Raw genomic sequence first — 71866 nt, 5'->3', positions numbered from 1 at the left:
AATACTTTATTGATGACCAAAGGAAGTCATCTTTTCCCTCACTGATTCTTTTTCTAGTCTTCACTGACTTCACTGGGAAAATAATTTATCCCAATAAAAGCCTGGTTAGGTAGCAGAATTCACGGTGAACGTTAGAGGTCTACAGAGGTCTTAGGTTGCCTGACTTTGTACAGTCCTGGAGAGATGGGAATCTCAGAGATTCTCCTGAGCTCCCTCTGCCTTCCTCTACCTCAGGAAACAGCAGTGGTCTTTGGCTAGGATCTTTTCTTGATTCTCCATGTGGAAAGCTTTACAGCTAGCTGTATTAGCCTGGGGAAGGGAAGCAGGAAAGGTGCTTACGAGCTGCATCCTGCTCACTGCCTTTGTTAGCGTTCCTGCTGCACTGAAAGGGTGCAAGCAGAACAGTGACCACTTTAAGCAGCCCCACCACAGTTACATGGCTGGATCTGCCTGCAACGTTCATCACAAGAATGCAGGTGTTTCTCTACAGGAATTTCATCCATGAACCGTACAAAAACCTGACAAAAACCACCCAGGTGAAAAGTACCATTCTCAGTTTCCCAGGTGAACTCCTCACTCCATTCACTCCAGTAGCCCCGATAATCCTGATTATTCACCATTGCACGCATTCTTCCCCTGTATGTGGTAGACGCTGACAACATCTGATCAGTGAAGATGAAGGGAGGTTCATCACTGGTAATTTTTATGGTCTTCAAGGTCTGGGGAGAGGAAAGAAACACAAATGAAAGAGGTGAGAGGAACTGACATCCCCAGTTGCAAAGCAAAGAGAAACCCAGGACTCCTGCACTTGCTATCACTCACTTTTTCATATTGGTTGTGCTTCCAGAACTGGACTTCGTACTGCAGTTTTATGGAATCACACAGTAAAGTGTGTTTTTTCCACCTCAGTTCATACTCCTGGTTTCTCATCAGTTCCACAGACACATTTGCAGGTGGCAGCACTTTAACTAGAACACAGAGAATATCCCAGAGTACATATCAACAAACACACCCAGCATATCCATTCACCATCTGCTGTAATCATCCACCACATCTCCTAAGATTTGCAGTTACAAAGTGATCTCTTCTACCTTTGCAAGAACCTCTCCCTAGCTCCTGCCTGTGAAAACATCACCAATACTTCCAGATTCTCACATGTACAGACGCTCCACCTGGCACACCTCATGCAGCACATCAGCCCTATCTCATGCTGTGCTCCAGGGATCACGTCACAAACCCCCAGGAGCTCCACTGGGTCTGACCCACAACATCAACCACGTGCTTCCCTTACCAAGTCAGATCTCTTCTTCCTCCCAAACACCTTTCCTCACTCCCACTGCCCTCATCACGGCTTGCCCACACAGGCACTGTTCCAAAAAAAATCCCAGGAGAGGCAAGACTCTCCAAAGCAACTCACTGTTCTTGTAGGCTTCTATCAGTTTCTCCTCCATCTTGGTCCGCACAGACACTTGGTACTGGCTCTGACTGCTGATGTTGCTAACAGGCATCCCACAGCTCTGCACCACATATGGGACATGCGGCAAAGCCTTCTCATACACAGGAGTGCACTCCTCTTCCCTGAGGGGAGAAAAGAAGGTGGTGCTGAGATCAGCAGGAATGGCTCAGAGCAGCAGCCCAGCAGGACAGGCAGAGGTAAGTATGCTGCCACTGGCAGATCACGTACGCTGACGCTGGAGTGGCCCTGAAGAACAAGCCAAAGATGACAGAGCTGGCAATCGCTTCCTTCACTTCCCAGCTGCACTTCAGATACGCACCATTGAAGAGGCAACGAAGGTTCCTGGGATGAATGCCACCTACAGAGAAGATCACAGCATGCTAAGAGGCAGGAAAAGTCCAGTGAATGCCTTTGTCTTGCATGAGCAGGTACCATACAGTGGGGTGGAACACAAAGCACACTGAAAGGGGCAAGAGAGGCTCTTGCTCCTGCTCGCATTTCAAACTTCTCCATGCCCTTCTAGGACATAGCGATCCTTCCAAGTGGAAGCAAGACCAGCACCACAGTGGAAGACAGTAAGCAGACTTCTTCATGAGCTACATCCCAAGTCACAATCTGGACCCATGGAGGGCTCCAGACCTCCTGCAGGGGGCACAGCCCCCAGCCATTTCATTACTGCTTGGAGTATCCCAGTGAAACAAGTGTTGAGGCTCCCTGAGAGAAAGCCATCATAGGTGGGGCTTCCCTTGCCACTTTTGGCTTTGGAAGGAACCCACAAGGATCACTGCCTTGCCCTGGCTTCTCAGGGTGACCTCCTACCCTTGCACAGCCATACTCCATCCCCCTTTACCTTCGGGGGTCTCCCAGGACACATCTGTGCTCCACTCGCTGTATTGCCCAGAGAAACCTGTGCCCTGCTCCGGTCTGGCTCGCACACGGGCGATGTATCTGCTCCCTGGGATGAGGTGGCTGAGGTGGCAATGAGTGATGTTGGGGAGCAGGCGTGAAGCAGCCTTCTGTCAGCAGGGGAAAGGAGGGAGAACAGGAATCAGTGGTGAGGGGTGGAGGGAAGACAGAGAAGGAGCACAGATGCATCTCAAGCTGTCTCGTGCACGTGAAACACTTCCAAGGTGTTTTGCCTTTCTCCCCCATGAGCCCACAGGCTGCTCTTCAAACGTGCTTTAAATTCATGATGGAGGGATGCAGGGTTAAATAAATTCCAACTCAGAACCCAATTGCACTGCTTTTTCGCAGCGAAGAATTGATTTTTGCATTCAAGTCAGGACAAGTGGTATTTCACCAGGAAAGTCACTTGCAGACAGTAACAAAGCCTCTTCCACATGGCCTAAATCAGCATTTATTGCAACTCTTCATAGTGCCTGAGAACAGAAAGGCTGCTCATTTGCATGGCACAGACTATAAGCTCTCAACCAGCCACAAGACTACAGCCAGGGCCTGGTGAGGCCAGCTCTTCCTGCTCTTACCTCCCAGGACTCCCAGTCCCGCTTGTAAGCAACTTCATACTCCAGCGCATTGCCCAGCCCTTGGCTTCCATCAGGTGCTGTCCAGGTCAGCAAGAAGTCTCCTGAACTTTCTCGGACTGAGAGGTTCTGAGGGGGAAGGGGCTGAACTGGAAGGTGAAGGTGCAACACATGAGATGCAATTGGAGGAGAGAAACATGAAGAGGGGAACAAAACATGCAGTTAAGCTTCCTCATCTTCCTTATTTTCACAATATCTTATCAGATCCTGCAGTAGGAAGCTGCTTGCTGTTTGTCCCTCCAACGTCCACCTGTTTCCCACGCTCGCCCTCTTCAATCTCAAGGCAGAACTCTTTGTCAGTTTTTGCAATATCATTGTAATTCATCTCCTAACTGAACATTAAAAATGTTCTCAAAGATCCCCCAAAAGCATTTGAAAGTTTGCCTTGGAATTTATTCCTTACCATTTTGGAAAAGATGAACTTGTAGTTGTGCTTCAAGATTCTGCTTGGGTTTGAAGCTGTAATAGTCATCCACCCCTATTCCAAAATGTTCTACTGTTTTCCAACAAATCCAATGGCTGTAGGGATCTGAAGCCTCAGGTAAGTCTTCTTCCAGCTCCTTTTGACAATACATTTCCTCACTGTCACTGTGTGAATAGAAAAAGTATCTATAAAACTCTGATCAGGTCCTATGTAGTTCAGGCAAAACTAAATGTCAGCAGATAATTCCATCCCATAATGATTATCTAATTTATGTGGGAAGTTATATCCTCATTATCACTGATATCCCCATTTTGCACCAATTACCATTACTAACATTTTTATCACCATTAATCTTTTATCCAATGCGTTTTCATTTCAAAGTATGCAACATAATATTCTGTTCTCATGTCCGTCTAGTTTTGTTAGCCTCCAGTCTAAGCCTTGACAATCTCACAATTCTATGTGAGAAGTAGTTTGATGAAAAAGAACATCAGAGAAATGCACTGTTTCCTTTGAGTGAAAGGCAAGGAAGTTTCTGCCGATCCTGAGCTTCTTGAAGGAATTCCCTTGGCAGTCCCAGAAAGACACTTAAGCGTTTTTTTAATTCAGCCAAAATGTACTTCTCAAGCCTTAGCAGTTCTGTTCTGTCAAGAGACCTGATGTATTCATTAACTTCCTCCAGAATGCTAGGCATCACTTTAGATGGCCTTCCTCCAGGCCAAAAAGCATCATCAAGATTAAAAACAATACATTATGGTAGTCAGAAGTAGGCAAGCTTTGTGTGCTTGCACAGGTCTGAGTTGCTGAAGAGATGCAGTTCTCCTTTTCGTACCCTCTGAACTTCTGCATGAGCCTATGAATTCATGCCCGTTGTTCCCGTACAGATAAAGCCGTGGCGATCGGAGCTCAGCTACTGTCCTTCAGGACAGCATGAGGTCTCCAAGCCAACCATACGTCAGCAGGCATTGTTCAGCAGTACTGTTAGCTGTCAAAGTTGGGTACTAGTGAGGAAGCCAGGCATATTTCTGAAGAAAGGGAGGGACTGACCGGTCATGATTCCTGTATCAGCCACTGAAAACCCTCCATCATAAAACAATGTTCCAGAGCAGACTCCCAACAGCAGAGCAATTTTCTTTCATCTTTTCCTTCCTTCTCTTTTTTTTTTCCAGAATAAATTGCCCTCAAGGTCCTTTTCCAAAGACCTTCAGCTCATTTCACCTGCTTTTAGGTGTACCAATACTCTCTTACCTACAATAAAATCAAGTGTTCTCTCTTCTCCCTTTCCTTTCTGTATCCCAAGATGCTAATACATTTTCTTCTCAGCGTTCCATCTTTATCTTCCTCTCTATTTGGCGTTTCTTATCCTCACAACTGATCAAGTCTGCTGATGCTGTTCCCTTTTCATAAGGAAACAGATGCAGCATAGAGATACTCTCATAAACAGACCGGTATCTCTGGGAGGAAGATTGATAGCACAGATGAACTTACCCATACCCACACTTTCACAAGCATAGCCTATTCAGGCTCTTCAGAAGTGAACAAAGCCATACTCTCAGTGATGACCCTACACAGGCAAAATAACTGGGGAAACGTCTCTGCCTGGTAGGTTTATGAAGCGCTCCTGAGCCCGCTCTTCTCAAGCTATCTTCTCTACCTCGTTGGACAGCCATCCGCGTGCCCCTTCTTATATCCTATCCAGGATTCTGCTACAAACTTATGGGAAAATCATTGAAACTAGGATCAAATTAACTCCACTGGCACATGATTTGAAGTCCTCCCTTCCCCTTTTTAGGACAGGCATCAGAAGCAAGCACAACTTTGACTGTAACCCAAGAACAGCTGTCACTTTCTGAAAACCTGACTGCCGGCCCAGAGATTCCAAAAGAGTGTTGTGGCCAAACACTTTTTGGATGTTTTTCTTGCACAGTTCATTTCAGGTACTTACTTTTTAATAACATTCCTTTGGTACAGAGTCAAACCAAGGAGGGCATGAGCCTCGGAGTGTTCCTTCCATGTGCACGTCACAAGTGAGCTGTAGTCATTGTGGCACCTCAAGCTCTCCATCGGAACGCTTTCTGAAATGGCATGCCAGCCAAAATAAAGATGCACTGCTTACAAATGGAAATGGTGAGAGCTAGCAGGAAGGACAGTGATTCTGCCATCAGAAGGGGAAAGGCATCAAGAACAACACTCTTCTGATGGCACCAAATAATGACCCTTGGTGAAGATATGTTTGAAGTTGTGTTCCTTCCCCACATCTCCACAATACCAAAGAGTCAAGCCAAGGTACAACAACGGTGAAGCGAGACCTTTGAGCCTGCAAGACATGTTTCTGGCCAAAGTATCACTTCCAGGCAGAGACAGCTTTCTGGGCATAGTGAATATCACAGTTAGTGGGGATGTGCTGATTATTTCATCTTTGTGGGACTTCTTTGCAACCGATTTCCATGCTCTCACCTATTTGTCTGCACCAGCACCTGCACCTGCCACAAACTGACTGCTTTTGATCAGAATGCTTGTTGTCCTACAGCAGAGAGGATAGGAGCAAAAGAAAGTAGAAAATGAGGAAGAATGAGTCAGGTACAGAAAAGAGAGGAAAAAGGCAGGAGTCAAATAAAAGAAATTACAAATCTGAAACTCACCATTAATGGCTTGGTCACTGAAGACCAATGACAGATTTAGCAAAAAGATGAAAAAACCTTTCATCTTCATACTGTCCTTTGAACACACATTTTTATTAAAAAAAAATGTTTTCATTGCCCACTCTTCTTTTGTCTTGTTGTGGAGCTTCTTGTTTTCATTTCATGTAAAGAGAAGTAAAACTCGGTTAGGGAACCTTAGGCATTTTGCTGTCTTGAAGTGATATTTGTAAAGAACTCCCTAATTTGCTGTGATAAAATTCAGACAGAACATCTACAGATCCTTTACTGATGGGCAGAAACCTGTTCTTATTGTGTGAACCTGCAACATGAGCAAGGACTATAGAGTAAATGTGCCCATCCAAGGAAGTGCACAGATTCTTTCAGCTCTTGAGAAGAAACATGCATATTCTGTGAATAAATTTATCCTTCAAATTCATTCGTCCTTCTGCTCTTTCTAGTCTTCCTACTCTTCCTTCTGTTTTGTTATTTTCCTTAAAAATATATTCCACAACCACATACCTCCAGAATACGTGATTGAATTTCCATATTCATTCATTTTCAGGTTTCTCTTGAATACGGTACTCCCCAGACAAGTTGCAAATTTTAGCAACAATTTCAAACAAACTATTTCTCCTCTTTGCGGAAGACCATGGCCCACATTCTTTGGTACCAGAATACTAGCTCTTCTGGCCATCTCTCACTGCTCTCTCCAAACTATGATAAACTTACAGAGCTGAGACCCCTGTACTCAGTGAACTCTAGCTCTTTTCTACTGTAGAGGAACATGGAGAGATCTCCTTTTAAATCTCTGTTGACTTTCAGATTCCTGAATGCTGCTTATTGACACCAGAAACAGCGGTATGAGCCCTCGCATAATCATTGCAAAGCTTTCCCTTAAGAGCTCTCAAGACTTTCCAGGATAGCAGACTGCTATTTTGCCTTCCCCAGAAAGAAGCAGTTCCCTTACCTGCATCCAGAGTTGTCTGTGAGGCAGATGATAAAACCTGATGGATGACCCTCACTGTTCAGCTTCCCCAGCAGTATGAGAATCTTCTGATGCAGCAACCAGCCGCTTCCCTACAAAGGAATCTATACAATATTTTTGTACCTTCCATACATTCAAATGTCGGTTTTGAAGAAGCAGACCACACCCTTCCAACAAAAATAGATGCTTGTGCAGTTGCACAGTCACGTTCCTCCTGTTTTAAGCTCCCAAGCACTTACTTCATGCAAACTGTTTAAGTGGGAAATATGGGGAAGGAAGTATGTCACTGCTAATCTGTATGTTAAGAATTATCTTTTCTTGGGATTAGTGTATTTATGAAGAAAAAAGAGGCAGAAAAAGGATCGACTGCAGTAAATGTATGAAAGTATAGGAAGGAATTCTTTCTACTCAAGTATTGTTTCTTGCTTTATTGTAGTCTTAAAAAGCTCCAAGAGTGGGATCATTTTTCACTTTGTGCTTGTATGTTTATATGTAATTTGAAAATAGAGAGACTACCTTTATCACTGCAATCCTTCAATTCGAGCAATATTTTAAAACCATTTACGTTTTACTGATTTCAACAATTAATAATTGATGATGATTTTTTATAATACGTAGATTAAAGTGAAAACTGAGGCTTTGTTCCTTCTAATCTCAACCATTCTGTGGTTCTATGAAAGACATACTCAGATTTGTGCATTTAGGAGTAAAGTACAAGGGGCTGAGATGGGTCTCCAGATACAGAATATAACTCTTCAGTCTGTTTTTCACAGCCACTAGACCTCTAAAATCTGACCAAAACCACACTTAGCAGATATAGCCACTCACAAGAACTCCTTCAATATACAAGAGAATATATACGTACATATATATATTCTGTGAATAAGGGAATAATAGAATCGCAGAATGGCTTGGGTTGGAAGGGACCTCAAAGATTATCTAGTTCCAAACTCCCTGCCATGGACAGAGTTGCTGACTGCTAGATCAAGCACTAGATAGGGTTGCCCAAGGCTCCATCCAGCCTGGCCTTGAATGCCTTCAAGGATGGGGCATCCAAAACCTCTCTAGGTAGCCTGTTCTAGTACTTCACCACCCTCTCAGTGAAAATCTAATCTAAATCTCTTCTCATTCAGTTTAAAATTGCTGCCCTGGACCTATCACTATCTATCCTTGTAAAAAGTTGTTTTCCCTCCTGCTTATAATTCACTTTAAGTACTGGAAGTCTATAGTGCAGTCTCCCTGGAACCTTCTCTTCTCCAGACAACAAGCCCAACTCCCTAAGCCTGTCTTCATAGGAGAGGTTCTCTTACCCTCTATCATCCTCATGACTCTCCTCTGGACCTGCTCCAACAGCTTCATGTCCTTCCTGGGATGGGGGCCCCACGCCTGGACGCAATACTGCAGATGGGGTCTCACAAGAGCAGAAAAGAGAGGGAGGATGACCTCCCTCGCCCTGCTGGCCACCTTTCTTTTGATGCAGTCCAAGATACAGTCGACCTTCCAGACTGCCAATGCACAGTACTGGCCCACGTTAAGTTCTTCATCTACCAGGACACTTAAATTCTCTCTCAGCAGGACTACTCTCAAGGAATTCTTCTAATCTGTATACATGTCTGGGATTGCTCCAACCCAAGTGCAGCATCTCACGCTTGGCCTTGCTGCACCTCATCAAGTTTACCTGGGCCCTTCCTTTTTGTTTCTCAAAGTCCCTTTGGATGGTATCCATTCCTTCTGTTGTATCAACTGCACCACTCAGCTTGGCGTCATCTGCAAACTTGCTGAGGGTGCTCTTGATCCCGATATCTGTGTCACTGATAAAGAGCATAATTCCTAGAGACAGACCCCCTTGTGGAACACCACTCATCACCAGCCTCCACCTGGACATAGAGCCACCGACCACAACCCTTTGGCTACAGTATTCAGGATGCCCAAGGAGGTTGTGGATACTCTGTTCCTGGAAGCATTCAAGGCCAGGTTGGATGTGGCTCTGGGCAGCCTTGTCTAGTGGGTGGCAACCCTGCCCATGGCAAGGGTGCTGAAATTAGATGATCTTTAAGGTCCTTTCCAACCCAGGCCATTCTATGATTCTATGATTCTATGATTCTATGATTCTTTCTGGTTGATACATCCTTGCTTTTACTACCTGTGCACGTCCTTTTTACCCCCATTTGACCAACAGGTCCTTGCTGAGCTATACTGGTTTCCTGCTTCCTCTGCTTGTTTTCATATAAGGGAGAACAGAGAGCTCTTGTGCTCACAGAAAGACATCCAGAGAGAGTTGCCAACTCTGCTCCACTCCTTTGTCTCTAAGGACATCTTTCCACAGGAACTTACCCACTGATTCCTCAAACAGCCTGAAGTTTGCTCTCCTGAAGTTTGGGGTTCTGACTTTGCTTTTTGCCAGGCCCATCCTCCTCTACCAAGTCACAGTCCCTACAGACCAGAGTGCCTCCTATCTTAGCCTCTTTAATGAGCTACTCTGAATTGGTGAGAATCAGGTCCAGAAGTGCTTATTCTCTAGTCAGTTTGTCTAATACCTGGAGCAGGAAGTTCTCCTCAACAAGCACCAGGGGTCTTCAGGATTGCTTGCAGCCTGCCATGTTGTTTTTCCATAGACATACAGGTAGCTAAATTCCCTGCCAGTTCCTCCTTGTGAGTGCAACGCTTCCCATAGCTGAAGCAAGAATGATTCATCCATAGGCTCTCCCTTGATCAGGCAGCCTGTAATAGACCCTGACCATCAAATGTCCTTTCTTGGTCCAGTCCCTGATTTTCACCCACGAGCACTCAACCTGAGCATGGCTGTTTCTCAGATGTAGCTCTTCACACTCTGTCCAACTCTTAACATAGAGAGCAAGTCCCCCACTCCTCCTTCCCTACCTATCTCTTCTGAAAACCTTCTAGCTCTCAATCGTCATACTCCAGTCATGTATATCAACCCGCATGACTGTGATCACAATTACTCTGTGATCACATACTCTTCTAATTGCATTGTGGCTTACAACTCTTCCTGCTTATTACTCAGGCTGCATGCATTGATGTAGAGGCACTTCATTTAGGCTACTAGCAATGTTATCTTATCTGAGGAGTCCTCACAAGACACCTCAGCCCTGCTGTTGTGGATCGTGGTCACCGTGTTTGTTGTGACACAGTGCTGCACCCTGGTGTGCCCAGAAGAGCAGAGAGCATTGTGGCCTGTGCTAACAGCCAGGAAGGCTTTGGGTCAGGTTCTGGAAAAGATATCAGGTAAGGATGTAATTATTTACTGTGCACTTTTCTGTGCTTACTACACTCTCGCTTTAAGTTTCCACTGTAAGCTATGGTCAGAGGCAGAATATCAGACAGGATGAAATGACTGTTTGGCCCCGTTGTGTTCATCTGTGTTCCTATATCATGGACTTTCCTCCACATAGAAAACAATGTCTTTAGGTGCTGAAACAGCATCATAGGGAGTAAGAGGAATCAGAGATTAATCATTGGACATGTATAGGAAAAAGACTATTTGGAAAGTACAAATGCATTTGACATTGTGTGAACAAGAAAGTCTACAACAATTGTCAGGGTGGGTTGGGCTTGTTTTGCATTACGCTGTAGAGATACAATTTTCTCAGAAATTATCCAGCTGCTGTTCTTTGAGACCTCAGTGGGCTTTCCATTCCTGTTTCCTTTTCTATTAAACCATTCACCCTCAGTTTCCTTCTTCATGTAAAAGACAACCCCCAGACTTGCAAAAACACAACAACTGACTTGTTCCACATGGATTGGCATTGGAACTATTGAGGTCACAATGTACTTTGCAACTTAATCTCATGCAAAGTCAGGTAATACATTTCTGGTTGAGGTTTATTCTTACGAAGCAATAATGAAGTTATTACCTAAGAGTAAGAAAGAGAAAATTTCTTACTGTCAAAACACAGGCAGAAATCTTTGAAGTTGAATCAGAGAGTTGCAAAAGGTGATCTACGCTATTAATTGAGATGCTTACTTCAGGAAGGAATGTAAGACAAAAACAAAGCCTATGGACGCTTTGATTCCAAGGTGATGCATATCAGAGATCAGAATCCAGATACCTGAGTTGCATATGAATTTGAACATCTCCTTTTTTGTACCAGCCTAGCTAGAGCACAACCACACAGCCTAGAAAAAATTAGCCTTCTTACACATAAAAGGCCAAAGAGACTAAAAAAACTTGAAAATCATTTAAGGTGTTCCTCATTCCATATTCTCTGTTAGAGGCTGCAACTGTATGCCTATTCCCATCAAGAATGTCAAATTGAATTTGGCCTCCTTTCAGATTTAAATTAGTAAGCAATTAAATTGTGAAAAAATAATGCATTTCTCTGCAATTTCTGAATCAGCATTGTCCCATTAAATCAGCAGGAGGAATCAGCAGGCACAAACACAGAACTCCTTCTCATCAGGTCTGTCAAATAATACAGCAAGGTCAACTTACAGGTGACAGTTCTGAACTTACAGAATCTTTTAAGGTCCATTCAAAAGAGCTAATAGTAATGTTGCAAGTACAACATTCCTAAGGCATGCAAGAAGAGATTTGTAAGAAGAAATAATATATTTTATTAGATAAAATTATATATATATTTGGAATGGCAAGTCTATCTTCAGATCTAAAACCAAAGCCTTTTACTAATCACAGAGTGGCAGTTCTGTCCTCCTATCTTGCAACACTTTCTTTACAGAAGCAGAATAAATAAAAAAGTGGTTCCTTTTTCAATACAGCTTAGGAAGAACAAAAAAAGAAAGAACACGTCACATGGTTAAGATGAATTATATCGTGCTTAAACAGCTGATGAACTTAAAAGAAAATCACACAATGAGAAATAGAAAAGCCCCACCAGACACAGGCTTCTGCACCTGCACAGCTTTTCTCTCGTCATTCTCTGTTATTGTCCCTTTCCCTTCCCCTCTGTACTGAATGAGTCCTTGGGTTTTCTTCTAATAATGTATCTTCCCTATGGTCCCCCAGAGCCTATTTCATGTATCTCAGTAATGTTTTCTTCTTATCCTAAGAATACACCGTGATACAACGCATCTTAAATTAAGAAAGTTTTCCTGGACTTTGGCCATTTTTTCTCATTTTCAATTTATGCTTCTTTAACTGTCTGGTGATTTTTCATCTGAGATGATACCTAACCTATGCTAGTAGTGAAAAGGTAGAAATAATTAAAGGTCCTTGATGAGTCTTTGATCTATTTCACACACACAGAAGATTATAAAATTACTTGAAACAATCTTATATAACAAAGGTCTCCAAATGGCTTGCAACCTGATATCATTTCACAAACTCAAGTCAGCATTTCTTCCAACAGGTTTTGCTCCAGGTAGTCTGGGGCTATGGTAAAATGAATGCAACCAGTGCAGGACCATAAGAAGGCTGAAGTGTATTTTGTAGATAATCCAAGAATCTAAGAAAACAAGAACTATCTCATAGTGATGATATTTGGATGGTTTTTCATGACAAAATTGCAAAGGAAATTGAGGATGAGATCAAGCTATTGATTGGCATGGCTTTCAACATGTTGCACTGGAAGACAGAAAAAGGAATTTCTGTTTATTTGCTGAGTTGGTTTATATCAGATAGCTGCCACCCCTTTCAGTTACTCTTAGCCTTGCTATTCATTGATATTTTCTCCTTTAGCAGATTTCTGTGATCCTCAGAGATTGCTGCCAGGAGAAATAATCATCTGATTTGAGGCTTTTGAAAAGCTGAATGGCCTGCATTTTTGATACATCGCCTTCCTTGCCAGTGATGAATTCATCATCTGGTACAGGTTTCCCAGGTACTGTCCAGCCTCCAGAAGGTTTCTTGATTTGGGGATATTCCTGACTCATACGCATCTTCTCACCAGATTTCAGGCTGTGGAAGCAATAGTCACCAACCTGGCAAAGGAAAACTGGCTCAGTGCTGTCAGGATTTAACACCACAAGATTACCCTCAGACAATGGCTGCTCTTTAGGGAGAGTGCTTCCCTTCTGCTGAAAGGGCAAAGAAATCTTTGAGAGTTCTGAAGGTCCATGGTGACCTGAACGGACATCAAGGTAGTCTCCAAATGCATCCAGGTGCATTTCAGGAGAGGCTGATATTTGGCCTGAAGGTGGGAGCATGACACCAAATTGCTCAGGACAAACCACATGGCAAGAGCAGTCACTGGAGGGCTGGGGCTCCTGTGTATCACAGGGTTTCCCCCCAGCAGTGGCAAGTGGCAGGTGTGTGGTGCCGCTGGCTGATGGCAGTGACAGGCTGTCTGTGGTGATGTACTCCAAGGGGCACTGCTGAAGGAATGCCGGACAGCCAGGAGCCTCTGGACATTTCTGCTCTTCTGTTCTCATGTCTGTGCTTTTCCCACAGGTGGAGGGAAGTGGTGAAACTTCCTTCTTGTTGAGGTACTGCGTCGCTTCCTTCTGCTCTGGGAGCAGGAAGGGCTGCAGAGGACCTGCTCCCGGCTGCTCCTGCCTCTGTGCAGCCTGGGGGCTGGCTTTGTCTGGAAGGGTCACGTACTGCAGGGACACTGCTTTCTCCTGTTTTCCCATTGGATTCAAGCTCACATCCAGGGTCTGATGTATCCCAGGCTGAGAAGACCTCACAGGGCTGTACAAGTATGGGCCGTTGAAAGCAAAGCAAGTGATTGCTGTCTGGGAAGTCATACTTGTGTCAGCACAGTTTGTCCTTGAAACAGAATATGAATAGCCAGGAATCGGACTTGGGCAGACAACTGGGGCATGCTCTGGCACATTTAAAGCATGGTATGGGTTCTGTAGGTCCAGTGCAGGAGAAGAAACCTCTGTCCTTTCAGTCTGCGCTTCAGGGGACTCCGCCAAAATCTTTGTCTGCCTGCAGGAGGGACAGTTAAAATTGCTCATGAGATATGTGTATTTGTGGTATACACAAAGCAGAAACACAAGCTTAGTAGAACACTGAGGTAGCTATGCATATGGTCAGAATGATCTGTACAGCTGAGCAAGTTACACCAGAGCGCACAGAATTGTATCCCAAGCTCAAAAGTTACTGCCTGAGCTTTTTGGTGACAGAACGTTTGGCTATGGCTTCCCATGAGTTAGGGAGCTCTATGAGCGTGTCATTCACAGTGTGACTACAATGTTCTCTTTATTTACCTGTCCACAACTTGAAGGAAGCTAGGCTGATCCATGTTCTCCACAAGGCTGCATTTGTTGAAATCCAGCTGGTTGTTTGCATGCTTGTTTCCTAGAGGAACTTTCTGGAAAAATAATAGAAAGCAGACATGGGGAAAGATAAGTGTCTTATCAGCAGCAGAATCATGGAGAAGGAAAATAGCTAGCAGAGGTGAAAGCATCTGGCAATGCACTCTAGTAAAGTTGGATAGAACTTCAATAAGATGATTGGTAGGTGCTTTCACTTCTCCAGAAGAGTCTTGATTCAAAGCCAAATTGCCTTTCTACTGACCTTACATAACACTATATAGCTCGGGTGGTTGGAGCTGTTCTCTGAAAGATCGTATAAACGCTGCAGGATCTCACTACAATAAACAGAGCTATGGCTTCATGCAAATTCAAACCCATAAAATGATAGCTCTTACAAATAGAGAAACAGATGAAGGACTAAAAACAAGTCCGCTAAGCTGTTTCTTTGAATGTGGGGGGAAAGAAAAAACAGATTTTACTGAAAGATCATGTAAAAAACTTAACATAAGTCTTTAGTGGAAACAGAAACAGTTTATCTTCAGGCACAGGAGATATAATACTGAAATTTTCCTAGTTGATTTCCATCAACTTCCTAGTTTGATTTTCCATCACTGTCATGCTGACAAGCACAACACTAATCAGTCTGCAGGTATAAATGCACAATCTGGCTTCTGTTACATATGGACTGAGCAACAAGGAACAGACTAATTGAAGTGTACGTTCCTTGCAGATTAGGTGACAAAGAGGAGCTCTTGGAATTATTGGGATTCATGAAGAAGAAAGAAATAATGAACCTTCAAAGGCACAGATGCCTCTTACCTTCAAGTAGCTCTGGATCAGCAGACTCTTGCTGGGGTTTGGAATCTTTTCCTCCCACAGCTTCTTCTGCCTGCAACAACACAGAGTTTTCAAGGTTCGTGTCTCAGTGTGGCAAGAAGAAGAGACTGCACCTCATGCACCATGCTGCTCTGCGTGGTTGCCTGGGAGGCCAGCAGCAAACTCGCACCAGTGTCCAGCCATGCACAAGGCTGACACTGCACACCAAGGCTTCTCTTTGCATAGACCACTCTCATAGCAGACAAGCAGTGCCTCACCCTTTATCCACTCCCCGTGGCCAACACACAGCTAAATCGCCTTCTCAGGGCACAAACTTACCTGAGTAAATACTTAAAGCTGCAATAAGCAACAGCGAGCAAAGTGATGATGAGAAGTGGCAGCATCAATGGGAGAATCACTGGTGAAAGAACTGAAAGAGAGAAAGAAGAAATGGGGAGTCAACATCTGAGGCCCCCCTTCCCATAAGAAGTTTTGCATTCAGGTGATTCTTCATGAAAGCATATCTGGGAAGTAGAAGAGAACAAATGTGTCCTGAATACTTTATTGATGACCAAAGGAAGTCATCTTTTCCCTCACTGATTCTTTTTCTAGTCTTCACTGACTTCACTGGGAAAATAATTTATCCCAATAAAAGCTTGGTGAGGTAGCAGAATTCACGGTGAACATTAGAGGTCTACAGAGGTCTTAGGTTGCCTGACTTTGTACAGTCCTGGAGAGATGGGAATCTCAGAGATTCTCCTGAGCTCCTTCCGCTAATGGATGTAGATGAACATCGAGGTGAACATCTTGCTACTTCAAGCTGCCCAGGGACAAATTCTAGAATGTCACATATCTTTGGGTATGTGAGCATAGTAATCATGGGCATTCTGCTTCTTACTCCAGAAACTGCAAGAACATGATATGGTCTGCATCTCCAGTACACTCCAATGTGTCTTTTATTCAACGCCAGGGCCTTTCTGTAAAATGGAAAGGCTGATTTTTAGCCTGCCTTCCTGCATTCTCAGGCTTTTCAGTTCCTTAAAGCAGAATCAATTATTGGGATCAGGAAACAGCAGTGGTCTTTGGCTAGGATCTTTTCTTGATTCTCCATGTGGAAAGCTTTACAGCTAGCTGTATTAGCCTGGGGAAGCAGGAAAGGTGCTTACGAGCTGCATCCTGCTCACTGCCTTTGTTAGCGTTCCTGCTGCACTGAAAGGGTGCAAGCAGAACAGTGACCACTTTAAGCAGCCCCACCACAGTTACATGGCTGGATCTGCCTGCAACGTTCATCACAAGAATGCAGGTGTTTCTCTACAGGAATTTCATCCACGAACCGTACAAAAACCTGACAAAAACCACCCAGGTGAAAAGTACCATTCTCAGTTTCCCAGGTGAACTCCTCACTCCATTCACTCCAGTAGCCCCGATAATCCTGATTATTCACCATTGCACGCATTCTTCCCCTGTATGTGGTAGACGCTGACAACATCTGATCAGTGAAGATGAAGGGAGGTTCATCACTGGTAATTTTTATGGTCTTCAAGGTCTGGGGAGAGGAAAGAAACACAAATGAAAGAGGTGAGAGGAACTGACATCCCCAGTTGCAATGCAAAGAGAAACCCAGGACTCCTGCACTTGCTATTACTCACTTTTTCATATTGGTTGTGCTTCCAGAACTGGACTTCGTACTGCTGTTTTATGAAACCATACCGTAAAGTGTGTTTTTTCCACCTCAGTTCATACTCCTGGTTTCTCATCAGTTCCACAGACACATTTGCAGGTGGCAGCACCTTAACTAGAACACAGAGAATATCCCAGAGTACATATCAACAAACACACCCAGCTTCTACCTTTGCAAGAACCTCTCCCTAGCTCCTGCCTGTGAAAACATCACCAATACTTCCAGATTCTCACATGTACAGACGCTCCACCTGGCACACCTCATGCAGCACATCAGCCCTATCTCATGCTGTGCTCCAGGGATCACGTCACAAACCCCCAGGAGCTCCACTGGGTCTGACCCACAACATCAACCACGTGCTTCCCTTACCAAGTCAGATCTCTTCTTCCTCCCAAACACCTTTCCTCACTCCCACTGCCCTCATCATGTCTTGCCCACACAGGCACTGTTCCAAAAAAAATCCCAGGAGAGGCAAGACTCTCCAAAGCAACTCACTGTTCTTGTAGGCTTCTATCAGTTTCTCCTCCGTCTTGGTCCGCACAGACACTTGGTACTGGCTCTGACTGCTGATGTTGCTAACAGGCATCCCACAGCTCTGCACCACATATGGGACATGCGGCAAAGCCTTCTCATACACAGGAGTGCACTCCTCTTCCCTGAGGGGAGAAAAGAAGGTGGTGCTGAGATCAGCAGGAATGGCTCAGAGCAGCAGCCCAGCAGGACAGGCAGAGGTAAGTATGCTGCCACTGGCAGATCACGTACGCTGACGCTGGAGTGGCCCTGAAGAACAAGCCAAAGATGACAGAGCTGGCAATCGCTTCCTTCACTTCCCAGCTGCACTTCAGATATGCACCATTGAAGAGGCAACGAAGGTTCCTGGGATGAATGCCACCTACAGAGAAGATCACAGCATGCTAAGAGGCAGGAAAAGTCCAGTGAATGCCTTTGTCTTGCATGAGCAGGTACCATACAGTGGGGTGGAACACAAAGCACACTGAAAGGGGCAAGAGAGGCTCTTGCTCCTGCTCGCATTTCAAACTTCTCCATGCCCTTCTAGGACATAGCGATCCTTCCAAGTGGAAGCAAGACCAGCACCACAGTGGAAGACAGTAAGCAGACTTCTTCATGAGCTACATCCCAAGTCACAATCTGGACCCATGGAGGGCTCCAGACCTCCTGCAGGGGGCACAGCCCCCAGCCATTTCATTACTGCTTGGAGTATCCCAGTGAAACAAGTGTTGAGGCTCCCTGAGAGAAAGCCATCATAGGTGGGGCTTCCCTTGCCACTTTTGGCTTTGGAAGGAACCCACAAGGATCACTGCCTTGCCCTGGCTTCTCAGGGTGACCTCCTACCCTTGCACAGCCCTATTCCATTTCCCCCTTTACCTTCGGGGGTCTCCCAGGACACATCTGTGCTCCACTCGCTGTATTGCCCAGAGAAACCTGTGCCCTGCTCCGGTCTGGCTCGCACACGGGCGATGTATCTGCTCCCTGGGATGAGGTGGCTGAGGTGGCAATGAGTGATGTTGGGGAGCAGGCGTGAAGCAGCCTTCTGTCAGCAGGGGAAAGGAGGGAGAACAGGAATCAGTGGTGAGGGGTGGAGGGAAGACAGAGAAGGAGCACAGATGCATCTCAAGCTGTCTCGTGCACGTGAAACATTTCCAAGGTGTTTTGCTTTCTCCCCCATGAGCCCACAGGCTGCTCTTCAAACGTGCTTTAAATTCATGATGGAGGGATGCAGGGTTAAATAAATTCCAACTCAGAACCCAATTGCACTGCTTTTTCGCAGCGAAGAATTGATTTTTGCATTCAAGTCAGGACAAGTGGTATTTCACCAGGAAAGTCACTTGCAGACAGTAGCAAAGCCTCTTCCACATGGCCTAAATCAGCATTTATTGCAACTCTTCATAGTGCCTGAGAACAGAAAGGCTGCTCATTTGCATGGCACAGACTATAAGCTCTCAACCAGCCACAAGACTGCAGCCAGGGCCTGGTGAGGCCAACTCTTCCTGCTCTTACCTCCCAGGACTCCCAGTCCCGCTTGTAAGCAACTTCATACTCCAATGCACTGCCCAGCCCTTGGCTTCCATCAGGTGCTGTCCAGGTCAGCAAGAAGTCTCCTGAACTTTCTCGGACTGAGAGGTTCTGAGGGGGAAGGGGCTGAACTGGAAGATGAAGGTACAACACATGAGATGCAATTGGAGGAGAGAAACACGAAGAGGGGAACAAAACATGCAGTTAAGCTTCCTCATCTTCCTCATTTTCACAATATCTTATCAGATCCTGCAGTAGGAAGCTGCTTGCTGTTTGTCCCTCCAACGTCCACCTGTTCTCCCAAAAGCATTTGAAAGTTTGCCTTGGAATTTATTCCTTACCATTTTGGAAAAGATGAACTTGTAGTTGTGCTTCGAGATTCTGCTTGGGTTTGAAGCTGTAATAGTCATCCACCCCTATTCCAAAATATTCTACTGTTTTCCAACAAATCCAATGGCTGTAGGGATCTGAAGCCTCAGGTAAGTCTTCTTCCAGCTCCTTTTGACAATACATTTCCTCACTGTCACTGTGTGAATAGAAAAAGTATCTATAAAACTCTGATCAGGTCCTATGTAGTTCAGGCAAAACTAAATGTCAGCAGATAATTCCATCCCATAATGATTATCTAATTTATGTGGGAAGTTATATCCTCATTATCACTGATATCCCCATTTTGCACCAATTACCATTACTAACATTTTTATCACCATTAATCTTTTATCCAATGCGTTTTCATTTCAAAGTATGCAACATAATATTCTGTTCTCATGTCCGTCTAGTTTTGTTAGCCTCCAGTCTAAGCCTTGACAATCTCACAATTCTATGTGAGAAGTAGTTTGATGAAAAAGAACATCAGAGAAATGCACTGTTTCCTTTGAGTGAAAGGCAAGGAAGTTTCTGCCGATCCTGAGCTTCTTGAAGGAATTCCCTTGGCAGTCCCAGAAAGACACTTAAGCGTTTTTTTAATTCAGCCAAAATGTACTTCTCAAGCCTTAGCAGTTCTGTTCTGTCAAGAGACCTGATGTATTCATTAACTTCCTCCAGAATGCTAGGCATCACTTTAGATGGCCTTCCTCCAGGCCAAAAAGCATCATCAAGATTAAAAACAATACATTATGGTAGTCAGAAGTAGGCAAGCTTTGTGTGCTTGCACAGGTCTGAGTTGCTGAAGAGATGCAGTTCTCCTTTTCGTACCCTCTGAACTTCTGCATGAGCCTATGAATTCATGCCCGTTGTTCCCGTACAGATAAAGCCGTGGCGATCGGAGCTCAGCTACTGTCCTTCAGGACAGCATGAGGTCTCCAAGCCAACCATACGTCAGCAGGCATTGTTCAGCAGTACTGTTAGCTGTCAAAGTTGGGTACTAGTGAGGAAGCCAGGCATATTTCTGAAGAAAGGGAGGGACTGACCGGTCATGATTCCTGTATCAGCCACTGAAAACCCTCCATCATAAAACAATGTTCCAGAGCAGACTCCCAACAGCAGAGCAATTTTCTTTCATCTTTTCCTTCCTTCTCTTTTTTTTTTCCAGAATAAATTGCCCTCAAGGTCCTTTTCCAAAGACCTTCAGCTCATTTCACCTGCTTTTAGGTGTACCAATACTCTCTTACCTACAATAAAATCAAGTGTTCTCTCTTCTCCCTTTCCTTTCTGTATCCCAAGATGCTAATACATTTTCTTCTCAGCGTTCCATCTTTATCTTCCTCTCTATTTGGCGTTTCTTATCCTCACAACTGATCAAGTCTGCTGATGCTGTTCCCTTTTCATAAGGAAACAGATGCAGCATAGAGATACTCTCATAAACAGACCGGTATCTCTGGGAGGAAGATTGATAGCACAGATGAACTTACCCATACCCACACTTTCACAAGCATAGCCTATTCAGGCTCTTCAGAAGTGAACAAAGCCATACTCTCAGTGATGACCCTACACAGGCAAAATAACTGGGGAAACGTCTCTGCCTGGTAGGTTTATGAAGCGCTCCTGAGCCCGCTCTTCTCAAGCTATCTTCTCTACCTCGTTGGACAGCCATCCGCGTGCCCCTTCTTATATCCTATCCAGGATTCTGCTACAAACTTATGGGAAAATCATTGAAACTAGGATCAAATTAACTCCACTGGCACATGATTTGAAGTCCTCCCTTCCCCTTTTTAGGACAGGCATCAGAAGCAAGCACAACTTTGACTGTAACCCAAGAACAGCTGTCACTTTCTGAAAACCTGACTGCCGGCCCAGAGATTCCAAAAGAGTGTTGTGGCCAAACACTTTTTGGATGTTTTTCTTGCACAGTTCATTTCAGGTACTTACTTTTTAATAACATTCCTTTGGTACAGAGTCAAACCAAGGAGGGCATGAGCCTCGGAGTGTTCCTTCCATGTGCACGTCACAAGTGAGCTGTAGTCATTGTGGCACCTCAAGCTCTCCATCGGAACGCTTTCTGAAATGGCATGCCAGCCAAAATAAAGATGCACTGCTTACAAATGGAAATGGTGAGAGCTAGCAGGAAGGACAGTGATTCTGCCATCAGAAGGGGAAAGGCATCAAGAACAACACTCTTCTGATGGCACCAAATAATGACCCTTGGTGAAGATATGTTTGAAGTTGTGTTCCTTCCCCACATCTCCACAATACCAAAGAGTCAAGCCAAGGTACAACAACGGTGAAGCGAGACCTTTGAGCCTGCAAGACATGTTTCTGGCCAAAGTATCACTTCCAGGCAGAGACAGCTTTCTGGGCATAGTGAATATCACAGTTAGTGGGGATGTGCTGATTATTTCATCTTTGTGGGACTTCTTTGCAACCGATTTCCATGCTCTCACCTATTTGTCTGCACCAGCACCTGCACCTGCCACAAACTGACTGCTTTTGATCAGAATGCTTGTTGTCCTACAGCAGAGAGGATAGGAGCAAAAGAAAGTAGAAAATGGGGAAGAATGAGTCAGGTACAAAAAAGAGAGGAAAAAGGCAGGAGTCAAATAAAAGAAATTATAAATCTGAAACTCACCATTAATGGCTTGGTCACTGAAGACCAATGACAGATTTAGCAAAAAGATGAAAAACCCTTTCATCTTCATAGTGTCCTGTGAAATTGTGTTTTCATTAAAAATAAACGTTTTCATTGCCCACTCTTCTTTTGTCTTGTTGTGGAGCTTCTTGTTTTCATTTCATGTAAAGAGAAGTAAAACTAAATTAGGGAAGTTAAAGCGTTGCACTGTTATGGAGTGACATTCAGAAAGACCTCCTTCCTTGTATTTACTTTGTAAAAATTCAGACAGAATGTCTACAAAGCCTTTACTGACAGACAAAAACCCAGTTTTCTTATTGTGTGAACCTGCAACATGAGCAAAGAATGAAGAAGTAAAAATGTGTATATCTAAGGAAGCACAGGAATTCTTTCAGCTAAAACTAATCAGAAAGTGGCCTATCCTGTGAATAATGTCAACCTGCAAATTCTTTCATCCTTAAGTTCTTTATGTTTATATTCTTTTTAATGAACCCCCAAGTTAATTCCTTTTCTTATATACTTATTCCCCACCACATACTTCCTTAGTTTGTGATTGAATTGCTGTACTCATTTGCTTTCAGGTTTCTCTTCAGCATGCAACTGCTCCAGCTACTCCCCAGACAAGCTGCAAATTTTAGCAACAATTTCAAACAAATTATTTCTCTTCTTTTGGGGGCTGTCAAGATCTAGAGTACATTGAGAAGTTCAAAGACTATGGCCCACATTCTTTGGTACCAGAATACTAGCTCTTCTGGCCATTTCTCACTGCTTTCTCCAAAGTATAATAAACATACAGAGCTGAGACCCCTGTACTCAGGGAACATGCAGTCTCTAGCTCTTTTCTACTGTAGAGGAACATGGAGAGATCTCCTTTTAAATCTCTGTTGACTTTCAGATTCCTGAATGCTGCTTATTGACACCAGAAACAGCGGTATGAGCCCTCGCATAATCATTGCAAAGCTTTCCCTTAAGAGCTCTCAAGACTTTCCAGGATAGCAGACTGCTATTTTGCCTTCCCCAGAAAGAAGCAGTTCCCTTACCTGCATCCAGAGTTGTCTGTGAGGCAGATGATAAAACCTGATGGATGACCCTCACTGTTCAGCTTCCCCAGCAGTATGAGAATCTTCTGATGCAGCAACCAGCCGCTTCCCTACAAAGGTATCTATAAATGACAAGATTTTCCTGATAATTAAGTCTTTAAAATAAGTACTATACTTTTTATATACCTGCTATACACTGAAATGCCAATTTCTAAGAAGCAGACCACACCCTTTCAGGGAAAGCAGCTGCCTGTAACTGCATTCTGTACTTCCTATTTTAAGCCCCAAAGTACTTACTTAGATGGAACTGTTAAATTAGGAAGGAAATATGTCGTTGCTAATCCACGTGTTAGTGATTGTAGTACTGGTAGAAGAGGGTTGTGATAATCCACACGTGTTAGTGATTGTAGTACTGGTAGAAGAGGGTTGTGAACAGTCCCTACTGAGATCTAATTGAATGATGAAGGAACTGGGGCATCTCTCCTGTGTGAGGAAGCTGAGAGGGCTGGAACCGTTCAGCCTCTAGAAAAGGAGGCTTAGGGGGGACCTCATCAATGTGTATAATAACTAAAGACAGGATGCAAAGAGAATGGATCCAGGCTCCTGTCAGTGATATCCAGTGCCAGACACAAACTGGAACACAAGCGGTTCCGCCAGAACATCAGAGGGTAGTTCTTTACTGTGCAGGTGATGGAGCACCAGCAAAGGTTGCCCAGAGTGGCTGTGGAGTTTCCTCCTTGGAGATCTTAAAAATCCACCTAGACGTGGTTCTGGATTTTTTGCTTCTGGTACTGTGTCATCTATCATCATACCATGGACTGTGTCCCTGCTTCAGTGGGGCTTTGGACTAGATGATCTCCAGAAGTTCCTTCAACCATTCTGTGGTTCTGTGAAAAAAACTCAGGCTTGCACTCTATGGGTAAACTTCAGGGGGCTGAGATGAGTCCCCAGAAACAGAAGAGGACTCCTAAGTTTGTTTGTTCTGCACTGCCACTAGACCATAAAACTCTGATCAAAACCATACTTTGCAGATTTAGCTATATAACGTATTTACGTACTTCAGTGTGCAGTGGGGAAAAATATATATTCCTTGAATAAGGGAAGCAAGTACAGAGCTAGGAGGTTGTGAGAGAATCAGAGGAAACTGTGTCATTTTGACTACTAAGATGTGTTCATATAAAAGCTGTAGTTACATTACTTTACTGGAAGAGCAGAATTTACTTTGCATTACGGTATAAATGCAGAAAAGTATTCTCCTGCACTGACTTTCAAAGGCCAGTAAGTTTTTATGGTTCTTCCTCTACCCATAGAAAATAGATTTCTTGTTTCCCAGAAGACATTATTCCTTTCTTTTCTTCCTCAGCTCCTCCATCTTCAAACAGACTTGATAAGCCTCTGGTTACACTAGCATCTAGCTGCCCACGAAAACCTTCAGATATTATTAGCCCCGTTGAACTCCTTACACAAATAACTTGTGTTCCTGCATGCCAGAACTTTTACACGCACATTTGCCAATTAGTTTTCAAATTACAATGTATTCTCTTGAATATCACACGATGCAAGATTAACATTATCACTGCATGTCATTTCATCTCCATCCCAAACCCTATTGCTACATTGCCTTAAAAGTGAGAGGTTACAGTTTATAACATTTTGATAAAATAATGTCCATCAAAATCTTACATCACTGGAAAAAAAGATGACAATCTGTGTCTCTCATGAGTATCTTAGAGAATCATGATCACCAGCACAAAGTCTAGTCTGAGGCCTGTAGCTAGTGGTGTTCTCCACAGGGAAGAGCCTGCTCTTGTTCAACATCTTTGTCAATGATCTGGATGAAGGGATGCAGTCCACTCTCAGCAAGGTTGCTAATGATACAAAGCTGGAAGGAGTGGCTGACACACCAGAAGGCTGTGCTGCCATTCAATGAGCTCTGGACAGGCTGGAGAGTTGGAAGAAGAGGAACCTGATGAGGAACCTAAAGAGGAATGCAGAGTGCTACACGTAGGGAAGAATAACCTCCTGCAGCAATACAGGTGAGGGGCTGACCTACTGGAGAGGAGCTCTGTAGAGAGGACCTGGATGTGCTGATTGGCAACAGGTTGGTCATGAGCCAGCAGTGTGTCCTTGTGGCCCAGAAGGCCAACAGCATCCTAGGGTGCGTTACAGAAACCATGGCCAGCAAGTCAAGGGAAGCTATTGTCCCTCACTCCTTTACCCTGTTGTGGCCACATCGGGAGTGCTGTGCCCAGTTCTGGGCTCCCCAGTTCAAGAAAGACAGGAAACTTCTAGAGAGAGACCAGGGGAGGGCCACCAAGATGATGGCGACCTGGAGCACCTCCTTTATGAGAAAAAGCTGAGAGCCCTGCGACTGTTCAGACTGGGGAGCAGAAGATTGAGGGGGCATCTCATTACTGCGTGCAAATATCTAATGAGTGGGAGTAAAATGGGGCCAAGCTCTTCCCAATGCTGTGCACTGGCAAAACAAGGGGCAACGGGCACAAACTGCAACATGGAACGTTCCATATGAACACGAGGAAAAAACTACTTTGCTGTGAGAGTGACAGAACCCTGGAACAGGCTTCACAGAAAGGTTGTGGAATCTCCTTCTACAGAGATATTAAAAATCTGCCTGGCTTCTTCCCTAAGAAAGCTGCCTACTGTAGGTTTACTGTAGAGAAGATTCTTTAGCAGAGGGTTGGAGTAGACAATATCCAGATGTCCCTTCCAACCCTCACAATTCTCTGATAGATAATCTAGCACTGAAATTGAACATGCGTGGGTTCTTCAGATTGAGCTTTTGAGCCTGAAAAGCAGATGTGTCCTGCAGCATGTAACAGTACTTTGGAAAAGGAGTATTTCCTTATACAGGTCTGTACACATGTAATATATTGCTAGATCTATATACTTAATAAAGAATCAAGTAAGAAATTTACTGATCTCAATTAGGGAAACTAAATGCTTGCCTTTCAATATAAATTATTTAAATTATTTACAACACAAATATGCACGAATGTAAAGCTACACATAAGTGGGGGAGGTTCAATGGGGAAGTATAGTTTAATGCCACAGAAATTAAGAAATGAATCTAAAGCACAATACTTTTTCCTGATTATATTTATGCATGGTGGTATCCTTTTAGCACCATGACTGCATGGTATTTTTATAATACAGTATTTTAGGTATTGTAGGATTTGCATAAAGCATACATAACTTCTTATTCTAACAAGCAGCAATAAATTTGTTCAAGAAGAACATTTTAATTGCATGACCATAAATAAATAAAAGACTGGAAGGTTTGGGGCTTTTTAAATAACAAACTCCTGCTTAAGAAAAGCTAAATAGGTAACATTTAAATTCTTTCTCCAAGTTCCCTTCTTAAACAAAATTAATTAACTAATTAATTAAAAGAGCATTAATTATTTCACCCCCTCCAAAAATAAAAATTTAAAAATGTAATAGAAACTGATAAAATAAACACATGCATAAGTTTATTTATGGAAAAGTCTGATGCAGTCATTTATTGTTAGTTCTGTTTTGCTGTGAGGGGTTAGAAAGCAGAAGAAGAGAGACCAAGAAGAGATTACTACTTGGACAGGTATCACATCACTTATCCCAGAATGTGGAAGCAAATAGACTGTACAATTATGAGAAGTCAATAAGTAACACTGCAAGTATACTAGATTTGATTTACAGAATTCAAAATGTGGGCCAAAGGAAAGAAGAAAGCAAAACCAGGCTGTAATTTCTTTGCTGAAATAAAGTTTTCTTGATGCTTCCAGAACTGCAGTCAGGGACAAAATAAAATAAAATAAAATAAAATAAAAGCTTATGAAAACATTCTGGGCAAGTAATTGAGTCTAGAAGCAAGGATGGAGATTAGAGCAGATTTTGGGCTCAGGACACTCAACCTTTATTGCAGCGTAACACTGGCTTGCTTTGTGAACAAATCCAGTAATTTTACTTCTCTATTCCTCGCTTTCCTGGTCTTCATAAAGATATCTCTGTTACAGAGAAGTGCTAAACAGCTCAAAAAGCTAAGCACAGATTTTACATTGAAAGGTAAGTTGACTCTTTTCAAGCTCTGTTCAAAGCCTTGTTAAAAGAAACTGTCTGCAGAGAAGGATTCCTGAGGGATGATGTAGCTACCTACTGGAACTGCTACCCTACAGCACTCATGTTGCCCTAACTGTTTGTGTATCACCTATTCCTGGACTAGTGCTGTAGACACTGAAGTCATCCTTGTGAGTGATGTGCAACTTCCAAGGGAAGAAATGCTTCTCAGCAGACCTCTTCTTGCTCTGAGACACCATGAGTTCAACGTCCTGATCAGAGAGCAGCCGGATCAGATCGCCGTCGAGGTCCCGGTAATTCAAAACAATGTCATGTTGGTCAAACTCCTGCCTGGTAGAAAAGAAATGAATTGATTTCCACAAGTCAAGGAATGCCTGGGAGGTGACGCATGATGAACGATATACAGGCAATCTAATTAATTTTTCTAAAAGTCACATTAAGCCTTGGGTGTTTTGGCATTCTTAATACAGCTAGTACTAAAAATTCTACAGACACATTCATGCTGGGTTATATTTAAGCTAAGAAGCCTGACAGAACCATCTCCAGTAAGTCCATGTGCACAGCATGATTACTCTGTGAGCTGGAAAAAATTCCCATACATATGAGTTGACTGTGGTTACTCACCACTTTTGCCTGCTTGCGGTTCCCTTTTATGAGAGAAGGGCAGGTTAAGGAATGGAAGAATATTTACTCATATCACTATACTGATATTCAATATTCTAATGTTTTGATGTTCAGTGCTACTTCAAACTATTTCAACACTGGTTTTACAAATTATAAGGTAATGTCCTGCATCCTAAAGAAGTATATTAGACAACAGACCCTTGGTTGGGAGCATGGTTCTGATCTTACAGCAAGAAATAGAAAATGCTGCCCAGAACATGTGTGGCATTTGTGTGTGGCATGCAACACTTGCTGACAATCCCAAAGCAAACTGCTGTCTGCACAGATGGGCCTCAGCCAAATCACATTACACATTCTTAAGAACACTTGAAAAGGGTTTCACATCCAAAACATGGTGATGGCCAAGTAAAATGTAGAAAATTTAGGACTGGAAGGGACTTGACAAATGATATTAAATAGGCATCTAGCTGCTTCCACTTACTTTATCAGTTCCATAAGATCTTTGAATAATGGAATGCTGCTCAGATTCTCTTCCACTGATATATCCCTGTAACACAGATAAATCTAATAATTGCATATCATGAAAGAGAATATTGGCATCTCTTCAGCAGAAGCCGGGAAGACTATTTTATTATTACCTGATAGTGCTTACTGTCTCATCATAGTAATAACAGCGTATTTTATTAACTGTGTCTTCCTGCTGTGGTAAATCTTTTATGATCTTCACAAAAGCAGATGGGAAAATCCCAGTGGCATCATTAACTGTTCCCTGGAATTACAGGAAGGGTTAGCATGAAGCAAAACTTGCAATTTTGGCTACATGTGATAAGTTCTGAAATTTAATTAATTTCCATGGAAACAACAGTAAGAATTGTTCTTCTATAAGCAAGAAAAGACAGACTATGGGAGTGACCTGACGCTATCTCTACACAAGGATTACACAATTGCATAGTCCAAAACAAGGCAGATGAGTGAAACTGAGTGCAAAAAAAATGAACATCAGATGGTTACTAGGGAATGCTGTGGTGTTCGAGCAAGCAGAGATGCCATATCAACAAACACGCAGTATGTTCTCCTCATCCTTTTTTCAGAACACTGCTGCATTGCCCAAGTTCTCTGTAATTAAGCTGACGTGTGTTGTGGTATGAAGCATGAAGTATATAGCAACTCACCCCGAGGCAAGAAACCAATTAATCGCTGAAATGGAGTTTCCATCTCCTTTCTGCGGCCTTTTTGTGCTCTAATCACTTCCAAAGAATTAAAGGACATTCCAGCAGAAGAAAATGCAAATGAAAACTGAAGTGTAGAGGGCAGGAAATTTGTAAGCTAAAAACCATTACAGGAGAAAACAATTTCAAATTTGGAGTCAAGGATTTCTTCCTGGCTGTGACACACAATTATGATACAGTTTCCCCTTGAAAGAAGGAGAAAGATCCCAAGGACTAGGAAAGCCCCTTTCTACTCATGTAAAGGTATGCCAATAATTCAGTACCACTGCCACAGCCTTACCTCCAACCAGTCTTTGTTTACTCTGCTAAGTAGGTAGATCAAGTCTCCTTTCTTGAAACTGAGTTCCAGTTTACTGGTTCCAGAGAAATCAAATAGTGCCTATGGAAAGCAATAACACTGAAATTATTAATTCAGAGTTATACATGTGATTATTATTATTTTTTTTTCATCTGCTCCTGAAGTGCACAGACAGAAGGTAAGCAGCAGAATAGCACGCACTTTGTCAGCGCAGATCTATTTCTGAACTAAGGTCACATAAATGACTGCAGTGTGCAGTTCTCACAATTCCTTCTCCTGCTCTGCACACACAAAAATGCTTTGTGGGAGTAGTGAGAGCATTGGGATAAGTGTGGCTCTGAAAGGACTACATGCTACGATTCTAGAAGTGTCAGGACATGGAGCACCAGAGAATTGAAGACACTGAAAACACATTAAAGCAAGTAAGTCAGCAGAGTTGAAAACGATTGACAGCTTGAAATCTGACAACTTGAAATCCTGAGAATCAAACCAAAAATGTATTATTTCTGTAGTTTTACAGCTTTGTGATTTGCTGCAAAATGTCACAAAGAGCCTTAGGGAGTTGTGGAATTGTGTCCTAATTTAAGGGTAACTAAATGTTCTTTCTACACCTAGCTTTCAGGCCTGTGTGCTGAACTGAGAGATTTGGGAAAGTCCACGAAATTAATGTGTGGTTAAAGTGGAACTTAGATGCCCCCTTCAGGAAAGAAAAAAAAAAAAAAAAAAAAAAAAGAGGCAAACATATTCCACCATCTTAACAAGCTGTTCTTGAATAATTAAAATTGCTGAGTTATCAAAAACACACATCTACCCATTGTCCTTTGAGAACACAGCAGTCATTTAAATGCTCTTAGAAGAGCAAAAATGAAAAGATGTTCCCTATTATTCGGTGTTGTGATGGTTCTTTTGGTCTTGTTAATGCCAAATTTCAGAGCCTCTAAAGGCTGTCTTTTACGGTTCTCCTAATAAAAAGAGACAATAACTATCATGCTAGCAGTTCATATGTCTATTTAATAGCTCTTTCAAAAGCTTTTCTTTGATCTATCGAAAAGTTTTGGTAAGTAGATTAAATATTAATAAAAGAATACATAAAACCCAAGAGATATGGGCAGATCTGACAGCTGTTATCGTCAGCGTAGAAACAAAACAACCTCAAAGCAATTGCATGTTTTTTATTAACATTACGTGAAAAAGTCACGTGTTCCGGAAAGCAAGTCCACAAGCACCACTTGCAAGGTAGTTGTATGTGTCTAATACCAAGACGATTTACAGCAAAAGAGAAGAGTATAGGCACTTTCAGTAGAACTCTAATGTTACATAAATTGCCAGGATGCCTCACTTGCAAAGCTTTCAAACATATGCTGAATTCAATGAGAGCGAAGCTTCAGTTTGCTTTAAATGTAATTTATGGGTGTAACTATGTAAATGTGGACCATTTGGCAGTACATGTCTCTCAGTTTTGAATCTCCTGTTATTCTGTCTTCACAACAGCCCTCCTTATTATTTATGTAACGAGGAACAGAGCCCTTCTTTCCATTCTGTGTTTCATTCCTTATTGTTAAAAGCAATTGCTTTCCTGTGTCGATTTCACTTTCCCTCTCTTCCCAAAGCTCTAATTGGAAGTGGCATCTTGATCAAAGAGATACCAGAGCAAAACAGAGTTAATCTCCGTCCTCAATGACAGATTGTGCGAATTACTCACCTCAGCCCGAGGAGTTGTTACACGGTCCAAAACAGGCAGTTGGGATGAAATGCTTTTACTGGAAAGAGAAAACAGGGAGGTAAATTTGTCTTTTTAGTCATCAGAAACACTACGTGATCAGTACAGTGTCCACATTATCACTATTTATAATGCAGACAAGCCACAGATCACTGGAGAAAGTGCATGACTGTGTGCAGCACGGAAGTAAATAAATATGGATGCAACAACATTGCCCTAGTTCTCCTGGTTTCAGTGCAGAGCAGCAGCAATCTGATGATGTCTGCTGCTGAGAACAGATGGAATTTTCAATATAGTCAGTATGCTGGACCTGTCTTTTACAGCATTGCTCAGCCCCTCCACTCTACCTTCTGGGCATTTCTGTTTCTAGCATTTATGGCACTCAGTTCAAACTGCTGTCATACATACACTCAGGAATGCATACACACTCACAGGTTTTGCACCTTTTGGGGAAAGTGAAAAGGAAGCAAGTCCATCTTTTCTGTGTTGAAAAGCAAATTAATTTCTGTGGAGGGTAATGAGGTACAACATCTACTTAGCAAAGGGTGCTGACGCTGGCATGTAAGACAGACCTGTATTCAGACAAAGGACAAGAACAGGCTGAATATTCAGTTTCATTTATTGTCTGAACCAGATCTTATTTGGTTTGGTGTCAAAACTCACATTGACTTTAGTGATGCAAGCCTGCATCCTTATGCTTGGCCTGAACATTATAATAGATAGAATCATAGAATCATAGAATGTCTTGGGTTGGAAGGAACCTCAAGGATCACGAATCTCCAACCCCCTGCCACATGCAGGGCCACCAACCTCCCCATTCAATACTAGACCAGGCTGCCCAGGGCCCCATCCAATCTGGCCTTGAACACCTCCAGGGATGGGGCATCCACACCCTCTCTGGGCAGCCTGTTCCAGCACCTCACCACTCTCTCTGTAAAGAACTTCCCCCTGACATCCAACCTAAATCTTCCTTCCTTCAACTTAAAACCACAAGATATTACCTCTAAAGAATTATCAATGGTTAGGGAGCTTTTTTTGCTTTTTTTTTTTTTTTTTTTTTTTTTTTTGAGAAAGCAAACTATAACATCAATTTTTAATTTCCCTCTTAATGAAATACCACCTGCGCTTTAAAAACTTTACATTTTTGAAAGCAAGAAATGCCATTCTTTCGCTCTCCCACAGAAATCCTTATATTAGGACTTCCTGGATTGCCTTTGTTCTGGGAAACACAGTGATGATCATCAGTTCTCTTTCCTCACAAAACTGGACAGCATCTCCTACATCAAACTGAAAAAAACATGTCAATCGCTTACACTCGACGCGTCCGTGGGCGAAGTCGTCTCAGCCTTCTGGGCACCTGTTCACTATCAAAATTGGAGTGGTAGAAGAACAGACGCACCTCTTCATCCATCAACACCCAAACAGGTAGGCAGAGTAGGTTCTGTGCCAAGAGCAAGTAGGAAGTGGAGTAATAACAGTGGGAAAGATCAATTCTCTATTTATTTGCATGTACCAAATATGCTTCTCTGATCTACAAGATCACTATTGCTGCCAGAAAAATCTTCCTCCTCTCCCTTTTCCCTCAGCAGGACTAGGCTGAACAGCTGACAGTTTCTCCTGTTTACTCTTAGAGTTGGCCAACATATTGCTTCACTCTTTGTGTGCCTGATTTACTGCAGGAGTAAATTGTTTCCTTCGTGTTTCCTTTCAGAACATGAATGACTGTGGAAAGAGGGCAATCTTAAGTACTGGCAGACTTGACCTATGCTTCAGACCATTACCGATTTAAAGTCAGAGTTCCCGTTAACCTGCAGTCAATAATTTCTCACCTTGAAGTTGCTGGCTTTATCCTGACTGTGAAGCAGGTATATTCCAAAGCTCACTCTGCTTTACTAATCCCTTAAGTGAACTTAACCCCGTATTCATGCAACATCCTAAGATTCACCTAAGATTCACCAAACACATCCTGTTTGTTTGTTTTGTAAATATATCTATCTAGACATGAAGGCAGGTTTTCACTTCCTTTGTGGAGTGCGTATTCCAATGGATCCCTACAGTCTGAACAATCTGGTGACTAGGATTGCAGATTGTCCCGTGGTGTGGACACTGTGTCTTCTGAAAAAAGGTGCAGAGAGCAGCAGATATGAAGGACTATAACAGTAACATCTCTTTCTGTTGATTTCAAGGGGTAAAGTATCTGCAGTGTTCAGTGCAATCTCTATCTTATAACAAAGTTTTACCTTCATGTAGATATTTAGGATAGGAATCCTGTTCTCAGCAATTTCCCGTTTGAGCCCAACATAAACTTTCCCTAGGAAACATAAAACCAGTGGCAGTTATTGAAGGGAAAAAAAAAAAGGAAGCTGTCAGAGAAATAATGCAATTAAAAGAAAGCAGGAACTCCAAGAAAATAGATATTTTCTAAAGGATTTTAGGTTTCCATATGAATTTTACCACATGTGGAGGGACTATCAATGGCCTTGACTTCTCTAATTTCCACAGCTGGGAACTAATTCTTTGTCCCAGATAGTTATCTTGCGTACTTCCATACAACGCCCTCCTCGCAAGGACAGACTAAGAAAGGACAAAGCGACTGATTGTGCAGATTTGCTACTCACAGCTTACCTGGCAATACGGGGAGCGTGCAGCTAAAAGGGCTATTCTTGTTCTCCCCCCCATATCTCTCCTCTAGTTTGGTGTGTAGGGCATAGAACTCACGATAGCGTCGGAAAATCAGGTATCTGCCACCACTTTTAATCTTTACTTCAATGACAAACATCTGAAACAGAGAGAGGACTCAGGTTGACATTCAGACTTAAAAATAGTTTAAAAATTAGAGTGAGGCATACAATAGGCAGTGTTACAGTGGTGGGAATATTGCCTTAGAGGCAGAGTGGAAGGCAAGGTTCCCGTTAAGCATCTGCACGCTTAAGTACTAGAAATTAACAGCTTAATACTGCATAGTGTGGTATAAGTATGGGTTCAACTTTCCTATACATCATGTTCCCGTGGCTGCTTTCTATCACATGAAAACCAGTAACAAATAGATGATACTTTGTGCTTACACACCTTCCCTCAGAGAGGAGCAAAGCATATTAAGGAGGTAAATATAAATACTGTCATTTGAAATAGAATGAAGACACCAAGGAATCAAAGCCAACACTTTCAATAGTAGGATGTACATCTCTATCTATAGACAGGAATGTAAATGAACTGGTTTTCAAAGTAGAAGGCATTCATTTTTCTCTTTGACTTTCAAGTACACATTTTCAGAAATTCTGGTCTATGTAATCTGAACACAAGTAAGGATAGAATGAAAAACAAAAGCAAACAAAGAAATAAAAAAACACCTTAGACTATTTACTTTTAATGATTTCCCTCAAACTCCTATGGTGTTATCTGTTGCCAAACTTGTTTGCTGTAAGAGTCCTTGATTTCCATGCACTGACCTCTGAGTCACATTGCAGTTGGATCCATCAGGAAACATAGATTGAGCAGCAAAATATCACTACATTCTAAAGTAAAAGCTGCTTACTTCTGTGGGAAGATTTTATGAGCAATGTCTCCAGGAAAAAAAGCACAGTCTGCAGAGGTCATACTGAGCTGGTCTTATTCAAAACCCCTCTTCAGAAAATCTCCACCCTTTTCGTACTATTCCTTTTCTGTGCACACTTTCATGACTCACTGTCAGACCTAAATATGATATGGAAGACCATGTAGATGGCAGAATCCTAACTTGCCAGAACCATGGGAAGATGGAGCTAATACCCTCCCCTTCTACACTGTCTGAATTCCTTTCCTCCCTATATTCACCAAGGTCACAACATTCTAACAGGAAATAAATCAGAAATTAGGTGAGAATTTAGAAACTAAGAAGTATTAGGACACCTTTGTCAGGTTTCATCCAGCAAAAAAAATTGTACTAAATGTGTGATAGACTAGTCTCCCCTTCAGAAAACACAAGCACTGAGATGTTTTCAGAGTGGAACTATTCATGCCAAAAAGCAGCTACACCAGATTCACCAAACCAGTCAGAGATGAGAACATATAGAGATAAATCTCCTTGCTTACATAATAATTAGTAAAGCCTTTCTTCTCCTCAATATCTGCAATGTTAGCTGAAACAGGTACGTCATCTGGAAGCTGGTCAAAGTCACTGTGAAGCAAGAAGAAAAGATTTTAGTCACTCGGGAAGGAGGGAGAGGATTGGGGATCCCTGAAGGAACACCTAAAGAGCAGCTGTGTGACCAGACTCCGATGTTTATTGTCTACATTGTCCACACAAGAAAACAAATGAACTGTCTGGTGCTTTCTCCTATGGGACCTTGTCACTGGCACAAAATCTTCAATGAACAGAAGACATTTGCCTTTGCTTCCATCTTGTACCACTTGTTCAAGTGATATTTATATTAACACTTAAATAAAAAGGATCAAGAGCGAGATAGAAAGAAAAAACAAACTGTAAAAAAGATCCACTAGGGAATGCCAAGTTGAAGTAATCTTACTTCTTCTGGTCTTATGAAAAAAAAAGAAAAGCTTAATTTATTCTGCTATGAGACATTCCAAGCAGAGGTTTCCGCAACACACAGCTCTTCTGAAGGGCTGAAGTAATGATGCAAAGTCTTGCGATACCTTGCTGTACAAGGAGAATGGCATGAATCAACACCACCCACAATACCGTAAATACCACCACGTACTGTCAAGAGGGATGTGGCCATGGAGATCAAGAGATAGAACTAGTCATATTACAAACACTCATGTCACAAATCCCAGTGAAAGCAAAACTGTTTGTGGCTATAAAGAGGATAGTGACTCACTGTTGTCCCAGGTTGCGAACATTTCCTAGGAAAGGAGAAAGAAAGTCCACTCCAACTTTTTACATAGTGTGCTCCACACTAAGAAACCTAATAGCCAGGCAGCTATGGTAACAAGAAGCCTGTTAGACTCATCAACGAAGCTTGCTGCCAAATTAAACACGCAGATCGTAGAGGTTACATGGAGGCTTGTAGGAAGGAAGGACAGACATGTTACCTCTTTTCTCGCAGCTGTCGGGGAAGAGACATGCTTTTCAGCTTCACAAATCCAGATGGCTAAGCGCTGTTCCTCTACTTCTTAGGTAGATCTTGAATGAATATGAGGAGCCTGCTCACAGTGCTTGTCCCTGTATGAATCAAGACTCCTTTGCAAGGCCTCAGAGATCTTTTTTTCTAATGTTTCAGTATCAATGTCTTCTGTACTTCCCCACCCCCACTGAATTGAGGAAGTACTGCAGTAAAACCAGTCAGAAAGAAAGATTCTTTTGTGAGTTCCGTTACGTATCGAAACTGCCACTGTTGAGAAACCAAAAGCCCAACAAAACGCAAAAACTGTGAGACATTGTTCACCTCTTCATTGTTCACCACTTGTCTCTGGAAGCCAGTATGAGTAGGCCAGCATAGCCCCAGCTATAACATCACTGCACTAACAAGGCATATATGCTAGAATTAATACCTCTGATCCCTTCTTGAGCTCCTGTGATTCCCAAGGATCCTCTTTCCCTTGGACCATGAGCCAGGAGGTGGAACCGAAGAATAAATTTTTGAGGGGGAACAGAAAGGATGGTCAGGAAATTCAACCTTGTCAAAGACACAGGTGCCAGGAAATCAGGCACAGGAGGTAGAAAGTGAGTTCTGAAGGAGTGATCAACACAAGTAAGACATAAGCCCTGCAAAGACCAGAGATTTTTCAGCTTCATATGTCCCAAACAATCCACATTTGCCATCCACAAAGACAAGGTCACAGATCACCTAAGGAGAATCCTAACCATTCTGCCTCATGCACAGAGGGCAGTATTTGTGTAATGTGAGTTTAAAATCTTCCAAGAAGCAAATAAAAGGAATGAAGTGACAGAGAAACCATCATTTCCTAATGCAAAGAATAAGTTGTGACAAATCTTATCCACCCTAGCCAAAAAGTTCTCATTTGTAATACATTTGCCTCCACACTTCAGCCTCTAACTCTCTTCCATGTTCAGTGCATGCCTTGTTTCTTCTTATCCTTCTGCCATCAAGCACCAAAAAATTCTCATCTCAATGGAGCAAAACTCAACCAGCATCCCTTACTGTAAAAATTTATTGACAACTGTAATCATCAGACTTAAGAGTAAGCTCCATTTTACTGCATTTTAATGAAATAAATTCTTCACCCATCTCTTTCTTGTGAACTTTTAATATGTTGATGTTGGATATAAGTATCTCCCAGATCTCCACGCTCTGCTATGTATTTCATTTTCTTGATCAGACCTGCTAAATGTGCAGTTCTCATGTAACCTGAGGGCAGACTAATTATTCTTTTTCCTTTGCCCTGAATGAGAATGACCATAATGAAATTTTCTAACTGCAATCTTCTTGCTATCTCCTGACCTTCAGGAGGAAATAGAAGATCACCTTGACCAGAACTTTTAATTACAAGATCAGTATATATAAACTCATGAAAATTAAGATGGACTCTCCTTATATGCAAAAAGATTGCAGAAGGCACGAGAACTAGGCAAACTTCAATAGAAGAGAAAGGCTGGAAGGATGCTAAGATTTGATGTACTCCAAAATTTTGATGTGAAAGAATTCTGATGACAGTGCTACATACACTACTAGAGCATCAGCAGCTAATGTATCGTTTTGGTTGTGTACACCAGTAAGCTCTAGAAAAATAACTTCTATCTGTTCTACACCTTCCTATAAAAGTACTGCATAACCACATTCAATCATCAGCCATAGGAAGAATGTATTAAGTGACAGAACAAAGTGAACAAGAATAATACGATTAAAAGATATCTGGTCCCATCACGTATTAATCCATAAAGGAAAGAATGTTGCAACAATCAGTGCAAGAAATCTGAACAGCAAAAAGAAACACAAAAAGAAGAGTTGTTTTGCACAACATTTTCATTCAATCTATTGTTTTAGAAAAATATATAGAATATTTGTTTCTGTAGCACCAGAACATTAGTAGCTGGGTGGTTGCTTGAGGCTGAGCTGTAACTGACAAACTGATTTGGGAAAAAGTGATTTGGGGCTATATTCATATTACATACTTGTATGGATTTTGCTTTTATAGTCACCATCTGCTTTTTGGAAGGCCTTGATGCACATTTACATTATTTAAGATACAGTTATATTCAAACTTCTTATCATTATTATAATAGCACACTAATTATAGAATCAGAGAATCATTAAAGGACCTCTAAAATATTTGGAAAAGACCAGTAGGATCCAACTGCCAGCCCACTCCCACCATGCCCACTGACCATATCCCTTAGTGCCACATCCACACAGATCTGGAACATCACACGGTGACTGCACCACCTCCCTGGGCAGCCTGTGCCAATAACTGAATTATGGATGTGCAAAACTTTTTATAAAAGTTAAATAAAATAAGCTTTTTATGTTTGCCTTCTTGTGACTGTCAGTGTTCTTTTGCAGGTAGTGATACTAAATCCTTAGGAGGCAGTTGCTCTACTTGTCAGCAGCAATGTTCTCTTTCTTGGATACATGCTTTGAAGACAGATGAAAAAGAAACAGATTGGATTGTTTTTATATTCTTCATCAGGTAATGGCTCGATCCATGTTGGCTGAGTGCACTTTGAATTGGGAGGAAGAAAGTAGAGGAAAACAGATATGTAGAGTTTAGGAAACATGCTTTGATTTAAAGCTGGTTACAGTTTCCATGACTGCCTATTTGGGGTGAAAAGTAGAAAGTTGCAGAAAAAGACTATGATCATGCCCTGCTGACATAACAAAGCTATCCAAAGCTATCAAAACAATCCATCTCAAAGCAAAGAAATGTAAAGGTGAACATTTACCACTCTTCGTGACAGTGAGTTCGATCATGCAGTTTATAGTAGAAATTAATACTCAAGACAAATATATACTGCAGAGACAAATACTAAAGAAACAGTGGCCATCTTTTAAAATGAAACTGTTTTTGGGATATCGAATCAGATCTCATAATTAAATCTCGCACTTTGCACCTTAACTGCTTGAGCAAAAGCAACACATGAGGGAATGGTGATTGAAGAATAAAAAGCACCCTCCAAAAGTGTGGGTTTTCTTTAGTCTCTATTATATATAGATATATAACTATATAACTATATATATATATATATATATATATAACTCTATAGCTATTTTGTATATATGCACTCAAGTGCATATCACTCAGAATCACTCTGGATTCTGTTAGTTCTTGGTGCTGTAGCCATCTCACTGTGGAAAACAATTCAGCCTTTGCCGTGGATCTTTGTAAGATACAGCAGATTGCTTAAGAAAGCAAGAATTCAAGGAAATCTTACCACCAGAGTAGTAACTTCTTGATGAGCAATGGGTGGGTTTTTTGTTCTTGCAGAGCTCAGACACGTACTCATGCCCAAGATTAGGCTAAATGAAAATAAACGGAAGCTTGGAAACAGGAACAAAGCATTTATTTAACCAACTAGCATATCACTTCCAGGATAAAGAGGCAAAAGGAGAAGAAAGAGAGAAGAAATATGCAGACTTTGTCACTGCTACTGTGTAGGACAGATAAGAGCTGGAGGTGGACTGATAGTCCAGTTAACTACCAGTGTCAAAACTGGTAAATGGTCATTGCAGGCACAGAAGTAGAATGTCTCCATGAGGTAACCATATGCCTACAGCCACTCCTCCAGAAGCTTAATAGCTCCAAGTGCACAGCAGCAGTGACCTTTTGTGGCAGGAGATTCTCTGTGTTTTAGATTCCTAAGTGTCTCTAAAGAGTCAGAAATTTGTCAGTCATAGTTATTGCTATTCAAGGAAAAGAAGATTCTACTTCATCTGTTTCATTAGTTCAAAAGATCTACTCAATTTCTTTTTCACTGCACCTCCCCAAATCTCAAAACTAGGGCTAGGATTTGCGGTGCTGCATTCAAACCATCCTACACCACTCCTAATTGTTAAACTTCCCCATCTATTTGATGAAATCCTGTGACTAAATTCCTTTAACTTAGTTTAGAAACTTCAGATGAATGCTTTTTTTAGTTAAGTGGAAGTTCTCTGAATAGACAATGAGGAGAGACACACACACACCTCTGGTCAATAAATCTCACCTCAAGTGGGCCAACTCCATCCCTAAAGGTTTTATATAGCTCCTTGAAATATATGTGAACTATAAAATAACCATATTCCCGTTTTGGTCACCTCGGGTTCCTAAGGTTAGGGATATAAATCTGTGCCTCAGTGTGGACCTAGTTATTACTGGTATAAAGGTAACTTCCCATGTGGGACTCAGCTATATTTGGATATGCACTTTTACACTGGTATAATTGTCGTTACCCTAGGGGAGTTGTACTACTTAAGCTACAGTGATATAGTCAAAAAAGCATAATTTTCTGACGCAGACATATCCAGTCTGCTTATTACAGAGAGATTGTGGTTCATAAACTGGGACAGTATTCCCCAATAAAACTGGTGAGCAAAGATTAGGATAGGGAAGCGAGTGGCAAATGTAGAAGTTACAAGCATCAAGATGCTATAAATTTCAAAGTTTTGCTCTGCCAATATTCCTCATGGTGTACGCTTAGAGCTTGCCTCAAATAATGGTCATTAATTCAGCCTTTATGCCTTGAGCTTGTGGAATGAGCCCAGAAGTAGCTGTAAAAGTAAGCAATCTCATCCCAAGTCAGCTGCCAGAATGTCCATTTCAGGTGTAAAAGCTGGAGGTTTTGTATTCCACGTCTCAACAGGCAGAACACTGCCTCGTTACATAAAAAATGGGTCTAAATGAGAGAGCTCATAATTAAATACTTTCTGTTCGGCCTCTGACTTACTATGTTATTCCTTATCCCTTAACATTGTCACCTGTAAAATAGGGTTAACAGCAATATTTTTTTTTTCATGAGAAGATAGTGAGGTGGGGAAAAACTCAACTGAGTGATCATTTTCTGGGAAAGCTAGGAGAAAAGTGGTAAACCACAACTATCATCCTTAGCAGCCCACCTGCTCTCAAAATCAAATGTAAATTGAAAATATAGAAACATCGTTCTTTAAAAATGTGCCAGTAATGTATGCGCTGGTGTCAGGTCTTAGAACTGATTCCTGATCTATTACAAAGTAATACAACTGCTAAAATATCACATCTGTTAAACAGCAGTAGCCACTGGGCCTGCTCTACTACAGAAAAGGAGAACAAGAAAAGGAAATGAGGAATAGCTTTCTGCCCAAGAGTGGCATCAGCCTGCTTGTGGATTGCTGCAGTAATCTGAGCCCAACAAAAATAATGGCTGTTGGCTGATGTGGCTTCATGAAACGAGTATATGGTGATGTATTTTAGGAGATACCCTGTCCTCACATGGTCTTGCTCTTTCCTGCCCCTCAGGAAGGCACATGTGAGGCTGTGCTGTATAACGCCGTTGGATCCAGATGTGAAAACTCTTTATAAATCACATATCAGCTTCTCAGATCAACTCACGGTACAGAAATAAATATGGATAAAAAGGGGAGGAATGCATCAAATTGACATTGCTGCCGACTTTGTCTTATAAAAACACGCTCTGACTGCAGAGTGAATGTATGTATTGTGTGCGTGCGCGAGGGCTGCTCTGAAAGTAATGCCTTCTATTTTATGATGTTGGCCCACAACATCACTTGCAGATGTTGGTGAAATGGCAGTAGAGGTTGAGCCTTCCCACCAACATTACATTACATTTTGTAGTTGTGTGACAGATGGCAGCAGAGCAGCGGTCTGACAGAACGGCCTCAGCCATGGAAGTGTATATGAAGCAAAAGTGTGTCACTGAATTCTTTCATGTGGAAAAAATGGCACCCACTGACATTCACCAGTGCTTGCTGAACATGTGTGGAGACCAAACAGTGGATGCAAGCACAGTGAGGCAGTGGGTGGTGTGTTTCAGCTGTGGCAATAGTGACAGTGGCTCTTGTTCATCATTGGTGAAAATGAATTGCTCATGGTGGTGACAATATTGAAAAACAGTATTTTGTATCTGAGAATTTGCATTATCAAATAGTGTTATTGTGCTCTTTGTAGCTGTAGCAGTTTCCATGGAAATAAATAGGAAGCATTACTTTTGGAGTGACCTACATACATCTCCAAACAGTCAGGCAAAGGTGCACCTACACCTCACATCTCTTGCTAATTCACCTTGACATACAGATTGAAATGCAGCATCCACCACATGTGCTTCAGGGCAATCTAAGACTGGCACAGCAAAAAAAAAATTCCTGGTTTTATGATGTAAGGAGGGAGCCAAAACAACCTCAGCCGTGACCTTTTCTGCAATGATTTTTCTGAATGACATACCTGCTACTGAGATAGCATCTGGAGAATCCAGTCCTTGAAGAGCTGCGTCTCTCTGCTTTAATGCCTTTGCCCTGTTTGCCAGATTCCACTACGAACAGCTTGTAGTATCTGCCATAGAATTGGGATTTATTGCCACCACAGTGGGTTTCTCACTGGGAATCAGATAACAGGAGAGTGGAAAGGAGGGCAGAAAACCAAATGTCAGTAGCTCTTCTTCATGAGTGAAGAGGGATCTCCATGTGCGAAAAGACACAAAGTAAGACATTGCAGATAAAAGGAAAAAGAGTAAGCGAAGGAGAAAAAAGGAAAAATCAATCTTTTTACTATGAAATACAATAAAATGCATTTGCTATCTGAACAATTTTGTTTCAGGCTGTCTGGCTGGGACACTCTCAGTTCATCCTGCTGTGAAACACTCAGAAGTGGCGGGGGGATATGATGCCCCATTCCAGTTCTTTCTATTCCACCTCTCGCCTCTGCGTTCTGCTGAATGTGACATTTTTCCCTGGCGCCTAATACACAGAACTCTGCTGCTAATTTTATGCACAGAGTTCTCATGCTGTGTAATTTGAGGCCAGTCTCCTCCGACAGCCTGCCAACCAGAGTACACACCTTCCAACACCACTTCTGCTGTGGAGAAATGGGGGAAGGGAGGTGGAAATGAGCCAGACAAGCAACAAGCTTCTCAGAGCTGTTTGGCTAATTTTTGGCTCTCAGATATACAAGGCATCTTTCACCATCTCCCCCTGTGCTGTTTGTCAACACATTGATCCAATAGGTCTGCCAACAATTCCAAAAAGTCAACTCAAGGCTCTTTCTTCTCCCCTTTTTTCCCTATGTTAAATCCTATGAAGCTGCTGTTATACTCAGACTGTTGGCCATGAGGCTTTTTTAATTCTACAATGAGACAGAATAAGAACCAATTTCTGTAAGATTATAATAAAGGTTTTAAAGAGAAGCTACTGTCTCTTTTTCCCCACCCCAGTTGATGTCTGTGCATCTCAGACAAGAGTCTGAATTATACAAGATTCTATCAAAACCAAAATGGTCAATAGCCTTCAAAACCTGGCCTGATCGTACTCAAAAAGGAATTGCAAGTGGATATGTTCCCATTAACTGAGTAGAAAAACTTTTGTGCCAGACACACTTTTGTGCTTCCAGCCAACTGGACCAACTTTTGCTGAACCTTTTTAGTGGAATCATCCCTTTCCACAGTGCAGAAAGCATTAGAATAAGAAGAATTAAGAATAAGAATAGGACTCATAAGAATTAGAATCATAGGACATAAGAATTAGACTCATTTTCAATACTGCTTATTTCTACTCTGGTGCTGATAATACCAGAAGGAGAATATCCCACACCATTCTCTTCTCCCACCTCCATTTTTAAGTTGTCTTGACTGTATCAACCAATAGGCAGGCAAACTGCTTGAATTACAGGTTAAATAGAAAGAAAAAAAAAAAAGTTATTATCACTTGTACTGCAAACACTTTCTGTTAGAACATAATAAACTGTGTTGCCTGAAGACTTCTTTGGATGGTGCAATATCCTCCCCACTAACTGCTTCTTCTGGTATAATTATACTGACCTGCAGTATTAAAAGCAGACCGGGTCTCAAGGAAAAAGAAGGCAGACCTAGCTGTACAGCTGTACAGTCATAGTTCAGAGATATAGCTGAGACTAAAGAAATTTTTTCTTGAGAATTTTAAAAGAAATGAGATACTAACTGGTGTCCAGCTGCAATTGAGTATAATGAGCTTTAATTTCCAGACTACTTCATTTTTAGCTCCCATCAGTGTGAAGAGGATGAGAGAACAAAGAGGGAAAGACCAGGATGAGGAGCATAGTTCTTTATTCCATATGTAAAGTATGGAATAAACAAAAGGCATAGAAGTCAGCTCATTTGATACACTGCGCTGATGTAGCTGTCAACGTGTTTGCTGAATAAAAAGAGAAGTAAGGGCAGTGGGCAGAAAAAGGAACATAAGTTTGTAAAGGCAGTAAATAGAGATGTGTAAGAACACTCAAAAGTAAAGAAGGATTGAGAAGAATCCATCCCTCCTCTGAAGACAAGCTTTGCATTTCCGCACTTGACCCACATGTGTCTGACTATCTAATTTATGGGAGACCTGAAGCTGACCAGCCTGCAGGCTGATAATAAATTATTTCTCTTAGATAAGCCGGGATAATTTATATTAGGAGAAAGGAAGAGAAAACTGAGGAATAAGAACCATTCCCTTTCCTTCCTTGGATTATTTCTGCTTGAGATATTCTCTCTTGTCACCTAAAAATCTGCCTCAGGTACCCTGAGGTGGCAATGCTCTTTGCCAAGACCTTCCTGTTATTAAAGCCAGCAGATCAGAGCCCTTTTCCACTGCCTGCCAGCATGGCTGCCTAGCATTCCTCCTCCCTCCTTCAGCTCTGTGATGCTAGCAATTATGCTGACCGACTTTGCTCAAATCCTCTCCTTTCATACACCTTCATCATTTGTCTTCTCATATTTTAGTTATTGGTTTGTTCTTTAGAAATAGTCTAAAACCAGTCCTGAATTATGTTCTCATTCTCTTGTTTTCTGTTTGTTGCCATTATTCTTACTGTTCTCTGTTTTGATTTCCTGTGTTTTCTTTGAATTCCACATTGGAAAAGGGCTATTTTAAGAGGAGTACTTTTGGGAAAAGAGAACTATTAAGAGGTGGTTTTTCTGACTGACAAAAAAGGATGCAAGTCCAAGCCAGGGAAATGTCAAAGATGCCTGCACTTGTGTTTGGTTGCTTTAGCATTTCCTCCAGTTATTCAGATTTGTATTTTGTTTCCTGCCTGACTGGATGGAAGCACTTTTTTGCAGCATTCTGTTGGCCTATAGGAGGGCACAGCCACCTTTCGAAGGGACCTAGGCAAGCTGGAGAAATAGGCCAACAGCAAAACCATGAAATTCAGCAAAGGTAAAGTTCTGCACCCAGGTTAGAAAGAGTGTGGGGAGCAGCTGGCCGTGGAGCAGCCCTGTAAAATGGGACCTGGGAGGGCCTGATGGAAAATTCATGCTCAAGAATTGAGCATGAGTCAGCAATGGTGATTTGTGGTGATGAAGGCTGATGATAACTAACAAGACTAGCTTCATTAATTGTCAAAAAAATAGCCATTAGGTCATGAGAAATTATTTTTCTTCACCACTAAATGCTTACAAGGCTTTATATGGAATAATATTGCTTTTGGAGCCGGGACTTTAAGCAACCTGGTGGGAGGTTTCCCCTGCCTATAGCAGAGGTTTGGAAATAGGTGATCTTAAACATCCCTTCCAAATCAAACCATTCTATGATCCTAAAAACAGAGATATTGACTATCTGGCTAGAAACCCAGTTGCAAATGGGGAAGGAGTGGAAGACAGCCATTGTGAAAATGCATAGAGGCAAAACACATGCACTGAACAAGCACTAAATCTGCACTAGTTATATCAGCAATAAATGTAGTTCTTCAGATACTCTTTTGTCAAAGTAGTTTGGCTCCTACTAATAAGTCTCTTTATTCTTGCCAGTGCAGTGCCTTTAGACATCAAGATACTTACTAAAAGAAATAAAATCATATAAATAAATCTAGCATGTCTGGCTACATGTCTGATGCGCTGAAAAAAAAAAAAAGGATGCAGGAAAAGTTATGCAGCTTAAAATTGGATTCTTACATCCACAGTCCAATCAGAAATGACTGTTCACATACGTTTGCATGCCAGACATAATGCTTACCAGCCCTCCTATGTCGTGATGTAACTCTGCAAAGTTTATGAACATCAGAAAATTTTGTACTAACAAAACGTTTAGCTTCTCTCACTCTTGAATCCATCTTTCGATTCCTAAGAGTTGACCTGTAATCCTACTTTGAGTCTCTTCTTTCCAATAGTGCCTTAATCTATATGATGCAGGAAAAAAAAATAACAAAACACACTTGGCTGCTTCAGCCAGCATAGTTCCCATACTTAGTCCTACTGATGATTGACTGATGCTTTCAAAGCCTACAAGGCTTAGATAGGCAAACAGCAGATATGCTACTTTTACGTATAATCCTTTTTCAAATCTCAATGAACCCTTTGTTGGAATAATAGCAATCCAGCTGCTAAAGTCACCAGATAATTAAACTCTGTGTGAAGGGGCATTTCTTTTTAAGCAGATTTAATTTTTATCAAATAATTACTCCATCTTAATTTGAATAATAATTATTCAAATACTTTTTTTTTTTTTTTTTTTTTTTTTTTGACCTTTTCTCACTTAAGTCCTTTCCTGGGCCATCAGACAATGGAAAAACTGAAAACATAGCTGAGATAGCAGAAGAAGGAAGGGAGAGGCAAGAAATAGTTTTTGACCATTCCCATTTAAATCCTAAATCAGGTTTCAGAGATGCACGATCACAGTATCTTTGGCACAAGAGTTGTTTCTCTCTGTGAGACACAGAAGTGCAATACTTACGAAAGGCCCTGGTTACAGCTGAATCTACAAAATATGATGCAATATAAAAACAAATGAGGAAGGAACACTTAGGAAAAGAAACTTGTAGTCTTTTCTAACAAAGCTATTCTCCAAGTGAGTAGCTGAGCACATTTTCATGGATTGATTTGGATTGAGTCTTCTTTTTGGACTGCGCATAGGAAATACTGGTCAATACATCCCCTTTGCTATCCACTGAAAGTGTTAAGAAGCCCTGCTTATGAATTCTCATTTGAATTAATACTGCCACAGAAGTGCAAAGACCTTATCTAAACATGACAGTCTACACATAAGATGTAGTAGGCACGACAAGTTGCCAACAGCTTTTTTCTTCTGGGATAGCAAAGTATCTAGAGCTACGGAAGGGTATTTGCTACACGCTATTGATTCCAATCAAGATATCACCTCCATGGCTTCGTAAAAGTAACAACACATAAAGAGTTGCACCTTTGGATTTCTTCCTCCAAGCGTCTGTACCTACAGAAACCCCTTCTCCCCTGAAAACCACCCATTTATTTCTGTAAAATGATGGCTTTCTGTAAGCAGTGCGTGGTGTGCCACCATTTAAGGGAGATTTTTAGCAGATGTTTTTGTTTTGCTCTCTCATCTTCAGGCTCCTTCTAAGGAGCTATTAGCCTTTTAGTTTCCCTAATCCCCCAACTAAATTTATCAGCAGTTGATTGCAGCCAAGAGTTAAGCTAAATTAAACTTTGAAATCTCTGTACAGTGTATCAGATGCACTTGTGGTAGGGGAGGTGGAGCAGACAGCTCCAAATGTTCTACTTAACGAGAGTCGGAAGAATCGTGCTTTTCTCCAAAGGTTTCTCAAAGCTTCCTCAGATTTTTCAAGATCACCACCATTTCCTGATTTTATAAAAGCAAGAAATGAACTACTGAAGCTGTCTGTCATTTACCTCTGTATCAGATGTGTACATGTGCATAAACACTCACACTTTCCTCTACAAAAGTGTGCATCACGTGTGGAGAAGGCAGGTCTTTGCACACTAAGGCTGCATGCACACTCGAGATGTCTGTTCCAGCCCACACTTGTGGTGAACAGTATTTATCTATATGTGTGTGTGTGTGCCTCTGTGTGTGTATGTGTATCTGTTCCTCAGACCTTGTCCTCACCCAATCAATCATTCCCTCACTTGCTGCTCTCACACTCAAAGCATTTGTCAGAACTTGGCTCTCCATCCTGCTCTTTAAGATGAGTAGTAAAATACTAAGTCTGAAATAACATCAATAACCGATTAGTTTTGAGGACTCTATGTCATGTTTCCTTATTATTCCAGAGCTGTGCACTTCTCTATCAGAAGATGGACTATTGTATATCCTTATAATAAAAAAAAAATAGCCAACAAAACATGGAAATGGAAAAGAATCTTAATCTTTTTAAGAAAATGTAAAAAGACATAGAATATAAAAAAGAATGTTTAAGAGGAAGAGATATAAGGTAGCAACTTTCCACCTGTAGGACAGTAATTGTGATATGAACTATCAGAAGTTCTCAAAATCCACCAATAACTAACAAGAGATCAGTACCAACATTGACCAACGTCTCAATCAGGTTCACATCAGATCAGCCTTCTCTCCACAGAGTGATTATCCAGAGCTGATAACCGATCCCCATCTCACTGAAATTTCTATAGAAATCCCTGGAAGAGAGGTTTGGTCAAATCTCCAAGGAAAGCACTAGAAGGAGTTTCAATGACAAATGTAGAAGATGGCTCAGGTCCTAAAAAGGCAACTGAGTTGAGACTACTGCTCTCTGGTCTCTCTAACCAACTCAACTCTAACTCTACTGCTCTCTCTAACTAACCCAGTTATTGCACACTGGGTTACAGTATAGTGGTGAAATGAAAGCAAATTTCTTCTTCAAAAACCTCTTAGCATTTTTATCTGAGGTCACATCAAAGATTTGTTTCCACAATCATTCGTCTATCATTTTCACCAGTTTTGCTTTTCAGAAGAGAAAGTGTGTGAGAGAGGTGTGATTTCTGCTGTCTGTATCCCCATGGCTACTAGGAACAGCTAGGAAGGGAACTAAGCACATCACAGCATACAAAATGTCAGGTTCAATTCCAACACAACAGCTCCGAGAAACAGACGTTAGCTTTCTCCCACCTTCATCCTCCCATATCACACTAAAAGAAAAGAAAAAAATCAAAGTAAAATCAACGATGGAAAACTAGCCAAATCCACGTAAGGGGATCAAATCCATCCTTCAGAAATGTAAACATCTCTAAAAATAGGGAGCGGCCATCTAAGCCACTTGTTTTTACTCATTGCAGTAATAAAAGGTCCTTGTAAGGGACTCACACAGGCTCCGTGCTGTTGCAGTAGCATCTGCTCTCCCCATTGCTGGAGAGAAATGGTGAAGAGGATTTAGAGCGTGTGTAACCTGAGAGAGAAATCATCTGTCATTCCCTCACAGGGCATTAGCAAACTTTCTGTCTCCCGAGAGAAGGGCCACTTTCCTTCCCCTGCCTCTTGAGATTACTGCTTTAAGCGCTATTATAATATACATGCTTATTAATAATATTAGTAACGAGGGAGAAATCCAGCCCTATTAAGGAAAGGCAAGGGAAATCGAGTTGACAGAAGACCTCTCTGCCCAGGGAGGTGGTGCAGACACCATCCCTGAAGGTGTTCCAGAGCTGTGTGGATGTGGCACTGAGGGACGTGGTCAGTGGGCATGGTGGGGGTGGGCTGGCAGTTGGACCAGATGAACGAGGAGGTCTTTTCCAGCCTTAATGATTCTGTGATTCTATATTCTGTGTAGTACACTGTGTGAACTCAGTGGCACACAAGTGGTCACGTAACAAACAGATCCCTTCTGTGACAGGGAAGATCCCTGCGCTCCTCTCAAGTGAAACTACCATGGGCTGTGTACTTCTCACAATGGAGATCCAAAGCAACAATAAAGAAAAGGATACAAGGATCCAAGACAGTCAGACAGTTGTAAAGGAACTGTATGAAGCTACATGAGGCACATTAGAGATCAGCAGTGTTTAGTACACTCTGCTATTTGTTTTTTTTTTCAAAAGGTAAGGGGTAGAAATGTCATCAGAAGTGCAGGAAAATAACAGAGATGATTCATTTCAAAGTGGCAATACGCTGACAAAAGTTACATTGCTTGTATCTTGCAAGCCTCTGCTTTGTGCAAAAGCAAGGTATTAATGAACACTTCACTCAAACAATCTCACTCTTCTTCAAGACAGCAGCTTCCCTGTCCTGCTGAGATCAAAACCCAAAGGTTCTGGGAGCTTCTGCTTCCTGCAAGTGACTGTGAAAACATCTCTGCACAAACCTAAAGCTTCATTGCGTATCATTCAGTTCTGTACCACGTTACATTTGATGCTCCACTTCTAGATTACAAAATTGGTCTTACCTGGACAAGGAATATTCACAGTGTTTTGAAAGGTGAGATGCAAAAAAGCCTTATAGTAAGGTGATTTACATAAGAAACAGCCACGCTGAACTGCTTTAGGAAGGAGAAAGAATACCAGAATACCAGTATACCAGTGTCTAAGGAAGTAAATGTGTGTGTAATAAGAAATAATTCAGATGTGCAGAATAAATAAAATAAAAAAAAAAAAAAAGTTAGTAGTAGTTCTTACAAAATGATTTAGCCCAATAAAGTTATTTGATTTTTTTTTTTTGCAAATAATACTGTAAATCATGAAAATAAACTTTTTTTTTGCATCACTGAGAAGAAAATGAAATCCCTCTACAGAGAAATATCAACAAGATGATGAGCTTACTATAAAAAGTAGTGTTTAAAAGGGAATTGTAAGAAATTGTGATCCACCAGTAATGGCCATTACCCTTAAGAAAATGCTACAGAATCCTTGACATACATTCTCCCCAGAAGATGAGAGGATGAGTGTGTTACAAAAGATAAATTCAAACTCTGAATTTGACATTCACCCAAGGGAATCCCAGATTTGGCAGAAGAGAACAGCAACCCAAATGGATGAAGGAGAGAAAGTGCAGGGGAATTGGGTGGCTGGGTCTGATTCGGTCTGGGAACTACATGGAGACATTCTTTTGGTGACAGCATGTTTATTTTGTGTGCATCTATTAACAACCAACCTGGGACTGTTGAACTCATTTCATTAGGATGACCAAACCATATTACAGAACAATGACTTTTATTTGCTGATATTCTCCTTGGAGGGATTGAAATCGTTACCTGAGCCTGAGAAGATTTACCAATCCTGTAAGTGGAAGAATTGTTTTCTAATGAAATACTGACAATGAACATAGAGCTGACGTAACCCTGCTCATTTCTGATGCTAGTTATAGACTTTCTAACTGGGAACTTTCTACCTGGAGGTTGGCAGGGAAAGCCCTGTTCAAGCTTCACTGCCATGGAATTCTTCCCACTTAATGTTTACCCAGAAACATATGAGTCCTTTACAAACTTGTGACTTTTAAATCCATTGCACTGTGCGCTAACAGCTCTGAAATAAATTATAAAAGCATAAGGGGGAAAGAAGGCACAGCAGATTAGAGAAGAACTAACAGAATTTGGCTTACCACAGGATTCCAGCTGCTAAAACAGAGGTCTAATTTCCCCAAAAGCCACCTACCCTGATCTGAATGCTTTGATTGCTCCCCTTCCAGCAGCCTGATACAAAGGGGAATAAGTAATGAAGCCATCTTTCTGCTGTGCCCGTTTTCCTAGAATATAACCCCTGTGGTAATAATTACATGGGCTTATCCATCTCAGTTTGAACACCACCAGAGTGTCAATTATGACAAATGGCTGATACTCACGAGCGTCTTGTAAAGAAAACCAACTGTTTCTATTCTAATATATTTCTATGTTAAGGTAACCCAGGGTCAAGGCTTCCCACTGGGACTAACAGCTTTTTTTTTCCTGCTCTAAGTATCCATTTGAGAGTTGCTAGAAGGTGTTATGATACACAGACCTCCTTTTTCAGCACTAGCTTTTTTGTGCTTGGTAATCTGAGCCTAACTCTCACTAGGGGTTTGCACAGAAACACCTATTTCCATATGGATTATCTCCTTTGGGTCATACTGCTCAAGACATTTCACATTCTTTTCCACATTATTTGCAATGCAAGCTGCAGATTTCCCAAAACTCACTGGTGGCATGGGCTATGAGTGACCTCCTTCTGGTGTCTGGGGTATCTCTTGTAGCTATTTGCTATTTTCAGCTTTTCAGCCAATTACCAGAGGAGTCGCACTGGAAAACAGAACTACTGAATCTTGATCCTAGGAATATGACCTTCTATCAGGCAAACCAAGAATAGTCAATTGCGTGGATTATTAGGAAGTAATGGAACCTAAAAAGCCAGAAACATAGGATCACAGAATGGCTTGAGTTGAAAGAGACATCAAGGGTCATTTAGTTCCAAACCCCTGCCATGGGCTCGGGCTGCCACCCACCAGCTCAGGCTGCCCAGGGCTACATCCAACCTGGCCTTGAGTGCCTCCATGGGTGGAGCATCTCATCAATCTGATATAATCCATATGGCAGAAGAAAGCAATAATTAGTACATGCAAAACAACTAGTATTCTCAATCACAGAGTAGTAGTGTAAAATATAGGTACAACTGAACAAGCATGCCCATATGCAGCCTAAAGAACCCATATATGAAGTGAAGAGCAGCATATAAACAAAAAGTCACAGTGAACAAGGACTGAAGTTTCCTGTGTGGAAATTTCCTCCTGTAGTGAGCAAAAAGATTTTTTTTCCCATGGGCAGTCAGTCTTTCTTTTAACTGATGTATTTTTCACATGTATTCTCTCCACTTGACTGTTCCACTTTTCACACGTGTGGTTATCATAAACTACACCAAGGAAAATAAGAGGAAAATAATATCTCTTAAAAAACAAACGTTCCCTCCAGTATCCTGTCCTCCAGAATCCTGTCCCCAGTGGTGGATACATACAAAAGTCTTTGGAGGCAGGTAAGCACAAGGGCAACACACTGGGACTCTTCTCCCAAATCCCCATCCCAGATCCCAACCACTTTATCTCAGGAACTTCAGGCTCATATAAGTTTGATAACTTTCAATGGAGCTCTCCTTCATGAATCTGCCTATTCCCCTCTCCCATACACTGTAGCTCTCAGTATCACAACATTCTTGGGAAACTGTATGGCAGACTAAATGTAATAGGTGTAACATCCTTACTATATATCCTATATACTTTTTTTTTTTACTACTATCCTTTGAAAAATTTGGAAGTTGTTCTCACTAACATGATGAATTTTTTTCCAGTTTTATCATACAATTCTGGACAACTTCTAACGTGAGTACTGATATTTCATCTTCCTCATAATTCCCAAATGTGTTATAGTAATTCAAACTAATAGTGACTCCTTTGTCTCCAAAAGACTTCTGGTACAACATTTTGATACATTAGAATCCCAGTATTTTATAGTTTATAGTATCCCAGTATTTGACGGAGTATTTGATACGGAGCAGTTAATCATTTCAGTTAACATAATAGTAATGTAATTCCTTTCTTTAGAGTTAATATGGAAGAGGACCATATACCTAGCATATTGTAGGAAGAAGCAAGGAGGAAAAGAACATACACAAACCAACACCAAAGAAAATAATGTCATTGTAAGGCTTTCTATCCTGCCTACAGGTGGACACATAGGTGAGGTCAGCATTAAGCTTTCCAGTAGGGGAAACTGGAGGGTTCATATGTTGTGAGTAATGGCTATAAAATGCTTCAAAATGTTTTCAATCTGAAATATGCTGCAGGCATATTGTATATACATATCTGTTGGTTTTCTTTAAGATTTAAAATCGTTGTTTCCAAACTTAAATTCAGTGTGAATAGATATACACCTGTCTTGGACTGCAGCAAACTCAAGCAGATTTATCACTCCTGGCTTATATCCCAGGAACAGTTTAGAAACTAAAACAGATACCTATCACAAAAAATGACAACAAAACTGGAAGAACACCAAAACAAGCAAGAAAAAGACAATTATCACAGGCATAGAGAGACTTATCTGTGAGGAAAGATGTAAAATAGGTAATTCTGCATAGAGGCTGTAGCCTGACTAATGCAAGGACTAGAGCAAATCAAATGGAAGGCATAAACACCAATAAGACAAAGAAAAAAATAGATTAATCCAGAGAGTTATATGAGAGATTGATGATCTAAAAATGTATGAGAAAAGTTAGCTGGCACCAAAGAAACATTTTTCATCAATGAAAACTCTGAATTTTAGAATGTATTCTGCAATAAAGGATGTCGTACAGCTTACATTTATCAGATAGAAGAGAGCAGAAGGACAAGCTTACCTTTTAAAGCACTGGTGATGCATTATGATACTAACATTGAAACATTGAAAATTTCAGGTACACTGGCAGGTATGGACTTGGGGAAACCTTATTATTCAGCTCACATTTGTTTATGTATGGACTGAGAAGTGAAAATGGATGAGAGACCCAATTAACATTGCAGTTTTTATGTCTTTCAATGGGGAAGTCTGGTCCTATTTTACTCATAAACAAGCCTGATTGAGATGACAACTGCTGCCAAGCAAACGTTCTCCTTAAAATCTATTTTTTCATGTAGGTGAACTCTCAGTTGTCAAGTGTCCTGTAGCCACAATGCTCCTCATCTTTCAGTTTCAGTCAAATCTGTACTAATAACCTAGAGGAATCAGGTTGTTTATTAGTGTGTGTCTTATCCTTAAAAAATAAAAAGAGTTTTAATTAATGAAATACTTGACAAACATCTGTCTAACAAGGTCATAAGTCTGCTTCTCTCTTTGTAAATAAGCATTAGCAGTAACTAAATAAATGGATAAGAAAGGATTTAAGGAAGGATTTTGGCTAATCAGGATAGCTTTAGGATGGTTGAATTACTCAGAGGAATCCTAATGGCCAGCCTCGCTCTTGCTCTCGCTCCAACAAATCAGACAGAAATGGAAGTCATACTCCAGTAGTCAAAAAGACCATCCTACTCCTTATCTGCTCTAAGCTGCCACAAATAGAGAAGAGGGAAAAGTTGTTCTGTTGGCTACCAATGGAAATACAGCAATCTAAACCAGAATGTGATTGTGGTACACATCAAAAGTATATAATATGTGAAAGAGTAATGCAAACTCTGCATCACTGAAGGTAGCCAACAGAGCACTGCTGAATCGTACTGCTCCGCACGCAACACATTGTTTGGCTGAAACATTTGAATCCACAAGAGTCAGCTGCTTTAGGATGTATTTGAGTAATAGGCTTCACCTGCTAAGAGCGAGGGCACAGAGGAATGTTTGTCAGCATGAGGAATAAAGGAGCCCACCTGAAACGCAATACTCCTAAATACTTCCCCACTACTGTAGTACATGCAAAATTCAAAGACCGCTAAAGGAAATGTAATACAATTAAATAAGAGAGAGAAATTTAAATTGATTGAATTAACACTTGTCATCTTTGATTCAATAAAGCTTCCTCTTCTGAAATTATCTAAAGCTCCTGGAGAATTTCCAACTTACCACAGAACTTGGCATTGTAATGATGCTGGCATTAGCAAAATATTTTTAAATATTCTTATGCCACGCACAACTCAATTATCTTTCCTTCCTTCTAGGATCAATTAATCAAGCTAGAAGAATCAAATCTCACTTTTGCAACACCTGCCTTTCCTGAAAGATAATTTTCACTGTATCACAGCAGCCGAAGAACTGTTGGATTTGCATCCTGAAACTGAAAATACATGTAAAATACCTCAGAATATACACCAGATAAATGTGATTCACAGTCCTTCATAAAATGTTTCCCCTTGCCAGAAAAACATTCAAAATCAAGAAAAGCATCCCCAGGTGGGGTACAAAACAGCAAATCGTTCTCACTTATGCTTTTATTTTGTTATTATTGCTTGATAGAGTAAAAAAATAGAGGCATCTTCAAAGGTTTGTTTCCCCTGAAGAAGCAATTGACCATAAAGAGAATTCACACTCTGAGAATGTTAGATTCCATTTATTTTGCCCATGCATGCCGTATCTCTTCATTTACAGTCCTCCACCTCTCCTAAGTGAGCTCAGGTTGTAAATTGTTTAGGCTTCCAAAGCATCTTGCCCAATGGGGTCCAGACTGGAGATTTTGTAGGAACAACCAATGCTGCACAGAGTTTGCTGTTGCCTGTGGGAAGCACCTGCTGCATTTTGATCATGACCTGCAGTGAAAAAAATTATTTCTGCCACCTGTCATGGTCAGGACTAGATGATCTTACAGGTCTTTTCCAACCTTCATGATTCCAAGATTCTAAAGCTGAGTGGTGCAGCTTTAGGAGAGGTTTGCAGCTCAGGGCTGGTTTCAAATGGTGCTTGTTAAGGCTAAGGAGAGATGAGGACAAATTTCCAAATTGCCTGTTTTCCCTCAGTGATGGATGAAGCGGTTCTATCGTCATAAAATCATAGAAATTAGAATCACAGAGGTTGGAAAGACCACCAGGGTCACCTGGTTCAACCATCAGCCCATCCCCACCATGCCCACTGACCATGCCCTCAGTGCCACATCCACACGGTTCTGGAACACCTGCAGGGACAGTGACTGCACCACCTCCCTGGGCAGCCTGTGCCACTGCAGCACCGCTCTTTCAGAGAAGAAATTTTTCCTAACATCTGACCTGAACCTCCCCTGGTGCAGTTTGAGGACATCACCTCTCGTCCTTTCTCCTAAGTTGGGAGAAGAGCCTGACTCCCACCTCACTACAGCCTCCTTTCTGCTTGTTGTAGAGACTGAGATCCTCCTATTGAGCAGTGGTTCAACATCTCCCAGATTGGAGTCCCTGATGGAGCAATCTGAGCTGCCTCCGTCTGATGGAATCTGAAGGCCCATTTGCTCCGCACAGCTGATCCCCACAGCCCGCTTCTCCCCTTAACAATAAAGTCTTAAGCTTGCCGAGGTAATAGGTTTTCACAGCCAGGGGAAGGTGAGTGCCAAGGATTATTAATAGTGTTCCTTAGTTAAGGAAAAGATAAATGTGACACCGTCACCAAAATCCCTGAATATCAGATACCAGTGAGGAGTGGGTATCACATGCTAAAAATAGAAAGAGCAGGAGAGATTATATAAGTGGGGTCCCTACCCCGAGTTCCACTTCTTTTTGACCACCTCCGTATCTAAGAACCTTTTCAGGAGTGCTTAGGAGAGATCTAAAAGGTAAGTAGAGAGAAAATGTTGAAACTTCCACAGAGAAGGTGGATTCGCTCGATCCGGGCAGAATCCCGGACCTCCTCCCGACCGGACTGTAAACGGGGAAACGCTTCCATCAATCTGATCCTATGGCCCTTCCCACAGACGAAAACCGAAGGACAAAGAGGTGCAAATCTCCCCCGCACAGAGGAGTGGATTGCCGCAGAGAAGATTCCGGGACATTAGGAAGAGGAATCGAAACACATTAAGGGGGGATGAGGAGAAAAAAAAAAAACGGGGAGAAAGTGAGAAAATGGAAACAACGGAAGAGGGAAGGGAGAGGGGAAAACGAAGGAGAACGCGAGGATTCCTATAGCAGAATTCGCTGAAGCGCTCAGTCGCATACAGAAGATGAAAAAGAAAACAACTCCAAAACACGTGGCAGAAAGGAAATGTCTCGTTATGCGCAGACGATGGGATGAATGCTCTCCCCTTAATGCTGTCATTAGGAAGATGGATGTGTCACCCTTCTCGCCTGCCTGCAGATCGAGCTGCTGGCGTGGGGCTTCTGCTGCTTCCTCCCGTTCTCTCGACTCGGCTTGCTTTGGCAAGGGCGGCTCGATTTCGACATGATTTCCTCGATGCTGGTGAGGGCATCAACGCGTTGGTGCTACAGGAAGGGGGAGTTATCTCTGCGAAAGCCCTGCAGTCAGCTTGGGAATGCACGGTGTAGATTTTGCAGGGGAAAAAAGAAGAAAAAAAAAAAAAGAGAGAAAGAAATTGGCAAAAATTCAGCAATAAAGCAAAACGTGTCATTCATCCTGGAGGGATGATGCGGAAAAGGCGAGGGGTCGAGTGTGAAACTGCCAATTCGTGAAACGCCTTGTGTATGTTAGGATAGCTTATATTAGGACAGCATATATTAGGATAACATGTATTAGGATCACAGTTGTGACTAAAGCTGGGCGGTTGAAAGTTTCTGGAAGTTTGCTGGCGGATGCTGCGCCGAGATTAGAGACGGGCCTGGGCCACTGCTGCGTTTTAAATCCCCTTTGTGCCGCTTTGTAAACCCCACATGCGGCTGCTTTGACTTTCTACGGGAAGTCTGGGGACAGCGGGCTTCGTGCTACACAAAGGGCCCCAACTGATGGATTGGCAGCTCTGCTGGCTTTTCTCACTTCTTCCTTTCCACAATAGACTGAGGCCTGAGGGGTTCCCGCATCGTTAGGGATGGGGGGTGCCAGACCAGGGTGCGGAGCGAGGCTTCGGGCAGGAGGCTCCGAGCACTGCAGATCTCTGTCAGTCCCCGGCTTGGGTTACGTGCGGGGGAGGGCAGCCTTCTAACAGCACAGCCGTGTCAGCAGAGCGGGGCCGACACAGAAACCCGATTCACCCGCAACGAGAGCATCTTCGGAGGCCGATGGGCAGCAGCCAGCCCCGCTCGTGGGGACCCGAAGGGAGGCTCTGGGGCTCCAAGGGAGAAGTAACCTCGGCGATGGGGTCACAAAAGAAAGTGAAAAAGTGGTGGAAGGTGAAGCCCAGCTCCTGAGCAGATGGCACCGATGCTGAACATGGCAAAGGGGACGAGGATGTCCTAGCAGGATGGAGGCGTCTCCAGTGGGAAAAAAAAGAAAAAAAAAGAAAAAAAAAAAGAGAGAGAGAGAAAAAAGATCTCCCATCAATATGAACAAGTAAAGAGACGCCAATTACAGAAGATCATGCAACCAGCACAGTGATTTCTCCTGTTAATGGTTGTATATTGGCGGGACTACAATTAACCTGTGTAAAACAGGGAGACGACTGACTGCACTATACGGAGCTTCTTGAGCTCCATCCTCCGAGCCGAACTCCACCACTTCTGCACCGCGCCCTTCCACCTCCCGGCTCCGAAACCACTGCATATTGGAAATACTGGGGCAGCTGAGGAGAGCGGAGCCCTCCAGGTTGAGTGTGCACCCCATCCTGTGGGTAAAGGAGATGGATGCTGCTCCTCCATCCATTACCAATGTTTGTCTGTCCTTAAAGACAACAAAGACTCTCTTGTATCCTAGGAAATACATAGAAATTTCGGGGGGGGAGAAGGGGGGGGCTGAGGGGGGAGGAATGGTTCCGAACGACGGTCGCTCCCACAGGGAAGACTTCGCTGTTTAAAACAGAAAAGAGAAAAGAAGGGACCCCAACGTCACCTCCTCCTCCGTCCTTCTGCGCTCGGTGACACGCTAATGACTCACCCGCTGGAGCTGAGCTCGGGCCGCCTAGGTGAGGGTGTGGGAGCTCGTGCTTTTACCAAGGGATTACCGACAGCCAGACGCTCCTGCAAAGCAGCCCCCTCCTTTTTGAGGCCGCTCTGGCGTTCGGGCCATGGGTGCCATTGCGTCAGCGGGGTCGGGCAGGAGCTGCTGACAGCGGGTGGGGACGCTGCTGCCACACCGCCTCCCTCCCCGCCTGTCCTCAGGCAGAGATGCCAGTGTTCCTACCGAGATCTGCCCTACTCCTGGGCCTTAACCTTGGCTACCTCAACCCTATGGCTCCTGCCCAAACTCTGCGACCGGGTTGCACCCGAGCTGAGAAACGGGCACTGTCTCTTGAAGCAAATAAACCTAGAAAACACAGAATCCCTCAGTCCTTTTAGCTGCTCCTTTGAGGCTGTCCCGCCTGAGGACCCCGGCGCCCTGCAGGAGCTCGGCACGAGTGCGGGGTCACCTCCCACTTCCCCTTCGGCGGATCCCAGCGCGGAGGGCTCTGCAGCACAGTGCGAGCGGCAGCCGTGGGATTCGCGGGGATGTGATAATGAATTCAGCGCGGATGATGCTTAATATGGAGTGGCCCGAAAGAAACGAGGTCTAAGGGGGAGGGGGGGTAGGGGGGGGGCGGGATGGGAGGGGGACGTTTCAAGTGTTTGAACGAGAAAGCAAACGTTCACGAGCTCCGTTCCATTTGCTCCCCGACTCCAAAAGCTGCTTGAAGCTTGGCATATGCTGCAGTTCCGACTACAACTGCTAAAGCTCATCCCGACTTCCCCAACAGAAGGGATCCGCTCTGCAGTTCCACCGCACCCGAGGACTTGACCTTGGCACGGCCGCTCCGACGCAGCCCCCGCAGCGCTCCCGTAAGGCACCGCCCCGCAGGGAGCGCACCCGGCCGGGTCCCCACGAAGGCATCCCCGTACCCCGTCCTTCAGGGGACCGCTCCGTACGCACCGAGGGAGCGGCAGCCCGTGGCATTCCGCCACAAGCAGCTTTATCCGTGGCTGGCGCCGGGCCAGCCGCTCCCGACGTGCCATCATCCCCACACGGCACTGCAGCTTTGGTCATATGAGCAGAAATGATGAGAAAAGCACTTTTTTAATCTTTTCGCACTTGCTTCCCTGTTCAAACAGTTGCAGGATGGCGATGACTGACGTGCTCAGCGCTGAGGATATCAAGAAGGCTGTGGGAGCCTTTTCAGGTGAGTGCTTAATTTTCTTTCTTTCTTTTTTATTTTTTTTTTCTCCTCCCTTTCGTCTCTCCAGCCCAGGATGTAGTGCATTTATTTAAACTCGGGGAAGATTACAGCTAGATTAGATAGCAAAGAGGACGCGTTTTCAGAAGTGCGGCGAAGGCGTGACAGGTTTATCAGGTGCAGGACTGCATCCTCAGCAAAGTTGCTCTGCACATGAAGGAGGTGAAATGCTCGCTCCTTTTTAAAGGAAGGTAAGCAGCAGCTGCAGGCTGTGCTTTGCTCGTGAGAGGAGACTTCTAAGGGAACCGAGGGGGATTACGTCCTGATGCAGGATAGGGACGGCGGCAGCTTTCCAGCCATCTAACATTCAGTTTCAAGTACTGCAGAACTGCTCTTTTGCATTTCAAGGAGATGAAACCCGCTCTTTCCTTACTCCCTGTGCGGAATCCCCCAACTGACTTTGCTTTTCGGGATGGAGCTGAAGGCACAGCAGCAGAGCAAGCGAGTGCGTTGCTCGACTGCAGGAGCTTTCTGCAGGGCGAATGGCTGCAGCGGTCCCTACGTCCCGTATATCTCGGGCTCCTCCGGTGTTCAGATATTCCTCATCTCTTCTCAAAACTGACGGCAAACCCTTTTCGTGCTTCGTGCTCTGACTGTTAAGGGTTGCCCTCAAGGAAACGGCGGCGTTGTGCCCCCCCCCTGTCCCGAAGTGCCTTTCTCTCCTGCTCTGTGCGGTGACCTTCCCGAACAGAAGGAGTGCAAAACCCGCTGAGCCCCAACAAACTCAGCAGCCACAAAGTCGTGGGGACCAACGAACTGCTCTGCTAGATCCGGCAGCTGTTTTCCTCATTAGCTCCCATTGTTCCAGGGCTGTTTTCAAGTCCCGGAGCAGAAGTAATTAGGAGCTAATAATGACGGGTCTCAGCCAAGCAGATCTCGAGTGATTGATCTTCCTTTGCTTTATGTAATAGGAAAAGCTGAGGAGGGAACAAAGATGCATAATAATAATAATAATAATAATAATAATATTTCAGCACCTTGAGGACGTCACGGGACTGGATTTTAGCAGCACCTTTCTAGGCTGCACCATAGCCGTTAGCAGGGGGCTGCATGGGTGGGACAGAGGTGGTTTGGTTAAAGGATGCAGCAGGTAAACCCCATGTATTATCTTTTCTCTGATCACCAGGGCTCTGCTTTTTCCCCAGCGACTGTGTCTCAGAGGGTCCTGCAGGCACAGCACAGAGCCCGAGCTTACAGACAGTGATTGCACACGCCTTTAGTGGTAGGAATACTCTATGCCAATTTCAGGCGAGCCTTCAGGAAAAACGGACTAGAACTGTACGAGCCATGTGCACTAAAATAGATCCTGTCCACGGGGGTGGAAATATCAGAAAGTGACAGTGGTCTAATAGGCGGAGTTTGCTCTCTGAACACTTCTCTTTTTTTAGTGTAAAACTCAGCAAGACATATTTTAAGGAACTGAAATGAGAGTGGGCAGGTTAGTCTTCAGCCTCCAACTCTGCATAGAGTTCCTGTGTGACCTTGGGCAAGTCTCCATCCCTTGGTAGCTCAGTTCTTCATCTGCACAACGGAAACAGTGCCCTTCTCACCATTTGTTTATTTAAACGAGTGTTTGTGAAGCATGACTATTGCAGTGTAGGTATTTAGCTCCTGCCACAGCAAGGCTAGAATGTACTTTTTCCTCCCAGCGTGGAACATGAAGCAGTAAGGAAGAAAAGCACAGGGTTATGTATGTATATAAGTTTTAAAGATTTTTCTAAACCATTCTATGGCTTTTCACCCCCTTATAGCAGCCGAATCTTTTAACTACAAGAAGTTTTTCGAGATGGTGGGTTTGAAAAAGAAGAGCCCAGAAGATGTGAAGAAGGTTTTCCATATCCTTGATAAAGACCGGAGTGGCTTCATTGAAGAGGAAGAGTTAAAGTAAGTAAAGATATGGTGTTTCCCAAATAGCCTCACCTTAAGAGTCTGATCTCGTTTTCACAGGACTGTAGATAACAGCTTATGGTTCAGCCTCCCAGCTGGTACTTGTGTGCAATAATCAGTTGTTTGCTGGTGTAAGAATGATAGTGTGTTGGAGTTAGCTAGCTGAGGATCCCTCAGACTCATGAGTGATCAATACCTCATGGATGGTACTTCACTTAGATTCAGAGTACAGTGCTCTTTCCAGACGATAAAGAGCGGTGCTGCGGTGGCACAGGCTTCCCATGGAGGTGGTGCAGTCACCGTCCCTGGAGGTGTTCCAGAGCCGTGTGGATGTGGCACTGAGGGATGTGGTCAGTGGGCATGGTGGGGATGGGCTGATGGTTGGACCGGGTGATCTTAGAGGTCTTTTTCAACCAAAATGATTCTGTGATTCTATGACCTCTGCTGAAGGCACAACGATGGATTCCACCTCATATATGGAAACAGCAATGCAAATAAATACTAAAAAGAAGTTTCAAAGTGAAACTGTTCTGATACAAACAAACAAACAAACAACAATTTTCCTTTTTTTTTTTTTTTTTTTTTTTTTTTTTTTTTCCATCCTCCTCCTTAGGTTTGTGCTGAAGGGCTTTACCCCAGATGGCAGAGACCTATCAGACAAAGAGACAAAGGCTCTTCTGGCTGCTGGAGATAAGGACGGTGATGGTAAAATAGGCGCTGATGGTATGTAACCAGAGGCATAAACTTCCATAGGAAAAATCCAGTATTACTCTTACACATAAGAACTGAGTAAAACTAGGAATCACCGCGGGCTGTGACTTTCTGAAGGGCACAATGTGGGCTTAATGAAATGTCAAGCCTTGCTACATTGCCCGTACCTTGCTCGCAAGGCTTCAGGGGAAATAGGAGCCGAATTCTGACACTAGAGGGGGCAAGAGTTTAGAGCTCGGTTTGTAATTAAGGGACGTAGGAATAAATACCAACACAACTTCTTAAAGTCATTTTATTATTTTTCAGTGCAGGGTGGGTCAGGACACTGAGACTTCACAGAGAGGTGTGAATATAGAATTTAGAAAAGAAAATAGCTGAGTACCAGCATTTTGCCTTGGTGACTAGTGAAAAAGAAAGAAATGCTTTCTGAAATTGTTCAAAGCCTTGCAATGTCCTTAAAATTCAAAGTACAGTCAGTCTGCCACCACGGAATCATCCAATAACAGTCCATCCACTCTGCTAGTGTCTGTGTAGGTCTTCACACCTAAAGACCTCATCACTCTCTTTTTCTAAACATGAGAACTACAAAGAGTGAGAAATTCCCTCACAGTGTTGCTTAAGAAAAATTACTTCTGTTTTCAATATCCCCTTGGGATGAATCAAATTGGCCCACAGGAAAATGTTCTCCCTTTTCTTTCTGCATCTTTTTCTTCTGTATCCCTGAGGCAAGCTGGAAGAGGCATTTCTGAATTACATCCTTCCTCACTGCAGGAGATGATAGCAGGGGATTGTGGCCAGAGCACTAAATCACCCAGACAGCAGGCAATTGCTAAGTTTTCACCATGCTGATAAGCTACATGATAGGTTGAAGTGTAAACATATCTTTAAAAGAATAATAATAATAACCTCACATCTCTCTCACCTGAACTCTGAGATCAATACAAAAACGTTGTCTCCAAATAAAAAGCAATTATAAAAAGGAATAAAAGGCAAAATGAGTTACCTGACAGTCTCCTACTTTAGAAGCTGAAGCAATGCCATACAGAGTTATCCTTGGACAGTCAGGTGATACACTTGCTGAAGTGTCTGCTTGTAGCACAATGGCATATCCATGACTATCATCCTGTTTCTAATCTAAAAGTTCTTCATTTATTAGATGCTGATTATATTACAGTTGCAGAGGAGCAATTGCGAAGCACTCAGGGGAAGCTCTTGCTAGACTTTAGCAGTGTTACTGAGGCTGAGGAGTATGTCATCATTTCACTTCTGATATACTATATGGGGCCTTCTTGTTCCCATTGAAATGAGTGGCACTGACACTAAAGTCAGTGGGCACAATTTTCAGAAGAAAACTTGATTCAGGTAAGTAAGCTTGCAGCTGATTGGCCAACCCCACCTCAGACACATTCTCAGTTACGCAGAAGGCTGCAGAGCAAAAATCAGCTCAACTGGAATAAAATAAGCACATCACAGAGCCATTTTGGCTAATATGAGAGAATGACATTAACACTTTCATGCAAGATCGACCATAGCACTTTTTTTTAAAGTTGACACAATGCCTGAAAGTTATTACACTGTAACAAAACAATAGGAAACACTTCTTTTTCTCCTTCTTCTGCAATTGCCACTCTTCCTTAACTCTGAAATAGAATTACTCTGAATTTATACCAAATAAGAGAATGAAGAGCTTCTCTTCTCTTCTCTTCTCTTCTCTTCTCTTCTCTTCTCTTCTCTCTTCTCTTCTCTTCTCTTCTCTTCTCTTCTCTTCTCTTCTCTTCTCTTCTCTTCTCTTCTCTTCTCTTCTCTTCTCTTCTTCTCTCTTCTCTTCTCTTCTCTTCTCTTCTCTTCTCTTCTCTTCTCTTCTTCTCTTCTCTTCTCTTCTCTTCTCTTCTCTTCTCTTCTCTTCTCTTCTCTTCCCTTCCCTTCCCTCCCCTTCCCCTCCCCTCCCCTCCCCTCCCCTCCCCTCCCCTCCCTCCCCTCCCCTCCCCTCCTCTCCTCTCCTCTCCTCTCCTCTCCTCTCCTCTCCTCTCACCACATTACTACTGCATAAACTCTGTTCCTTTTCCCTTTCTTAAATTTGACTCTGACAAACAGTTACACCATGAAGGCTGGAAGAACAGGCAAAGGAAACAGCTGGAACTGTGACCAAAGGGCGAGGATGACTGATATTTCACACCTTTTTCTTTGGTTCATAAATCCAATTCCAGATTATAAGTGCTCATAACTGCCTACCTAAATTAATCACAGTCATAAATGTACAGGCTTGATGGATTGTCTTTTACCACCACAAAGCTGTTTCTCTCAGCTGTTTCACCACAAACATTAATCTCACCTCTTAATCAACCTTCTTTCATATTAGGTCTCACGTTACAAATTCCTCTCTTAGGTCTCTCATTTAAAGCCTTCTTTCATTTCTGGAAGACTGTCCAGCTCAGAAATTATTGTATCAGCTTACTGAATCGAGATTTGTAATTTGTGGTTGCTCAACCCATTCCAATGAGCTAAAAACCTGCAGCATGTTCATGCAAGACACAATTACCTACTCTGAGATGCCAAGCCTCTTTATGTTCCATTGATGTGAACAGAAAATGAAGAATTTGAAAAAAAAAAAAATCTAGGCCAAAGCTAGGTTGGTTACCAAATAAAACTACAAGCATTAGCTTTCAGATTGGATGTGAAGCGATGCTGAAGTAGCGCTTATCAGCTTCTGGAAAATTCCTTTAAGAAGGAGGCAGGAAAAAAAGGCAGGCTTTGGCTCATAATGTTTTATTGAAATTTTATCATGTTTTTAGCAGTGGACAGACACATCGTGCTTTTCAGTTTCTTATTACTAACAGATTTGAGAAAGTATACAAAGTAGAAGATTTTCAATGGTTGCGTGCTGAAGATGGAACAAAAGGAAAAATATCCTAAGTCAAAGTCTTTTACTCAACAAAGGTCAACTTCTAAAGCTTTTACAAATATTCTTATTACTTTCTTTAAAAGTTGCGAAAGTGAGGCATCCTGCATTCAAAATTACAACTGGTATGCCATGACCTTGCCATGAGTAAAAGTCATTTACAACAGAGAAAAATCTTTTGGAAGTCCTTCTCTCACGCCTCTTTTTGCTTTTTCAAAAAATAAATCAGTGTAAGTCATTATAAGTACATTTGAAAATGTAGCAATTTAACCCAGTGAGAGAAATTATTCTACAACTTGTTCTCTGTCATTAAATCTGTCGTTTTGGTAAAGTACTACCAGGTACACATTAGAGTATATACTACTAAACTGTACTAAACACAGGGGGGCAATCCTTCCCTTTTACATCAGAGATTTAATACAAGACAGCAAGCAAAATACTGAAAATCCTTTTACTATCATTTGTGCATTTTAATATTTGTTTAGAAGGTGAATTGCAGCTATAGGAGAGGATGCAGTCAATCAGAAAGGTTATTTCACCAACAGGCCATTCAATAGCAATAAACTGTTACCAAAGTGAGCAACATACCAGGTCTAGTAAACAGTGCCATATCTCATAAATTTTGCATGTATGGATATGCTTTGTGACAATGCATCCACAATCACCCTAGAGTTGAACTAACCTTCACATGGAAATAGTTGGCAAAGTAGTTTGCAAAATTATTCAACTGGAGCATCTCTGAAATATCTATAAAGCATACTGAAGATACTGGATAAAGTATGAAGTGTATAGCAATTATTCATGAAGGAACATTTTATGGCTTTATGGTTTGGTGGCTTTCAGAATGTACCCTTGAAATATATTGCCAGCAAGTGATAAAATCACTAGCATAAGGTAGCATAGAAATTTTCTTGCTTCAGGTTGAATGACCTTTCCCAAATACATTCTGTAGATAGAACTTGTTTTAAAAATGGATTAATTTAGCAGTAGCAAGCATGAAAACTTGTTCTAATAGAATATGCATTGTTAGTTTTCCCTTTTAGGAAGGTTTCATCTATGGGAGTGCATGTCTCTCTCTATAGGATCTATTCACACACTGATTTAATAACTGCTTTCCCTTCCTGCCCAGAACAGCCTGGGTTTCTATCACAAGTGGTTTATGTTATCTCTTAAATTCAGTTTGCAGCACTTTTGATCTAAGTACCCCCACCATGTACGGGATTTATACACGTTTCATGTTAGGTAATCCGCATAACTAATCCTAATTTGGATGTACTTCTTTCAAAATGATGGACAATTGTGGATTTAATTTAAACCCTCTGACACTTACTTCTCAGTCTGGCGTGCGAGTGTTTGGCAAAATATTTTTGGACACGTCATCAGAAGAATTATCTGTTTGTACATACACATCAGTAGAGATATCCGTGAGTTAGAGATTTACATTTTCCAGTTGAACGTTAGAACGTTCTGTGAAATGCCTAATTTTCACCTGCTTTTTTGAGTTGAAAGACATTGCTCTTTGTTATGTCAAACTCCCATAATTTTCTTTCGAGCTTTTACAGATGTCTCCCTCCCATTTGTCACCTTCCTCTCAGCTGGTTGTGTTAAATCCATAAACTGCTCTATCTGTAGACCCTCTAATCTTTCCATCGTCTTTGTTTCCTTCGCTGGGATTCCTTTCAATCTGTGATTTTTAACACTTTTCGGCACATACAACTGTGACTCATTCAAGTTTAGACAGAGTTATGAATGTTAACCTCCATAGGTAATACAGCTCTGAAAGGCATTATATATATTACACTATAAAACTATCCCAAACTGCAGATAGATACCTTTATGTAAACATTATGGGTATAATGCTAATAAAAGCCACAGAATAAAATCCCAGCCCTCTGAAATCACAGGGATTCTTCTCATCATCAACGTGGTCAACATTACTATGTAGGTTTTTTTACAGTGGAGTCAGCCTTCTGTTTTGTAATTTATCATTTTCAGTCAATTTGCCAGTCCAAAATCGAGTTTGCGTGTAATATATTTATAACGCAGGGACACAAATACTCTGAAAGACTCATTCGCGAGTCTCTTTGCCAAAATCTGATAGAAAGGAAATTTATCTGACTGCAGAATTAAATTTCTAGCTCTTGCCTTCATCCCATTGAGATTTACAAAAGAAAAACAGGAAACCAATCAAGTTCTTCACATGAATAGCAGCAGACAGTTCTGACAGTCTGGCATGCATAGCTTCTCTCTCCCTTGCCCTCAAAAACTTATTTCACTTCACTACAAGATTTCCTAAGTCAACAGCAACTTAGGAATTAACTTGAATTAACTTGGATTTCTTTTGTTCTTCTGTTCTTGTGATGTCTCTGCTACATCAGTGAATCTGTAATCATTGTAGTCTGATTCTTCTTTCTTTATATCTTCCTTCTTTTAACATTTGAATCTTTTTCTTTTCTTTTTTTTTCCCCTTTCCAGAATTTGCAACTCTGGTGGCTGAATCATAAAGGCTTTAAGCAATGCAAACCCTCCACCCATCCTTCACTGCCCAATTCCAACCACCTCCTGCTGACTGCTTTGGCTCCTGTTCTATTTATTTATGTTATTTTATACTCCAGCTCTGTTCTCTGCAATCCTGCAACTCTGTAACTGTGCTGAAAGACACTGTTAAAATAATAAAGGTCACATCAATCTGGGCTCCACTCGCTCTCACTATCACTTGTTTCTTATTTCATGTGGTCTTGGCAGACGTTGAGTGAAAATTTTCTTTATTTTATTTATTTATTGCTGACACCCCTGCTTCTTTGGGATAATTATTTGGGATAAAACTTGCACAAAATGAGTCATTCAGTCCAGGCTCTGAATTGTGGCAGAACTGACTGCATTATTTTTAAGCCATAGATGGATGCATACTCATAGCCTGGAAAATCACTAGCAATGGCAATCACCCAACTTCATTTGGCAGTTTGTTCTTCTGACTTAATCAGTTGTTATAGCTAAAATGAATTTCCTACATGTTAACCTACATCTTCTTGATGCATTTTGGTGACTGGTAAACTATTTGTATAGTTTGCTAAATCTGCCTCATGCAGGGGGATTTTAAGATTTGACAAGAGTATCAGTAGTTGCTCATCATGCACAGGGATAACTTTGTAAAGTGTTAAAGTGTGATCACTTTTGAAACATAGGGTATATTTATTAGCAGTGTTATACAAGTACCTGGGACAGAAAGGATGCATTACTCAAAAGAGACAACATTACGGATGTGAGGAAAGGAGCATCAAGATTTGGCTGTGATGCTAATGCTGACATTCCCGCTGTTAAAATGGAGTATCAAATATATTTATATTAAAAAGTGTATCTTCTACAACTATCAAAAACAGTGAACATCTTTCTTAGAGTTACATATAGGAAACTGAGATTCAGACTACAGAAGCAAGTAGCCAACAGTAAGGCTATGACAGAGCAAAGAACCAAATGCTTCTTTCCCAAATCTTTGTCAGTAACTTTGAAACAAATCTACTGCTTTTTTCTGTTTGTTTGTTTTTAAATCAAAGTTTAGAGTGGAAATAAATCACTTTTAGACAACATTTCTCCCACATTTTGACAGAACATTGATTAACACTTCAATTAAGAGGAAAGGTATCTTCCATTTCTTGATTCCAAACTACTCCCTGCAGCAATAATATCTTAATCCACTCTGATTATCATTAATCTCATATTAAAAAAAAAAATAAAAGGTTAAGACTGAAACTGTCACCACCACGTTGTACAGAGCTCCATTCTCTGTCACAGCAATTGCTGATGCTACTTGCAAACCCAATAAACACTCCCTAAAGCCATCCTAGGTTTTCCCTCTACAGTCACTTACAAGGAAGAATTTTTGCTGAAGCTGCTGTTCACCCAAAAGAAATCCTCTAGTTTTGCACAATGTATATACGGATCTGAAAAATGTATTGATTTTTAAGTATCCAAATAAAGCAAATGAAAATGTACTGCAACGAAGAGAGATGGTTTATTTATTTTTTTTCTCGGCAGCTGCTGACCTCAAGTGGTAATGAGGCGTAATTGCAAAAGTACAGAGGGCCACAGAAAAAAATGTTAGTCCCACGAACATAGAAGCGTCACGAATAAAGATCCATTTAATCAAAGAAATACCATAAAAATCGTTATACAGCCAAAGGCTTTTATGTTCTCTGTCTGTCTTACATTTTAATACATCTTTGTGTGTGATTAAAAAAGCCTGTGATTTTATCCAGGACTTTGCCAAAAAAAAAAAAAAAAAAAAAAAAAAAAAGCACAATAGAACAAATAGCAAATAATGAGTCTACCAAGTTATTTACAGTACTCTATTGGAAATAAAGCAAGTTGAAGTAACTTTCATTGAGATATTTTATCAGTATAAAAGTCTGAAGACTCCAGTGATTCCTACATCAGTCTGTTTTCACACTAGTCCCTCAATCACCCCCTGAACAAGCAGCACTTAGGGTCTAATCAGCCTATATTTTTCCACTGGATAAGATTAAAAGAACTATCCTTTTACCTTCAGACACAAAGAGTTACAGTCAGAATACCACTGACAATATGTTCAGAGACTTCCAACATAGCACCTTCACTTTTCATGGTAGACAGTACTTGATATTCCAAACAAGAACCAACACCTCACCATCCACACCTTAGGTTAGTTTGTGCAAGTATGCAGCCAGCATACCTGGGTCATCTACCCACACCATCAGAACTCTCAAACTCTGCTTTAAATCATTATTCTTAACTGGATTTCAAATTCAACGTTCAAACTTCAGTATTTAAAGCCTTTAGCAGTAGAGAAAAAAAAAAATACAGGTGTCTAAAAAAACCCACGTTGTCCTGTGATGTACAATTTCGTACAGAAAGATGTGTTAATTTGCACAGAAATTAAGCTTCTCTGAGAAACATCTACCTTAATTTTCTTTACTGGCATTATCATCTTTGTTATGAATATTAAATCCTTTGCAGTTTATTTTACCCCCCAGTTGCAATGCAGCAGAAGTTACCAAGCAAACAAACAAACATAGCAACAATTTCATCATCACATCAAAGATAAAATCTTAAATAAGCAACACACGTCCCTTCATCAGGTATAAAACCAGTGGCTTGAAACAAGACTCAACTGGATGATTTAAGATAAGAAAATTACTTCTGCCCATACGAAAAAGATACTACTTGTTCCTATTGATATTATATATTGCTAGAAAAGAAACTGAGATCTCTCTCAGGTGCAGCTCAAAAGGAAGAAGCAGATCCCCAAGTCATAGGCAAAATATGATTTCCTGACAAAGGACAAAGCATTCAACAAAGAAGATCTATACCAACAGATCATCATCAACTCTTAACATTTCTAAGATCGCTGTCTACCAGTACCAAATCTTTAACCAACGAACACATAATTGTTTATGCTTTACAAGGTCCTGCCAAGCTTTTAATAGAGTTTCATGGATCAGCAATTTCCCACATGCCTTATTTTTGGAACCAATGGACTGGAGGCCACAACACCTGTTCGTTTTGCAAAAACTGAGGTAGAATTTATATTTACAGTCTATCCACCGGTCACGAGCGTATCACTGCCTAACGTCCCATGAATGCCATCACTCTTCACTTCATTGAAGAAAAGCTTTCTCATTTGCTTCTTTTGCCTCCTGTGACTTTGCATCTTCGAGTGAAGAGTAAGGACACTTTCCCCCAGATTCTAAATACTTTTGAAGACTGGAAATGCAGTTCACACTCTCCAGCAACACCACTTTAACAAACCCTCTAAGCATCGACAATATTCCATCTGAAACAGTTAATGCTGTTCTTGCTATGGAATTAAAAATCACATAATTTTGCAGGTTTATTTTTAAATAAGTTTTGCCTCAACCAACCAATTCAACACTGAAGAGTGCAAATTTACACGAGGTTTCCTGAAGACACAAATTAGCCCACAGGATTTATGCCAATGAGCATAAAGCACAAAAGAAGTTCATTCGAATCTAAAACCCCAGGTGGAGATTTATGCTGTCAGCAGATAAAGAAAACAATTTTATTTATAAATTAGTTGCGAATGAAAGAGAAATTTCAGAGCATACATCAAACTATCAAAATCAAGCTGTGATTAAAGTTTTTGCTGACATTTTTGTAAGAATGTCAAAGATGCAAGACTGTAGACTTCAGTACATGCCAGTCATTGG

At 41.9% G+C, this 71866-nt stretch overlaps 4 protein-coding genes across 5 annotated transcripts in view; 1 reads left to right on the top strand and 3 right to left on the bottom strand.

The window, feature by feature from the left end:
• The window catches only part of LOC306944207 (cytokine receptor common subunit beta-like), a gene marked incomplete at both ends in the record, with an annotated part of 9439 nt that extends 3217 nt beyond the window's left edge, over positions 1 to 6222 (bottom strand). Inside the window, 10 exon segments of the mRNA XM_079532678.1 lie at positions 548 to 719; positions 823 to 968; positions 1418 to 1578; positions 1685 to 1814; positions 2307 to 2472; positions 2941 to 3086; positions 3401 to 3585; positions 5367 to 5496; positions 6064 to 6183; positions 6186 to 6222. Of these exon segments, the coding sequence (XP_079388804.1) occupies positions 548 to 719; positions 823 to 968; positions 1418 to 1578; positions 1685 to 1814; positions 2307 to 2472; positions 2941 to 3086; positions 3401 to 3585; positions 5367 to 5496; positions 6064 to 6183; positions 6186 to 6222 (1393 nt within the window).
• A 6478-nt stretch (positions 6223 to 12700) lies between these two features.
• LOC306946585 (cytokine receptor common subunit beta-like) lies at positions 12701 to 21921 on the bottom strand (the record flags this gene model as incomplete). Its single annotated transcript, XM_079535659.1, is given in 14 exon segments — positions 12701 to 13898; positions 14180 to 14283; positions 15047 to 15116; positions 15383 to 15473; positions 16418 to 16589; positions 16693 to 16838; positions 17220 to 17380; positions 17487 to 17616; positions 18111 to 18276; positions 18744 to 18889; positions 19100 to 19284; positions 21066 to 21195; positions 21763 to 21882; positions 21885 to 21921. Coding segments are annotated over 14 exon segments (2856 nt in total).
• Positions 21922 to 26977: 5056 nt separating this feature from the next.
• On the bottom strand, positions 26978 to 35810 carry NCF4 (neutrophil cytosolic factor 4; the record flags this gene model as incomplete). The annotated part of the gene is made up of 10 exons (XM_079549208.1): positions 26978 to 27206; positions 27982 to 28047; positions 28139 to 28269; positions 29010 to 29108; positions 30730 to 30787; positions 32061 to 32188; positions 32988 to 33058; positions 33373 to 33526; positions 34819 to 34903; positions 35779 to 35810. 10 exons carry the CDS (start codon positions 35808 to 35810, stop codon positions 26978 to 26980), a joined length of 1053 nt encoding a protein of 350 aa, XP_079405334.1.
• Positions 35811 to 59979: 24169 nt separating this feature from the next.
• Positions 59980 to 68167, top strand: PVALB (parvalbumin; the record flags this gene model as incomplete). Of its 2 annotated transcripts, none has more annotated exons than XM_079549258.1 (4): positions 59980 to 60112; positions 61918 to 62050; positions 62667 to 62776; positions 68139 to 68167. In XM_079549258.1, 4 exons carry the CDS (start codon positions 59980 to 59982, stop codon positions 68165 to 68167), a joined length of 405 nt encoding a protein of 134 aa, XP_079405384.1. The 2 variants fall into 2 exon arrangements, with proteins under 2 accessions (XP_079405384.1, XP_079405385.1); XM_079549259.1 differs by having other exon boundaries at positions 60052 to 60112; positions 61921 to 62050.
• Between the last annotated feature and the right edge of the window lie 3699 nt (positions 68168 to 71866).

Source organism: Tetrao urogallus (assembly GCF_951394365.1).
Source record: "Tetrao urogallus genome assembly, chromosome: 1".
In the NCBI taxonomy this organism is placed as follows: Eukaryota; Metazoa; Chordata; class Aves; order Galliformes; family Phasianidae; genus Tetrao; species Tetrao urogallus.
This window is presented reverse-complemented; position numbering and strand designations above follow the sequence as displayed.